The sequence below is a fragment of the Budorcas taxicolor genome, chromosome 5, assembly GCF_023091745.1.
Source record: "Budorcas taxicolor isolate Tak-1 chromosome 5, Takin1.1, whole genome shotgun sequence".
In the NCBI taxonomy this organism is placed as follows: domain Eukaryota; kingdom Metazoa; phylum Chordata; class Mammalia; order Artiodactyla; family Bovidae; genus Budorcas; species Budorcas taxicolor.
The window spans coordinates 155,524,823-155,585,770 of NC_068914.1; the positions used below are offsets into that span (position 1 = coordinate 155,524,823).

The 60,948-nt window shown below is 41.2% G+C and overlaps 1 protein-coding gene and 1 non-coding gene across 5 annotated transcripts; one reads left to right on the forward strand and one right to left on the reverse strand.

The window, feature by feature from the left end:
* Positions 1-17,707: 17,707 nt before the first annotated feature.
* On the reverse strand, positions 17,708-58,446 carry SLC25A17 (solute carrier family 25 member 17). 4 transcript variants are annotated; one of them, XM_052640227.1, is made up of 9 exons: positions 58,255-58,446; positions 40,491-40,551; positions 38,607-38,673; positions 36,785-36,936; positions 25,773-25,889; positions 24,653-24,798; positions 24,473-24,568; positions 22,328-22,410; positions 17,708-18,739 (listed from the first exon to the last, which is right to left on the reverse strand). In XM_052640227.1, the coding sequence occupies exons 1-9, from the start codon at positions 58,444-58,446 to the stop codon at positions 18,592-18,594; spliced, it is 1,062 nt and encodes a 353-aa protein (XP_052496187.1). In that variant the 3' UTR covers positions 17,708-18,591. The 4 variants fall into 4 exon arrangements, with proteins under 4 accessions (XP_052496187.1, XP_052496189.1, XP_052496188.1 ...); XM_052640229.1 differs by lacking the exons at positions 40,491-40,551; positions 58,255-58,446 and adding an exon at positions 39,464-39,564; XM_052640228.1 differs by lacking the exons at positions 40,491-40,551; positions 58,255-58,446 and adding an exon at positions 39,335-39,407.
* On the forward strand, positions 43,213-43,316 carry LOC128049086 (U6 spliceosomal RNA). Its single transcript, XR_008199458.1, has one exon. It is a non-coding gene; the product is annotated as a U6 spliceosomal RNA (small nuclear RNA).
* Positions 58,447-60,948: the final 2,502 nt, after the last annotated feature.

Consider the following 60,948-nt stretch of genomic DNA (forward strand, 5'->3'; position numbering starts at 1 on the left):
TGAGCTACTTTGCTGAACAGCAGAAATGAACACAACCTTGTGAATCAACTTTGTTGTTCAGTCACTAAGTCGTGTCCAGCTCTTTGCCACCCCATGGAGTGCAGCACGTCGGGCTCCCCTGTGCTTCACCAGCTCCCAGAGCTCACTCGAATTCATGTCCATTGAGTTGGTAGTGTTATCTGACCATCTTCTCCTCTGCCACCCGCTTCTTCTTTTGCCTTCAATCTTTCCCAGCATCAGGGTCTTTTCCAACTATATGTCAATAACATTTTTTTTAAAAACTAAAAAGAACTGTAATTATGTCATCTAATCCTAGTTTTATGTCTATACACACAGGAAAATAAATGAGAAATACACTAAATATTGGGCATTCCAGGTGGTTCGGTGGTAAAGAATTTGCCACCCAGCAGGAGACGCAGATTTGATGCCTAGGTTAGAAAGATCCCCTAGAGAAAGACATGGCAACCCACTCCAGTATTCTTGCCTGGAGAATCCCATGGACAGAGGAGCGTGGCGGGCTACAGTCCATAGGTTCTCGAACAGTCAGACATGAATGAGCGACTGAACAACGACAACAACGCTGAATATTAACAATGATTGTTCTGGAGTGGTAGAACTTTAGGTGACTTTTTTTCTTCATCCACTTATCTAATTGGCCCAAGTTTTCTTCAGTGAGGAAATCTGTATAAATAAGGTAGGGAATTTTAAATTATGTCACAATTGGGAGCAATTTAAATTGGTAAAACTTGCCTAGGTGTAAGGAGTATGGACTAGAAAACATTTCAAAGTTCACATTGCCGTAACAGGACTGGTTCTAGAACTAGGCACTAGAGGGGTGGGTTAGCTTGGGAAGAAAGCATAAGCAGGGGATATGATGGTTGCACACAACTCTGATTGTCATTCAGTGGGTGGTGTTGCCTGGTGTCACGTCACAATCCCACATGAGCTGGGGAACCCCAGTCTTCTTTTCTGCTCCGAATCAAACCTGCCAGGAGAGAGTGGTTCACACAAGTCACTGACAGCACATCTGTGACTCTCACGGCTGAATCCAGGCTTTCCTTTTCACCTTTCTGCCCACTCGGCTGGAGCCTGAGGGAAGGAAGAGGAGGAACAGAAGACACGGTGTGTGCCCTACAGCTGGCCCACACCTGGGCTCCACGCCTCCTGATGGCGCAGACGCCCTACAGTAAACCTCTGGCGACTGATGCTATCTCCTTTCCAAATAAGCTCATTGTTCATGGAAGAGACAGGCTTAAACTCCAGAACATTATCATCTGTATAACTCCGTATCTCCTTTAACCCAAACCAGGAGCTTCCATGTTGGAATAAGCAGTGGAACATAGGATACAATCTCTGTTTTCGTGGAGTTCACCATCTAGCTGCACCAATGAGATATTTACATAGGAAGAAATTACGATATAGGAAGATCATAGATACTACCCTTTTCTTTGGACAGCGCCGTGCAGCTTGTAGGGTCTTAGTTCCTGACCAGGGACTGAACCCAGGCCCTCAGCAGTGAGAGCCTCAAGTCCTAACCACTTGACCATTAGAGACCTGCCTACAGATATTACTTAAAAAAAAGATTATTTATTTATTTCACTGCACTGGGTCTTGGTATGGTATGTATGGTATGGCTCTAACAGAAGCAGAAGATATTAAGAAGAGGTGGCAAGAATACACAGAAGAACTATACAAAAAGATCTTCATGACCCAGATAACCATGATGGTGTGATCACTCACCTAGAGCCAGACATCCTGGAATACGAAGTCAAGTGGGACTTAGGAAGCATCACTATGAACAGAGCTAGTGGAGGTGATGGAATTCCAGTTGAGCTGTTTCAAATCCTAACAGATGATGCTTTTAAAGTGCTGCACTCAATATGCCAGCAAATTTGGAAAACTCAGCAGTGGCCACAGGACTGGAAAAGGTCAGTTTTCATTCCAATCCCAAAGAAAGGCAATGTCAGAGAATGTTCATACTACTGCACAATTGCACTCATCTCACACACTAGCAAAGTAATGCTCAAAATTCTCCAAGCCAGGCTTCAATAGTACTTCCAGATATTCAAGCTGGATTTAGAAGAGGCAGAGGAACCAGAGACGATGAAATTACCAACATCTGTTGGATCATAAAGAAAGCAAGAGAGTTCCAGAAAAATATCTACTTCTGCTTTATTGTCTACGCCAAAGCCTTTGGCTATGTGGATCACAACAAACTGTGGAAAATTCTTCAAGAGATGGGAATACCAGACCACCTTATCTGCCTCCTGTGAAATCTGTATGCAGGTCAAGAAGCAACAGTTAGAACCAGACATAGAACAACAGACTGGTTCCAAATTGGGAAAGGAGTACGTCAAGGCTGTATATTGTCACACAGCTTATTTAACTTATCTACATAGTACATCATTCAAAATGCTAGGCTGGATGAAGCACAAGCTGGAATCAAGATTGCCAGGAGAAATATCAATAACCTCAGATATGCAGATGACACTACTCTTATGGCAGAAAGTGAAGAAGAACTAAAGAACCTCTTGATGAAAGTGAAAGAGGAGAGTGAAAAGTTGGCTTAAAACTTAACATTCAAAAAAAGGAAGATCACAACATCTGGTCCCATCACTTCATGCAAGTAGATGGGAAAACAATGGAAACAGTGACAGACTTTATTTTGGGGGGGCTCCAAAATCACTGCAGATGGTGACTGCAGCCATGGAATTAAAAGACGCTTACTTCTTGGAAGAAAAGCTATGATAAACCTAGATAGCATATTAAAAAGCAGAGATATTACTTTGCCAACAAAAGTCTATCTAGTCAAAGCTATGGTTTTTCCAGTAGTCATCTATGAATGTGAGAGTTGGACTATAAAGAAAGCTGAGCGCCAAAGAATTGATGCTTTTGAATAAAGGTGTTGGAGAAGACTCTGGAGAGTCCCTTGGACTGCAAGAAAATCAAACCAGTCCATCCTAAAGGAAATCAGTCTTAAATATTCATTGGAAGGACTGATGCTGAAGCTGAAACTCCAATACTTTGGCTACCTGATGTGGAGAACTGACTTCTTGGAAAAGACCCTGATGCTGGGAAAGATTGAAGGCAGGAGAAGGGGATGACAGAGGATGAGATGGTTGGATGGCATCACTAACTCAATGGACATGAGTCTGAGCAAGCTCTGGGAGTTGGTGATGGACAGGAAAGCGTGGCATGTTGCAGTCTATGGGGTCACAGAGTCGGACACGACTGAGAGACGGAACTGAACTGAACTGGGTCTTAGTTGTGGTATGTGGGATCTAGTTCCCTGACCAGGGACTGAACCCAGGGCCCCTGCACTGGGAACACAGAGTCTTAGCCCCTGGACCACCAGGGAAGTCCCTATAGATACTAATTTTTATATAAGACCAAACAATTTTGTATTGTTGGTGATCTTCCAAAATAAATTGCAAGGCCAGGATTGCCTCATATTTCTTCATACAGCCCATAGTGTTTCTGCAATTCCTGCTTTTTTTGGCCATACCGCAGGGCATGTGGGATCTTAGTTCTCTGACCAGGGATTGAACTAGGGACTCTTGTCAATGAAAGCACAGAACTCTAAACATTGGACAACCGGAGCATTCCCTCTACAGTGCCTTTACTACAATAATGCTCTATATTTGGTAGATGTTTGGGACTAGACATTATAGGTCATCCTGAAATCTTTAGGCCTGTTGCCTACTTAGCCAGGTGCCTCTATCCTAAGGAAGGTGAAGTGCTTCCTCTCTGTATTATCATGACCGATAATACAGTCATGATGACCTCACTTTTATTTGGCTGCTAGAAGACCAAGGAGAAAAACAGATTTTCACCATTCTTTGAAAAACAAGAACTCAGAATCAGGAGAGACATGACTGAAGGTGAAAGGGCAGTGCATCCCCAGAGGCTCTTCTAATCTAAATTATCAGGATTTCTTTCCCTTAGAAAAAAACATATTTTTAAAAATATGCCTTGAAATTCCACAATTAAAAAAAAGGCTGGATGAACATGACTGAGGAAATAAGGAATCAAAAATGTTGGATGACTATGTAGAAAACAAACTGGTTTAAATTCATAGAAGGGTATTGTTAGGTTGTATATCAAACTGTTGGTGGCAATTACTTCTGGGTGGCAAGCAGGTCAAAGGTGTCCATTTGTATTGTCTGAAGCCTGGATGATCAGAATGTATTCATGTATAACTTTTGCCAGTTAAGAAGGAAAAGGAGAGAAGGGTAGGAGGGCACTGTCATCTGTACAGAAGGTTGGGAAATGTGTTATGTAACTATGAACATAGTCGCGATTCAATAAAACGGGTTTTTGTCGCTAGTGAAGAAAGAGAAAGTGGTACTAATAAGCACCTAAGCAGTCTGCTTCAGGGAAGAAAAAAACACATGCAAAGAAAATGAGTCATAAACAGCATGGTGTAGCTGGAAGGCTAGATGACACAAGTGATATTTAGTTGTACTTTGAGTTCCTGGACCAGGGATCGACACTGTGCCCCCTGCAGTGGAAGCGTGGAGTCTTAAACACACTGGACTGCCAGGCAGGTCCCAAGAAATAGCATTTAGAAAGGCAGGGAGAGACTAGATGCTAAAGGGCTTTGGGTTTCTCACCCAGTATACTAAGTCCCTTATACCTGTTGACCAGCCACTTTAGACCTAAGCCTTTGTGCATGCTAAGTCGCTTCAGTTGTGTCCAACTCTGCACAACCCTATGGACCGGAGCCTGCCCGGCTCCTCTGTCCAAGAAAGTCTCCAGGGAAGAATACTGGAGTGGGTTGCTATGCCCTCCTCCAGGGGGTCCTCCAGGGAGTCCTTCCAACTCAAGGACCGAACTTGGGTCTCTTATTTTCCTGCATTGGCAGGTAGGTTCAGTACCATTAGCACCACCTTTGAACCTATAGGCCTCTGGTAGGGTTTAGGATTTGCCTTTTTTTTTTTTTAAGCTCTGCAGGTAAATCTGATTTACTGGTTGATTTACTATTATTTTACAAAAATTTCTAAATACTTTGGCTTTCCGGCAGACTGGTCTTAGAAGTTGCCTAATAAGAGAATCCTAATTAGAGAATACTTTCAGAGGCAGTCATATTAAGGTCAGGAAAAGTGCCAATTAAGAACTAGGGACAGGAAAACCTGTATTTGTAAAAAGCAGACACAGAGATGCAAAATATATAGCAATTTGGAGTGATTTTCTTAAAAGGAAAAATTATTTGATAATCTCCCAAAGGTGTTACCACATTATTAACCAGCATGATAACACATCACAATGAAGTCCAAGTTTTACAGTAATAGTCGATTATATATATTCTATTATCACTAAGGTAGCCAAAGATGTATTAGTGTTTTGTAAGATTTCTATACAAGAAAAATAATAATAGAAAAGTGATGCTTAATTTACTTCAGATTTTAGTTTGTTGTTGTTGCTTATTCGCTAAGTCATGTCTGACTCTTTGCAACCCCCTTGGACTGCAACACACCAGGATCTCCAGTCCTTCACCGTCTCCCAGAGTTTGCTCAGATTCAGGTCCATTGAGTCGGTGATGCCATTCAACCATCTCATCCTCTGCCGCCTCCTTCTCCTTCTGCCTTCAGTCTTTCCCAGTATCAGGGTCTTTTCCAGTGAGTTGGCTCTGTATATCAGATGGCCAAAGTATTGGAGCTTTAGCACCAGTCCATCCAACAAATATTCAGGGTTGACTTTCTTTAGGATTGACTGGTTTTAGTTGGTCATGCCTAAATTCAGTTATGAACCAAGTTCTCATTTGGCAGAATTTGCTACCTACTGACATAGGTGGGGAAAGGGCATGAAGTTCGTGAGTAGGAGTGGAATCATGGCAATCTGTAGACACTACCTGCTGGACCTAGAATCTGCCACAGAGACAAATACAAAGACCCAAAGCTGAGGGAAAAGTCTCAATTATGATAACAATACATGCATACACATTTAATATATAAAGTCCCTTAGCTGGTGACATGATACTGTATTCTAGCCCTTTTCTATCTCTGCATGGCTTCAGGTTCTCCTGCTCTGATACTCTCCTACTTTGCTCATATCAGCATTCGCACACATTGTCTGAATAATCTCTCTCACAAAGATGCTGGTAACTAAAGTATCATTAGAGGACTTCCTTGGTGGTCCAGTGGTTAAGAATCTGCCTGCCAGATGAATGGATAAGAAAGTAGTGGTACATATGCATAATGGAATATTACTCAGCTATTAAAAAGAGCACATTTGAATCAGTTCTAATGAGATGGATGAAACTGGAGCCTCTTATACAGAGTGAAGGAAGTCAGAAAGAAAAATGCCAATACAGTATATTAATGCATATATATGGAATTTAGAAAGATGGCAATGATGGCCCTGTACGCGAGGCAGAAAAAGAGACTCAGATATAAAGAACAGACTTTTGGACTCTGTGGGGGAAGGCGAGGGTGGGATGATTTGAGAAAGTAGCATTGAAACATGTATATCACCATATGAGAAACAGATGACCCGTCCAAGTTTGATGCACGAAACAGGGCACTTAAAGCCGGTGCACTGGGACAACCCAGAGGGTTGAGACAGGGAGGGAGGTGGCTGGGGAGTTTGGGATGGGGGGTCACATGTACACCCGTGGCTGATTCATGTCAGTGTATGGCAAAAAAAAACCCCACTGCAATACTGTAATTAGCCTCCAATTTAAATAAATATATAAATTAAAAAAGAAAGCATCTCCCTGCCAGCGTAGAGAACATGGGTTCAGTCTGTGGTCCAGGAAGATCCCACATGCCTCAGGGCAACCAATCCCATGTGCCACAATTACTGAAGCCCATAAGCCTTAGAGCCCGCGGTCTGCAACACGAGAAGCCATTGCAAGGAGCCCAGGCAGCACAGCTAGAGAGTGGTCCCTCCTCTTGCACGCCTAGCCCGCGGGAAGTGGTCCCTACTCGTGCCCGCGGAGCCCGCGGGAAGTGGTCCCTACTCTTGCACACGTAGCCTGCGGGAAGTGGTCCCTCCTCGTGCACGCGTAGCCCGCGGGAAGTGGTCCCTCCTCGTGCACGCGTAGCCCGCGGGAAGCAACGAAGACCCAGCAGTCCAAAAACATTCATTAGAGTATGTTAGATGGATATGCTTCTATGTTATGCTGATTCCGGCACTTATCTGTATCTAAAATCCCCTACTGGCTTGTACTCTCATGCCTCCCTCCATCCCAACCCAAGTCCCACAAGGACAAGGGCCTTGTCTATTCTCCTCACAGTGTATCCCCGTTGCTTAGCAGAGAGCTGGCAGGTGGCACGCGCTCAGACATTCTTTGTTGACTTCTTGATTGACAGCGTACCTTTGGCACAAGACAACAATACTTATTAAGCACCATTATTATTAAGTCTTCGCTTAGGTACTAGAGACACAAAGATGAAAACTGCTCCAGGACTTGGAGCAACAGATGAACAATAACATGCGGTAAGGGTGACGCCAGCATTCTTGTTTTAATTCCACAGTATTCTCTCTGAGCTTATGCATTTACTCTGCAGCTCCCTTCTGTCTGGACACATCTCGCACTTCATTCAGTTCAGACTAAGGAGTACATGTATCATGTTTAGTGTGGGGAAACTACCAAGACACTAACCTTTGGGGCAGCCATATGTTAATTCTGTCAAAATACACATTATCCCAGGGATTGCGACTTTAGGCACTCTGATGAACCTAAATTCTACACTATACCCCACCTCTCCCTCAATACATATACTCAGTGGACAAATCACACTTGGGACACAGTGATGGTGGTGAGGATTTTGAGCCCTTAATCTATCCATGGAGGTAGGTAAGTCAACAGAGAAATATAACTTAATGCAGAAGTTACTTGATAGAGCTCTAGCCCGGGTTCTCTGTTCCACAAATACCAAAGTAAAAAAAGCACACAGAGACCTTTGTGTTAGAGACAAAGCTTGACATTCAAATGATGAGCCTGTTCTTTTTTAACACAGGTATTACTGCATAAATCATACCTTACGGAAAGATGCTGGGATTCATAAGACTTGAAAGCCTTAGTGAAAGTGTTAGCTGTTCAGCTGTGTCTGACTCGGTGACCCCATGAACTGTAGCCCACCAGGCTCCTCTGTCCATGGGATTCTCCAGGCAAGAATACTGGAGTGGGTTACCATTTCCTTCTCCAAGATGCCAGATTGTTCTATAAACCGCAAAGCAATATATAAAGATTAATTATTGTTCATATCTGTATGCCCCAGTCTTTTCAAACATACTGAAAAGTATTTGTGAAATAAATATCTCAAATGTTCCTAGGGGATAGAGCTCTAGTTGGCTACATCTCAGACGCCTCAATACTTTGAAAATATATTTCAAATTATATGGTAAGATGTACCTGTTAATATTAAAAAAAAATCACAATACTTTAGTAAAGATTTAAACTAATTTTTAAATTCATGGATTATCAGAATGCCTTTAATCTCTTTTCCCTCTGGCTCTGCCTTTTAATCATTTCCCTGCCTATCAGCAATTCTATCAGATGGTGAACAGAAACAAGCAAATTACTCAGCTGTGGATCAGTCCATTTTGCAAGTTTTTATTAGTGTCAATAGAGACCAATAAAGTGGTGGACGCTCCTGGACAAAAACTGTCCGTTGGTTCTCTGCCTTCAATTCCTATTGAGACTGAGAGCAGCCGGCTTTAATATCTGGCCAAGAGAAGATTATAAATTGTGGATGATGAATTAAAAGTTTAGGCATAGGCCTGGGGAAAGGGAAAAGTAAAAAAATATAATTTCAGCAAATACTACTTACTCCATTCTTCACTTTTATAGATTAAAAAGGTTCTTCAAGGTAGTGCTCCACCAAGTTCAAGCCACAGGCCCTATGCTGATTGCTCATCACGCCTAAGAATGCTGTCATTTTTAGTTTAATTGGGAACAAATTTCTCTCGGCATTTCTGGCAGCAGTGATTTATTTTTGTTTTATTTATTTACTTTTAATTGAAAGATAATTACAATATTGCATTGGTTTCTGGCATCAGTTCAGTTCAGTCACTCAGTCGTGTCCGACTCTTTGCGACCCCATGAATCGCAGCACGCCAGGCCTCCCTGTCCATCACCAACTCCCGGAGTTCACTCAGACTCACGTCCATCGAGTCCGTGATGCCATCCAGCCATCTCATCCTCGGTCACATCAATGTGGATCAGCCACAGTGACTGCAGGGATTTATGATGATGATAAAGGAGGCTGACTGCAATGCCCTCTGGTGGCATAAAGGTTTTCTATAGCTGCAGTTGTATAAAGAAAAACAAAACACAGCCATCTTCTATCAAACAGCTTACCAATAAAGTTAAAAGTCAATAAAAGATAAATAGTAAAATTCTTCTTGGAGAAGGCAATGGCAGCCCACTCCAGTACTCTTGCCTGGGAAATCCCATGGATGGAGGAGCCTGGTAGGCTACAGTCCATGGGGTTGCTAAGAGTCAGACAACACTGAGCAACTTCACTTACGCTTTTCACTTTCCTGCACTGGAGAAAGAAATGGGAGCCCACTCCAGTGTTCTTGCCTGGAGAATCCCAGGGACGGGGGAGCCTGGTGGGCTGCCATCTATGGGGTCACACAGAGTCGGACACGACTGAAGTGACTTAGCAGCAAAATTCTTCTTGGACTTTCGTAATGATCATCATCTTAAAGCATTTCTACAGTGGCACTTGCCCAGAGTAACTCCATGTTCACGGGTAATCCAGGGAATGATTCAGAGTAAGTCCCTGCCCTCTAGAATTTGCCCCCTAACAAAGACTTGGGAGCTGGGATGCAGACTCGGAACCAAAGCTCGAAGGGAAAACACTGTGGAGAGTATGCCAGCTTTGGCACCTCTGTAGCAGCTTAAATAAGACAGTTTATGTAAAGCACCTAGTATGGCAACTGGAGCATGGTAGGTGCTCAATAAATTATTACTCATCAGCATGTGCTGTTCAATGATCCCAGTCATCTGCCAGAAGAAATCTAATTTTCAGCAAATTGAAACTCCTGTAACAATTACTTCTGATACCCCTAACTCTGAATTTCATAGGATTGTTACAAGAATTAAATGAAAAAGCATATAAAGCTTCAGTTCAGTTCAGTCGCTCAGTCATATCCGACACTTTGCGACCCCATGAATCACAGCACACCAGGCCTCCCTGTCCATCACCAACTCCCGGAGTTCACTCAGACTCACGTCCATCGAGTCAGTGATGCCATACAGCCATCTCATCCTCTGTCGTCCCCTTCTCTTCCTGCCCCCAATCCCTCCCAGCATCAAAGTCTTTTCCAATGAGCCAACTCTTCGCATGAGGTGGCCAAAGTACTGGAATTTCAGCTTTAGCATCATTTCTTCCAAAGAAATCCCAGGGCTGATCTTCTTCAGAATGGACTGGTTGGATCTCCTTGCAGTCCAAGAGACTCTCAAGAGTTGTCTCCAACACCACAGTTCAAAAGCATCAATTCTTCAGCGCTCAGCTTTCTTCACAGTCAAACTAACACATCATACATGACCACAGGAAAAACCATAGCCTTGACTAGACGGACCTTAGTTGGCAAAGTAATGTCTCTGCTTTTGAATATACTATCTAGGTTGGTCATAACTTTTCTTCCAAGAAGTAAGCGTCTTTTAATTTCATGGCTGCAGTCACCATCTGCAGTGACTTTGGAGCCCAAAAAAATAAAGTCTGACACTAGCCCCTGGCATACAACTTTTCTTTCCCGTCACACCCAGAATGGAATTTCTCCTGCTGTTTGTCAAAGTAGAGGTGAAGAAAAGTTTTCTTTTTAAGGAAGAGAGAATTTTATTTTAAAAAAATATTTATTTATTTGGCTGTGCTGGGTCTTGGTTGCAGCATGTGGACTTTTAGCTGTGGCATGTGAGAGCTTTAGCTGTGGCATGCAAACTTAGTTGTGGTATATGGGATCTAGTTCCCTGATCAGGGTTCGAACCCGGGACCCCTGTGCTGGGAGCATGGAATCCTAGCCACCACTAGGGAAGTCCCAGAAAATGCTTGACAATGAACATAAAAAGAATAAACAGGATGAAGTTTTAATTTAATAATATAATTTGCAAGAGGCATACCTTTTTAACCCAGGAACTGGATTCCCAGAAATTTTTTCTTAAAGAAGTAATCAGAAAATATAAAGGGAATCATATATAAACGATTTTATCACATTATTCATAAGAGCAAAAAATTGGAAACAACCCAGAAGTCCATTAATAGGAGTCTAACTAGATAATGGTACATTCATACAATGCAATTTTACATAACCAATTATGACATATTTATTGACAGCAAGTTTTTTTTTATTTTTTTTTGTTCATTTTTTTTATTTTTTTATTTTTATTTTATTTTATTTATTTTTTTTTTAACTATCATTTTTTTTTTTTTGTATTGGTTTTGCCATACATTGACATGAATCCACCACAGGTGTACATGCGTTCCCAAACACGAACCACCCCCTCCCACCTCCCTCCCCATAACATCTCTCTGGGTCATCACCGTGCATCAGCCCCAAGCATGCTGTATCCTGCGTTGACAACAAGTTATATTTGAGATCAAAGAGTTACAAAGTTAGGCATAGTTTGATCTCATTTTAAAAATCCTACCTAAATATATCTGGGAATTTATGTATTTAAACAAGTCTGAAAATAGATATAGTGAAATATTAGCAGTGATTTCTGGAATATAGTAAGAGTATAGGAAGATATATATAAACACAGGCATACAGGAATATATCTTTACTCACTTCATTCTTCTTTTCTGTATTTTCTGAAAAATTTTAATGACTGTGTGTTATTTTTTATAACCAAAAAAATCTCCAAAACTAAAAGAAAAACTTTAAACCTCCAAGCAGTACAAGCCAGTGAAAGCTTACTGGATAGACTACCAGGGGGCCGGAATTCGTGTTTTTGACTCCCAATCCTTTGCTTTGCGAACTGAGCCAGACCTGTCTCACTTCTCCACCTGCACAGTACAAAAGTAATTAATCCTTTCAATAGAGAGAATAAAGTGAGAATGAATGCATTAGAAAAAAAATCTGTAAATGTCATACCTATAAACTGCTGCTGCTGCTGCTAAGTCGCTTCAGTTGTGCCCGACTCTGTGCAACCCCATAGACAGCAGCCCACCAGGCTCCTCCATCCCTGGGATCCTCCAGGCAAGAACACTGGAGTGGGGTGCCATTTCCTTCTCCAATGCATGAAAGTAAAAAGTGAAAGTTAAAGTGAAGTTGTGTCCAACTCTTAGTGACCCCATGGACTGCAGCCCACCAGGCTCCTCCATCCATGGGATTTTCCAGGCAAGAGTACTGGAGTGGGGTGCCATTGCCTTCTCCGACCTATAAACTAGCTGTAAGTTAAAAGAGGAATAGAAAGGACTTTCTCAATTTTTTAAAAAAGATTTATTTATGGCTGTGCTGGGTCTTCGCTGCTGTGCGCGCGTCTTCTCCTGTTGCAGCTAGTGGGAGCTACTTCCTAGCTGTGATGCGTGGGCTTCGCATCGCAGTGGTCTCTCTTGTTGTGGAGCACGGGCCCTAGGCATGTGGATTCATTACTTGTGGCTCCCGGGCTCTAGAGCACAGGCTCAATAGTTGTGGCACACAGGCTTAGTGGCCCCACGGCATGTGGGTCTTCCCGAACCAGGGTTTGAACCCGGGACCCCTGCACTGGCAAGCAGATTCTCTACCGCTGAGCCACCGGGGAAGTCCATACAAAACAGTATAGGTGCACGAGTCTTTGGAGGTGGGTGGGTAGGAGAACACAAAATTCCAGAAAGGCTTCCAGGAAGAGCTGATTCCTAATCTCCACAAGAATAGGAGAGACTTGGATTTATGGAGCCACCCTTGGATTCAGAGGCCACAGGCTTCCCTTGAGCCTTGTAGCATCATACAGAGGTTCAGACAGTTCATTACAGAAAGAGTTACACATCTTCAATCATATGTTCCTCTAGGTTTGAAAAGGGAATGCACACACTCGCTCAGAAGGCTTACTTTTAGGGACATCTGAAGAATGTGCTGTGGCAATGTAGAAAGTTCTGGAGTCAGCCTAAATTTTAAATCCTGACCCTCAATCATTGAATGACCACAGATAAATTACCCTTGAAGCCTTAACTATCTTATCTGTTAATGGGAATCAATCTCATGTATTTAGAGTTATTACAAAGGTATCAAGATATATGTAAGTTCATTGTGCCTGGCATTTACCAGGCACTCTGGACGTGAGTCTGAGTGAACTCCAGGAGTTGATGATGGACAGGGAGGCCTGGCGTACTGCGATTCATGGGGTCGCAAAGAGTTGGACACGACTGAGTGACTGAACTGAACTACACACAGAAATTCCATCACCCATTCTCACAGTTAGTTCCAAACCAAGTTTTCCTTCCCTTTCCCCAGACTGGGTCTCATTTGCTGGGTTCCACAGTTTACTGCCGTCTATGAGCATTTTTGGAGCATGTTTCCTTGAGTGCTATGCTAGGCACTGGTGCCTTGTCCCCGCCTCCCCCTGACCCTCATATCCGTCTCCTAATTTCCTCTCCACTCTGTCTTTATAGTTATTTTCTATCTTCTCTTTTCTCATGCAGTCCATGGTAAGTTATTTTCTTGTCTCTTGTGTCTCAAGGAACATAATTTTCAGGGGCTACCAGTATGCCCCATAAAGAAAGCACTAACCCAAGGTCCAATCATTTCTATAGTAAAAATCCTGTGGGGTCACATCAATTACATTTACTGCATATAAAAATATTCTACAAGTGAGCCTTTGTATATCTTTGGTATTCTGGTGACAGTCAACACTGCTAGGTAAGTAATTCACCAGCCTCGAAGCAGGGCTCTCCAGAGACGTGTGGTGTTTGGTGTCATGAAGTCACAATTCTTTAGCTTTTCTAGAGAGCCAAGATGAGACAGTAGCTCAGCCAGTGACTCGGTGCTACTGAACCAGTTCATATCTTACTGATGAACTGATAAACGTTTGGGCGCCTTCACCTGAATGTTGGATTATTGTTCAGTCGCTAAAGTGTTAGTCGCTCAGTTGTGTCCAACTCTCTGCAACCTCCTGGACGGTAGCCCACCAGGCTCCTCTGTCCATGGGATTCTCCAGGCACGAATACTGAAGTGGGTTGCCATTCCCTTCTCCAGGGGATCTTTGCAACCCAGGGATTAAACCCGGGTCCCCTGCATTGAAGGCAGATTCTTTACCGTCTAGTCAGTCAGTTTAGTTGCTCAGTTGGCCGACACTTTGCAGCCCCACGGACTGCAGCATGTTAGGCTTCCCTGTCCTTCACTATCTCCCGGAGTTTACTCAAACTCATGTCCATTGAGTTGGTGATACCATCCAACCATCTCATCCTCTGTCACCCCCTTCTTTTCCTGCCCTCAATCTTTCCCAGTATTAGGGAAAGATGAGTTGGCTCTTTTCAATGAGTTGACTCTTCACATCAGATGGCCTAAGTGCTGGAGCTTCGGCATCAGTCCTTCCAATGAATATTCAGGGTTGATTTCCTTTAGAGTTGACTGGTTGATCTCCTTGCTGTCCAAGGGACTCTTGTAGTGGTTAAAACATAAAATTACTGGGTTTGGCTTCACTTTTGATGAGGTACACAAAAGCCTTCCAGAAAAGAAATGTTCACGATTAAAACAAATGGGAAGACGAAACACTGCCTCAAAGTAAAATGTAGTTGGCTTTCTTGGTTTAAACAGCATTTATCTGGTTCATGTTTTGGTGGTAGATGTTTACTAGACTTCCTGTGGTGATCATCTTGCAATATATACGTATGTGAAATTACTCCGTTGTACATCTGAAACTAATAAAATGTTGTATGTCAATTACATCTGAGTGGAAAACCTTGGCACTTATTAAGCACATTTACCTGTCATATACTCTGCCAGATGCATACATACATATATATTGGCTTCCCTGGTGGCCCAGTTGGTAAAGAATCTGCCTGCAGTGAGGGAAACCTAGGTTGGGAAGGAGGGCAAGCCCTGAAGGAGGGCATGGCAGCCTATTGCAGTATTCTTGCCTGGAGAATCCCCACGGACAGAAGAGCCTGGAGGGCTACAGCCCACGGGGTCACAAAGAGTTGGACATGACTGGGCCACTAAGCACACACACACACACACACACACATATACATCTTCACCCAGCCAACAGAAGTGATTACTTGCAAGGCTGGTTCTAAAAATTAAAAATTACACACACACACACATATAAAATAGCCTTGCCTGGTAATCATTTCTATTGGGCAGATAAACACATAAAAACTAAGAAACAAGAGAAAATGACTTGTCTGTGGCTAAAATGCTTTTGTTAAAAAAATTAATCTTCATTGGAGTATAGTTGATTCACAGTTCCATGCCGGTCTCTGCTATATAGCAAAGTAAATCAGCTACATACATACACATGTCCCCACTTTTTTAGTTTCTAGTCCTACATAGGTAGTTACAGAGTGTTGAGTAGTAGGTCCCAATTAGCCATCTATTTTATATATAGTGTATGCACGTATCATCTCCCATCTCCCAATCCATCCTTACCCTTGTCCCCCGTGACAAGTCCATCCTCTACATCTGTGACTCCACGCCACAATGCTTTTAAGTGATAGAATGAAAGTCTGAACCTAGCTCTGACTCAAAACCCAGAGTGCTTTCCACTGAACTACAGCTGCATCTATTCAGTCATATCCTCCATCGATAATAATACTGTAGTAATAGTCGCCACTAGTATTTATCTAGCTCTTCCCATATGGCAAGTCTTGTGCTAGGAAATTTATATGTATGATCTCATTCAATCCTCACAATCACCCTATGAGGTGGGTTTATCACCATCTCCATTTCATAGTTGAGAAAACTGAGTTTTATACCAGTTTGGCAATTGCCTTATTCCCACAGCTGGTAGAGAGCAAGACCAGAATTGAACTTAGGTCTGTCTAACTCCAGAACCCATTCTCGTAATCATTACACTAGACTGCAGGAAGCCCAACTCTCGTCCTGGCTCCAACCAGGCAAGTCATTTGATAGCTGTCTCAATTTCCTTATTAATTAAATGGGAATATGGTTACTTGCCCCCTATTTCACAGAGGTGTTGGGAGTATAAAATGAGAAAGTGTATAAGCTTTAAGAAGGGAAATTGCCATATAAATCTGGGCTTGTTACAAGTTTCACTTGGATCTTCCTTCTCCCACGATCATAAAGGGATTTAGCTGACATTATGAGCTCTCAAATACCCTCTGAGATGGATCGATTGTATTATTGCCTCCACTTATAAAAAAGCTGAAATACAAGATGACATAACTTGTTAGTGGCAGAGCTGAGAATAAAACCCAAGATTCTAACTTCAACTGCTTATGTTCTGATGGTAAATCCTATTTCTGCATTTCAAATTTAACAGTAAAATAGACAAGAATGGACATTTAACCACTTTAAAGCACAGATTAAATGCTTACAGATGAAATTTTCTAACATAATCTCTAAGGTTCTTAATCCTCATTTTCTAGAGAAACTGCATAAAGAATCAGAAAGAAAGTCTTCCATTCCCCTTGTATAGAATTCAGCTCCTTAGTTTTCTCAAGCAACTTATTAACAATCAAAGGTTATAAAACTGGGTGAGTTATTAACTCGTAGTGAGCTCAGCTTTCACAGGGAACATAAACCTCAAAGTGAAACTGTTCCCTCATAAAATCAGATGAAAAAGAAGTATCAGATACATTCTCACATCATAAACATCCAATATAACTATATATCCTGACTTGGGAATTAACATATTAACAATTCATAATACCCTGAGCTCAAAATTCAAGTTCCAAAGTGAACATCAAAATTAAAATAATAACAAAATACATATGGTATCTTATGGTCATTCTTCCCCCAAGCTCCCTGCTCACGCCTTGACACACTCACACACACACACTTTAAAATATAAAATATATACATATAATAAAAAGCAGTTAGTGGGGCCAATTCTCTAGCTTTTAGAGAAGTGTCTCAGATTATCATTCCTCTTAGTTTTTGTTTTCTAGAACAACACAATGATCTGTTGATTATTACTAGTCTAATAATCATGTATTTTGAAATTACCACAGGGACGAGAGAGAAAATAAATTTCTACTCTCAAAATGGAACTTAAGTTCTAGTATAGAATAGACATAGACATTTCATTATTACTCTAATTGACTGAATTAGACTTATAAAGGAAAAACCTGTCATTTTGATATAGGGGCTAAAATAAAGTCTAAAAAAGCTGCTGTTCTACTCATGTCAAGAGAATCTGCTTCTTGAGGGCCTTGAGACGTCAAAATTCATTGTTGACCACATAATGAAAGTCCTACCGACCTGAACATGTGCTGTGGGGTGAACGTAAATGATGACAGAACTTCTGGTCTTTTCACAGGATGCTCTAATATAATACATTAGTCTACCTGTCCTTCAATATCGATCTTTGGTTTCCATAATTGAAACCAACTGCATCTTCAGTGGAGTCAGGAGCTCTAAGTTCTCTTGAATTTTGATGAGTACAGATCACGTGAGTATCTTGTTAAAACACAGAAGATGATTCAGAAGGTCTGGGGTGTCCACCAAGCTCCCAGGGTGATGCTGATGCTACTGTTTGGGACCCACACTTTGAGTAGCAGGACTCTAAGCAACATTTTCAAACAGAAATAACCTTAACCAGAAGTTTATTCTTAAAATATACAGCCTCTACCATGAGTTTATAAAAGAAGACAGTATTCCAGAGCCCAAACAAGGTATCTGCTCCCTTTCCCTTTTCTGTGATTTTGACCAGCTGGTTGCAAACCCAATGTAACACTGTAAAGGGCAAATTTTAAGAATCGCTTTTGTGCTTAAAATCTACTGGGGCCCATATGGGTGAACACAAAACCTCAAGTTCTGTAATGAAAAGGTTGATTCAAAATAAATATTTTTTAATTATGTCAGATACGAAAGAATAAGTGATGCTTATAAAGAGTTTATAAGAGAATCATTTGGAATTAATAATTTTCATTTCCCCCACAAAATAAATAGTTCACACACTAAAGAAGATATCTTTCCTTAATTAGGAGAAAAAAAGCTCAAGAATAATAGTCATGCCTGTGGCATAGTCATACCATTTTTAGTGAGGAAAATACCAAGATGAAGAGGTGCAAAAGTATATAGGAGGAGAATACCAAGAGAATTACACGGTAGCAAATTGGTTGTAGAAGCTGGAGGGCGGGGGGCAGCGGGGGGCGGGGGCGGGGTTGGTTCAGGGAAAGCGAATAGCTGGTAAATTTAAAAAAGACTTTAACTGGAGAAGATTATACATGACAGCAATAGTCCATTCCTTTCAGGAAAATTAATAAATCCCCATCAAGTTTCATTTTTAGGTTTTCGATCGTGTGTGCTTTTCAAATGGCCATTGGTCCAACCTCCTCCACAAGACTCAACCAACCATCAAAAAAGTTAAGTTGGTAATGAGTCAGGCTGGCTATAACCATGCATGTGTATGTACCCTCAGATGCATCTCAAGCCAGTGAGGGCAGATTTCTCTGTGGGAGGGGCAAGTACAGTGGAATCACTTGCCCCCGTCTGGAGCACTTCTGAGTGCCGGGGGCGGGGGTGAGAGGTGTCTCAGTGCTTGCGCGTGCTCTTCAGCCCCATGACCATGAAGGTGGCGGCCGTCAGTTTCTCGTAAACGAGGAACATGAGCGCAGCAGTCAGGACCGTCTGCAGCAGCTTGGCTTCAAGGCCTTTGTAGAGTCCTGCAATTCCAAAACGCCTGAAAGGAGAGGAAAAAACAAAAGGTTTTCAAAGAAACATACTGTTTGCAAAGGCTTATTCTTAGGATCAAAAGAAGCAATCAAAGTTTTAGATATTAACGGACTTCTGTTACTTAAGTACTTTATCTTTGAAGGTGCTTGGGAATTGATAAAAGTTGATTATTTCTTCAAAGCCATGATTAATCAGCGGAATGCTGACAGTATCTCACAGACAGGGTACAGATCCTAAAATCCTAAAACCATTTTAATGCCAACATCTAAGATTAACAAAGAACTTTTAGATCTTGACTTTAAGGCTCTCCCAACAAAGTTATTTCAACCTAACAGTCCCTAAATGGTAGGAGAGCTGCCAATTGGTTTAGATCATTGTAGCCTGAACAGAACTAGAGAAGTGACAGGAATGAAAATCTCTCCGAGTCTTTCTGTACATTTGACCTTTTAACTGAGTGGTTCTCAAATTTAGTGTATGTCACAATCACTGGGAAGGCTCGGTGAACCACAGATTGCTGGGTTCTATCCACGGAGTTTCCGAAGCATTAAGCCTGGGATGGGACTCAAGAATCTGAATTGCTAATAAGCTCCCAGGTGATGAGGATGACAAGGCCCGCCTGGACACCAGCCCTTTAGAATGACTGCTCTAACTACAGAAAAGAATGCTTCAGCTAGAAACAGAAGCTCAAAGTAAACGATGTCTCCAGAGCTAATTACTGAGACTGAATTAATCTCATCTGCTGGTTCATCAGCAACGCCAGGGCTCTATATAGCACGCATGCGGACTGAGATATTAAAAGTCAGTCAAGTGCTCCATTCAGGAGCTATTCTACATTTTACATACTTGCTATGTGTGAAAATCTATTATTTGGAGTGAATCATGTGATAAATGGAAATGAAAAGCCTTGACTCATGAAATTCTAGTTCATTGCCTAACTTATGTTCCCCCAAGAAACCCAAGAAATGCCACCTTGGTGTTTCTCAAGGTGAGATCTGCTAGGAGATAACAGAAAAAAAAAATTTATTTAGTCCCTGTCCTCAGTTCCCAGCACAGAGTTCTAGGAGCTCTTGCTTATAATTTCCTAAGAGAAAAGAACACTAGGAACATGTCTCTATTCTAACAATTGGTCTTTGATTCTAGTTCCTGACACAGAGCTCCTAAATCCCTTAAGTCCTGGGTGGCAGTAGTGTCTTCTGTTCTAATGAGGTGATTCCTGCTGGACTCTTGGGTGGGGCTGGTCACCAGAAAGACCAAGCAAAGATCAGAAGCCAGGAATTTCCAGCACCACCTACTATTCTCCAGAGAGGAGAGGGGGCTGGAAATGGAGCGAAAAATATATGTTTTTTATACAGAATTTTGGAAATACATATACTTTTTGTTAATAGTGACTATCTCCTGGAAAAGAGTCAGAAAACAGTGTAGACATGCATGTATTTATAGCTTTATTAAAGTTTAAATGGCTTCAGTTTGACGAGTTTTGACTGACGGGTACATCCGTGAACCATCACCACGTTCAAGGTCATGAACGTATCCATCATCCATCATCCCCAGGAGGATGGTGTCCTCACGTCCCTTTGCCGTCACTGTAGATCATTTTCTAAGTTTAAGTGATGAGTGTGTGTGCACACAGTGGTGTCCAACTCTGTTGTGACCCCATGGACTGTAGCTCACCCGGCTCCTCTGTCCATGGAAGTTCCCAGGCAAGAATACTGGAGCGGGTTGCTATTTCCTTCTCCAAGGGATCTTCCTAACCCAGGGATTGAACCCACATCTCTCCCGTCTCCTGCACTGGCAGGTGGATTCATAAAAGTGGAATCATACAATATGAATTCCTTTCTGTCTGATCTCTTTTATTGAGCATAACTATTCTGAGATCTACCTACATTTTTGCATGTATCAATATTTCTTTTTCCTTTCTGAATAGTATTCCACCGTACAGGTATATCACAGCTTGTACCTACTCATTCAATGATGGACATTTGGGATGTTTCCAGTTTTTGACTCTAACAAATGAAGCTGTTACTAACATTTATGCACAGGTCTTTGTGTAGACATGTTTCATTTGTCTTGGGTAAGTATCGTGAAAGGGAATGGCTGGGTCTATAGGAGGCATATGCTTAACTTTATAAGAAAATGCCACACTGCATTCCAAAGTGCTTGTGCCATTCTGAATTCCCACCAGCAGAGGAAAGTTCTAGTTGCTTCATTCTTGTCAACACTTGGTATGATCAGCATTTTTGTTTTTTTAACTTTACACCAATTCTTTATCTTTAATTTTTTATCCCAAGTATATTCTATCTTTATAATAAACTTAGTTTAAAATATCTTACATCTAGGAACAGTAATAAAGTTATAATAGCTTCTGCCTCAAAGGTGCTGACCTATTTGATTTCCCCTTTAAATGAAATGGGGAGATGACGACAGTACCTGCCTCAAAGGGCTGTTGTGAGGATTAAGTGAGATTACCCAAGTAGAGCATCTGGCTTAGTGTCTGCCACATAATAGCTCAAAAACGCTAACTCCTCTCACCACCATCATCACTGTTGCCGTAATTGTGATGACAGCTATTGTTCCTCTGCCTACCCTCCTTCCCTTTCCCATGATGACTGCGGCTCTCTGACACCCATGTATTTCTATCTACAAGGGGTTTTGGGATACGTCATCCATGGAGCACTACTCAGCAGAGCAGTCTCTATATTAGATTACAGGAGTACTCTCCTTTGTTTCAGGTGTGAAAGTCACTCAGTCATGCACGACTCTGTGTGACCCTATGGACTAGACAGTCCATGGAATTCTCCAGGCCAGAACAGTGGAGTGGGTAGCCTTTCCCTTCTTCAGGGGATCTTCCCAACCCAGGGGTTGAACCCAGGTCTCCTGCATTGCAGGCGAATTTCTTTACCAGCTGAGCCACAAGGAAAGCCCAAGAATACTAGAGTAGGTAGTCTATCCCTTCTCCAGCAGATCTTCCTGACCCAGGAATTGAACCGGGGTCTCCTGCATTGCAGGCAGATTCTTTACCAACTGGGCTATCAGGGAAATCCCACGGTTCAGGTGTACAGCATTATAATTTGACATCTCTACACTGCACAGTGATCACCACCACAGGTCCCATAATCAGTCATTACCATACAGCTGACTCCTTTCACCCGTTTTGCTCACCCTCAAACCCTCTTCCTCTTTGGTAGCTGCCAATCTGTTCTCAGCACCGATGAGTCTGTCTGAAGATTCCACATATGAGTGAAAGCACACAATATCTGTCTTTCTCGGCCTGACTTATTTCACTTAACAAAACACTCAGGGTTCATCCATGTTGTTGGAAATGGCAGGATTTCACTGGAGGATTCCCTTTCTGAAGAAATCCTGAATATTTGTAGCTAATGAAGAATCAAGGACATGAACTTTTCCACAATTTCCCGAAATGCTCTCATGTGTCACTAAGCTCCTAAATGAGAAATGTCTGAGCGCAGCAGGCAAGGGAGAAGCGTTCAGGCTGCCACTGCCAAGGCAAAAATACAAGATAAGCAAATCCAACCACTTCTTGGCACAGACGGCTGTTAAGAGAGAGGACAGAATGTGAAACATCTACAAAGCTCACCTTACTCGCTGGTGAAGGAGATAGAGAACGTTCCGAAGACTCCCCAGTGTTCTGTTTTCTGGGTTGAGTCTGTGACGTCCAAACTAAGGAAGAAGGAACAAGATAAATAATTACCATCTGTTACCGCTTTCTTTTTTAAAAAATTTTATTTATTTACTTGTTTCTTTTTTTGCTGTGCTGCGTCTCTGCTGCTGGGTGTGGGCTGCCCTCTAGTTGCAGTGGCCGGGCTTCTCACTGAGGGGGCTCCTCCTGTTGCCCGGCACAGGCTCAGCAGTGGTGGCGCACAGGCTTAACCGCTCCACGGCACGCAGGATCTCCTCAGGGGAATCAACCCGAGTCTCCTGCACTTGGCAGGTGGACGCTTTACCACTGTGCTACCAGGGAAGCCCTGTTATCACTTTCTTTTAATCTTAATTTCCACTTATGTTGGAGTAACATCTTACAGCACATGGTAATAAAAATACCCTTTTAATATGTGAAAGTGAAAGTGTTAGTTGCTCAGTCACGTCTGACTCTTTTGCAACCCCGTGGACTGTAGCCCGCCAGGCTCCTCTGTCCATGGAATTCTCCAGGCAAGAATACTGGAGCAGGTTGCCATTTCCTTCTCCAGGGGAATCTTCCTGACCCAGGGATTGAACCTCAATCTCCTGTACTGCAGGCAGATTCTTTACCATCTGAACCACTAAGGAAGCCCCTGGTGGCTTTTTTAGTATTTAGATTATGTTAATCCTCTTTTTTCAATGAAACAAATGAAATATTTCAATGAAATAAGTGAAAATAAGAATTTTTTTTCAATGAAGCAAGCATGAGAATTTTCATTTTTACAGAGAATCATGGGGAAAATTCTACCTCAAAAGAAAAAGCCATGCCCAGGACGAAGATTTAGATACTGATGGAAAGGCTTGCAGTCTTTTAAGAAGTTATGATAAACATTAATCAGTTAGAATCTCTGTAGTCCAAGCTCTTCATGTTATGTTTCTATTATAAAAATGTCAAAATACATTTATTTGACTGCAACTGAAATTCTTTATATTACGCACCAATTGAAAAATAGTCCACTGGTAAAAATACCTTTAACAGAAGGGAATAATCTTTTCAAACTAAAATACTTTCATTAACGCCTCCATTTTACTCATTGGTTTAAGTCCTTTGAATTTGGTCTCCCAAACACAACATGAATCCCTCCCTTTCCACTACCACCTTAGGCCAGGCCACCATCGCATCTCACATGTGACCGAAATAGCCTCCTAACCTGAAACTCTCTTTTCTCTTAGCCTGAACAGTCACGGTAGTCTTCTCAAATTATAAATCAGATCACATTATAGCCGTCCTGCTTCTTTTCTGATCTCCTTTTGAGCCACCTCCAGCCACAGTCATCAAGCTCCTAGTACACCATGTTCCCTCTACCTGGAAAGCTCTTTCTTCTGCTCTTTGCATGGCTGGGTTCTTGCCTTCCTTTAAGTCTTGGTTTACACAGGGCTCCTCAGAGGACCCACCCCAATCATGCCATCTGAGACGATCCCCACTGTGGCCCTCTCCACTAAATCACAGAATGTGGCTTACTTCCTCGATAGCTCCTTCCTCAATCTGCAGTGACCTATTTATGCTGATCTACTTGTTCGCCCTCTCCTCGGTTAACTCCTAAGGGCAGGGACCATGGCTTTTATTCACCACGTGCACCCCAGCTGCTCGCAGAATGGGTACTTAAAAAAATATTTCAAAGAATAAATAATTGAATGAATGAAAAACTAGAAATTTGAAAATACTTCAGAAAAGCTAAATCATTCATTCCTTCTGAATGAATCTCTGATTCTATAAAGGGAAATCTACCCTGTGCACCAGGCCAATCAACTTGAATGTGAAGGAAGCAAACTCACTATGTTCCTGAGGTCTTTAAAGAACTTCCTCCATACCTGGATTTTCTGAGACAGCAGGTGACCGACCAAATGCAAAGTGTAAACTTTGTTCCAAGCCAAAGAGAAAACCAATTGACAGCCTGACTAGTTAGCAAAATATCAAACAACGGGAAAGTGGCTGAGAAATGCTCTGGAGCACTTCATGGCTTTATTAACACTGCTTCAAGCAGAGAAACCACATTATTTTAGAATGCTGTCTGTCTAAATGCAGGAGAGGCCCAGCACTCACCCTCAGGATTGATTGTACTGTCTGCATAGGATAGGTGACCGTGGTGGCGATTGCTTTGGCGATTGCACCAATGAGGAACACATCCAGGGAAGAAAGCTGTGAGGCAAAGAACGAACTGCGTCAGTCTGCACAGTGACAAGGTGTCAGGGGTTGTTTGCAGCTTTCAAGATCAGGGCTTACCTTCGTTCGTTTCTTTAAAAGTTGCCGCTTTAAGCCTTCGTAGAACATGAACTGGATGGCAGGATTAAAGACCAGCAGCAGGGAGGGAAAGGTGCCATTCCATAAAGCCAGGATCCCTTCGTCCCGGATGATCTGGTAAAAAGCATCTAAGCGAGAAATCAAGGGGACCTTTGAGGACAATCCCCTAACTAGAAAGACAACGTGCCCAGAACACAGGCCAGACTGATTCTATCAAGACTTCCTTCTGGCAATGACAAGTTAATCCGTTAACTGCTTCTGGAGAATCATCAGATACTGACAGTCACTGAGTTATTGAGAGACTAACTTCAATTGTTGGCAACCCCTCCTGACAAATCTGGGGTTAGCAGATCAAGTTTTCCTCGGTACTGATCATCTCCACCACCGAGCTCTCTGTGTTACACAGAAAGAATGGGGAACGACAGCCTGTGGGTTTCACAATGAAGGCCAGTACAGAAAAAGATAAGACAGTGCTCTGGAGTTCATTTTATAGGACTGCCTTTTAAGAAAATCACTGTCCTCATTATAAAGAGGGAAAGATGGGAAAGAAGAACCTGGCAGTGTGATACTATTAAAAAGCAGAAGCTCAAAGATATCAGACACTAATTTTGTATCTTTATCCAAAGAAAACACTGGGGGAGAAAAAGTAGCAGATTATTCTTCAGAAATATGCATCCCCTGCCACCTTCACTCTATGGGCTATACTCCACGGGTATATGTCTCTACCCATTGTCTTGAGGCTTGGCCATTGGGAGTTCATTGGCCAAGACGATGGTAATAGACAAGATGGAAACGGGGGCTTGAAATGTGCTTGTATGATCGGGTGTGTCTTCCTGTGCGTTTGCTGTCGCCAAGAGAAGAATATCCTGAGGCTGGTCCCAGGAAATGGAAGAGAGACGCATGGAGCTGAGACTCCTAGGCTGGAGTCAGCTTAGATGAATCAAATCCTTGCCAATCCACAGACACAGGAGCTAAACAAATGCTTAGTGTTGGACACTGAGATTTGAGGCTGTCCATTAATGTAGCTTTATCATGGTGATAAATTCCAGATACAAAGAGAAAAGAGAGCCTTTAAAAAGAAACACATCCAAAAGACACTCACCAATGATACCACTGTAGTTGGTTGGTACGATGTCTTCATTCCTAAATTTTGCCCCTTGCAGCTTCAGTCTGGTGTTTACCACCCAGAGTGGAGTTGTGAGCAGCACATTCACCACCCCTGTAAAGAGAAAGGGGGCGAGACAAAGGGAAAGCAAAATGTAACCTTTATGTTAAAGCTAAACACATCCATGTTCCAGTTATTTTTCTGCTGACCTACTAGGAGACCTGAGGTAAGGTGTCCCTTTGTGCCAAGGTACAACACAAGCCACCACTGTTAGAAGCAATTCGGAAGCCTTGCTGAGAGCGGGCTGGCCGGCAGCAGCGCCTCCCCAAGTGAGGAGAGTGTGGAGTTTCCTCCTTTGTACACTAGGAGGCAATCTGTCAATTTACGCAGCATCCAAAGTAGCAATTTTGATATAGTTTTAAACACAGTTTTTAAAAACAGCTTTCATGTGAGGGAACTGATTTCTTGATCACATGCTAAGTAAGTCCATGACAATATCACATAGAACACACACCTTACAACTCTCATGTAAGTAGCTCACATGGTTTTAAGTGAGTATGGATCCAGTACCATAAAAGACAGGTGGGAGAAAGTGTGACATTTGAAAGGACTTCGACAGGGACTAGAGGCTCACAGAAGAGTTCCTCATCACTTGGGGAATTAGGACAGGCAGGCAGCAAGCAGTCGTTATGAACCATCACAAAAATACCTGCAACAGCTTCACAAGCATCGTGATTCTTACAAGCTTAAGGATGGGGATCTTGGCCACCCAAGGTGGCCTCAGAGTGGAACAATACAATGAGCCAGGTGCTTCTGTTTTGAAAACACACGATCCCAATTTTAGCACCATCTTGAGATATTAAGATATTCCTCATCAGTCCTGAAATGATTAGAGAAAAATACCAGACAGACTTGTAATAAAAGTGCCTGACACACACTATATACTTTATAAATGTGTGTTAAATAAATGTTTAACAAGTAAACTAATGAACAAACTCAGCAAACAACCATATACCAAGCTATTGGGCTACACTCAGAAGAAGTGAGAGGCACACTCATGAAGAAGAGAAATCGTTTAGTAACAGGATTGGGAATTCCCTTGGGTCCAGTGGTTAGGACTCGGACTGAAAGAGGCATGGGTTCAGTCCCTAGTCTGGGAACTAAGATCGCGCAAGCCGCATGGTGCAATCAAAAACAAAACCACCACCACAGCAACAAAGCAAGATTAAGGATGTTTTGATTTAAGCAATTTCAAACATACTATACAGATAACACCAAAGTTAATAAACGGTGAAAATGCCAGGAAATCCGAATCCTGAATTTTCATTAGTGGAATGCAAGACATTTTGGCACCTCTCTCTTAGGAACATTATGAGAAGGTATTTCTCAAAAGGCATTATCATTTGATGAGTTGTATCTGTTAGAGTTTTTCATGGAACACCAGGAGCCATCTTTAGTTAGGACTAAACATCTTCACACATTGTCAAGATACTGGTCATAATCTGAAAAAGCCTCAACTAAAGATTCTTGCAAGTCTCATTTTAAAAGAGCACCAGTGCCCAAGAGGCCAAGATAAAAGAGTACCAATACACACTCATTTGCCCAGACTTTATAATGTATTCCTATTCAATATAATGTACACACCGCTTAACAAAAAAACCAACAGTCAGAAAAATCAGACTGGAAAGTACTACTGAGCAGTCTGCTGCTTTTGATTTAGATGAAGACAGGCAAGCTCAGAACCCGAGATCACAAGCTTCTGTGGGTACTGTAGTGCAAACACCTTTCTAAATAAACGAAATAGGTCGCCCATTAGAGAAATGCTTTGGAAATCAAAATTCCCTTCATGTGCTATTCGAGAGGTAGGCACACACAGAACAGGTCAGAGGAAATGCAGCCAAGATGAAGATTTAGCCATTATTCAGGATTCTGCTTACATTATCCCATTACCCACATGAGCGGAAAGACTGAGAGGATTCTAAGCACAATGTCAAGTACAAAAATGCATCATATCATTTAAAGAAGAGAATATAAAGTCCTTGTAAGAACATCCTGTACTTCAAAGCTTTTTATCTGAGAAGATCTTTGTTCATACTCTAAGCCAAATAGATGGAGAGGTTACTTTTTAACCACTTTCATTTTATGAATTCTGAGAAAACACCTGAGGATCCAAGATAAAAACTTGCACCCTATAAAAGCAAGCAAAGGACATTTTTCTGTGGAGGAAAAACCAGGTGCAAAAGAATATGATGAGTGATTTCAACTCTTATTAAGGCACGAAGGGTATAGCTGCAGAATAAAGAAAGCTGTCTGCTTATTTATGTGTAGAAAATTTCACCAGTGCCAAGTTATGGGCGTTATTTCAGCTCTAAGATGAGAATACCAATACTTTACCTACTTAAGAATAGGAGACTGTTCTCTTTCCAATTCGAGTGATTCTATTTTCTTTTTTCATAGAAAAATAATTTACAGGAAAACACAATCAAAATTAAGAGATGAAGAACAGCAACTGAACATACTAAAATCATTCACTGATTCAGGGAATAATTGGAACACAGCTATTTACTTCTGAAATCTTGAAAATGAAGTTTTATTAGAAGTGAGTCTCCTGAGTTAAGGACAGAAAACAAAAACAGAGAACCTTAATTGGGTGCTCTTCTGGGGAACGTCTGCAATGACCGCTGAGGCAAGAGAATGGCAGATCAAGGCCACTAGTCTAAGAGTTTGGCTCCCTACAAAGGAATGCGGCTTGATACACTGCAGGAACAAGCCTGCCTTACCAGATTTAAGGCCTAAAGGCAGGAAATTAATTTCAACTGTCACAACAATAATATCATTGGCACTCAAAAAGAGTTATTGACAAAAATTCCAATTTCATAAAAATGGCAAGTATCTTCATTTATGTTATCTGTAAGGTTCTGTTCTCAAATTCTTCCCCAGGGTTTTAAGCTACATGGGTTTTTCCTGTGAAAATACAATAAATAGTAACAAATCTAAGTTTCTAGCAGAATTGGAATAACAATAGTACTTGTGCCTAGTTCTCCTGGAAGATAATGTAACTCATTCCTACAGTGATTGTAATACAATGACTGGGTTCACAGAAGGAAGAGAAAATAGCTGTTCTAATGGTAGAAATGCGCAGGCACTGGGGAATTCCTTGGGGGTCCAGTGGTTAGGACTCGGTACTTCCACATGGGGGCAGGGGTTCATCCTGGTCAGGGAACTAAGATACCACAAGCCCCACAGTGCAGCCAAACAAACAAAAATTCGTAGGCATTAAGATATAAACACATGTTATGAGGAGAAGTTTAAAACTCATAACAGTCATTTCCAAGGAATTCCCTACCTTCAGAAAAAGAGAGGACCTATAATCAAAGCATCTCAGAATCATTAAGGACTATAGGAATCACTTACTCCAGGGCCTCTCACCTGCGCCACTCACACGCCGGGGGCGGGGCGGGGGTGCAGACGTGCAGGGTGTTGAGCGGTGTCTCTGGCCCTCTAGCCACTAGATGCCAGTAGCATCCTCCAGTTGTGACAACCAAAAGTATCTCTAGACACAGTCACATGTTCCCTGTGGACCTAATTCAAGCACCAAGTGGACTGGTGATTATTCACTTTCTTTTTGAAAACCTCAAAAGACAGGAATTCACTAACACCCCAAAAAGTCTATTCTTTCCAAGAGCAGTTAGAAATTTTATTCTTATTGGTATTAAATCTACCTTCTTAAAGCAAGTGGAAACATATAAAACTAGCCAGTAGATGTTTTTTTACCTGAGATATGAATTGAAGAGTAAAAAGTAAGCCTGTCACTAAGTTGTGTCTGACTCTTTGCAACCTCACAGACTGTGGCCCGCCAGGCTCCTCAGTCCATGGGATTCTCCAGGCAAGAATACTGGAGTAGGTTGTCATTTCCTTCTCTGGAGGATCTTCCTGACCCAGGGATAGAACTCGAGTCTCTTGCATTGGCACTGATCCCCACCAGGGAAGCCCAATTAGCAATTCTTAAGTGACTTTATGTGTATCTTAGGAGAAGCAAATGTTTATGACCTGCAAGTAAGTCACTTATGGTTTACTCATCAAATATGTATTGTGTGTTTAGTATTGGGTTGGCAAAAAAATTCGTTTGGGTTTTTCCATACAATGTTACATGCTAAGTAGGTGCTGATGATACAACAGGTACATAAAAAATGAAAATCTCTGTCCTTGTGAAGTGTATGTTCTAATAGTGTAAGACAGGATAAACAAGGAAAAGATGTAGTATGTCAGAGGATAAAGTTAAGGAGAAAATTTAAGCAGAGAAGGGAGATAAGAGTTTTGGTGGTAGAAAGGGACTCCATTTTAGACAGTGTAGCCATTCAGAGAAAAACTTTACAGGAGGTGAGGGAGCTAACCACGCAGGAACCAGGAAGAGGAAAAAGCTTCAAGTTCATGGGCCCCGAGGGAGAAGTATTCTGGGACAGTTCGGGGAGAAGAGGCCGGTGTGGCTGTAGTGGTGTGAGGGGCAAGGATAGGTGGGCAGGACAAACTGGGCTTTGGGGACTCTGGCTTTTATTCTGAGTGAGAAGAGAAGCAACTGGAGGCCTCTAAACAGAGGAATAATACAATCCATCTGCCTTTTAGTGTGATCACACTGGCTGCTGTGTTGAACATGTATTGAAGGGGACAAAGAAGGAAGCAGGCCATCAGTTAAGAGACTCTGAGGATAATTCTGGCAAGATTCAATGGTGGTTTGGGCTCAGGTAGTACAAGCAGGGGAAAGGGGCTAACTGCTAGATACCATATGAAGAAACAGGAAATAGGATCCGTTCATGGACTGGGGGTGGGGTCAAAGAGAAAGAGGATGAATTCAAGACTCTCGGTAGGGCAACTAGAAGATGAGTGTTGCCACTTAGGAAAATAGGGAAGACTGCAGTCCTTTGAATTGACTTAACATTTAAAATTTAATTCACTCAACATTTAATCAGCACTTTCTGTGTATCAGCCACTGCATTAAGGTACTAGATATACAGAGTCTTTTTTTAAGTAATTTCGGCCTTCAATGAGGGTCTAGTAAAAGATAAAAGACAAATTTGCAGACTACTGTTATCCAGTAGAGTAAGCACTTAGAGGTATACACTGAGTTGAAGCACAGAGGGTGGGCACCTAACGCACAATAAAACCTGGGGGTGGTGGGTATGAGAAACAGGGAAGGCTTCCTGAAGAGGAGGTGGCGTGAGCGGATGAATAGGAGTTAACGAGACAAAAAAGAGCAGTAAGACGGCTTCAGGCTGACAACAGCCGCTGGCGAGGAAGGAATCACAGCCTGGGAGGACAGGCACAGGAAGGCCAAGCTAGGGAGGGAAGCGGTACCGCAGCAGATCTGGTATGGGAGACCCCGATCCTGCACGTGTACCAGGCGGGGAGTGTCTTCTCTGCTGAGGGCGCTGTGACGTCCTCCTATCAGCAGGCGGCAGGGACGGAACCTCAGAACAGCAGTTCTCAGCCGCTTCTCTGACAAGACGTGTAATAGATGATGTTCGCAATCCGCGCAGACCCAGGGGTTCTAACTGTACGTCAATTCCATCCTTTTCTCACACTCTCAAGAAAACAGTTCAGAATGTATTAATAAATGAATGAGAATGATATTAACACCGTGGGCTCTCTTTTAACCAGTTCCACATACTGGACTCACCAGATAAACCTGTTTCTCTCCCTTTACGGACATTCTGACAGAGGCCAGGGCGCACTGACTCCTGCGGCCTGGAGGCTGCGCTCTAGTGCGCCCATGCTCTTTCACTTCCGTCCCACCGGGGTCGAGGCTTACCAAGAGTGAATTACGCCTTTTCTCAAACCTGTTTATGTTGGTCATATCTGTTACAGTGGACAGAGCATTTACAGGCACAGGTTATTGTGGCTCATCTGGTAAAGAATCCGCCTGCAAAGCAGGAGACCTGGGTTCCATCCCTGGGTTGGGAAGATCCCCTGGAGAAGGAAAAGGCTACCCTCTCCAGTATTCTGGCCTGGAGAATTCCGTGAACTGTATAGTCCATGGGTTCACAAAGAGTCAGACACGACTGAGCGACTTTCACTTTCATATCAGAAAAAAAGCACAAAACTCCCATCAGTGAGTGGATATGCCTTGGCCATACAGAAAATTAGAGAAGTATATATTCATATATCTTAGGTTAAAATAAAATATTTAAGGCACATGGGCCATTTATGACATTCCATACTTCTACTGACTTTTTAAAAGCTAACCACCCTACCATACCGGGATAGCTGTTTTAGGTGTGGGAGAATCTACTGTAACTGTAAACTGTGTAAGAGTCAGAAAGGAAATCAGCAGAGTACAGTGAGAGCATGTAGGGCTTCCCTGGTTGGCTCAGACAGCGAAGAATCCACCTGCAGTGTGAGAGACCTAGGTTCAATCCCTGGATTGGGATCCCCTGGGGAAGGGAACAGCTACCCACTCCAGTATTCTGGCCTGGAGAATTCCATGGACTGTATAGTCCACGGGGTTCCAAAGAGTCAGACACAACTGAGCGACTTTCACTTCACAGTGAGAGAATGTAACAAGGGGGTGGTGTGTACCTAGTGTATAATGGGAAGCCAGACACAGCAAACAAACAGCTCTGGACAACCAAAAGGGAGAAGATTTCATCATATATTTCATACAATAGTAGTTTCATGGGAAATTACCTAAGTTAGTCCCTGACAGTGAGACATAACCTTTTCAATGTAAATATATATGGAAACTAATATAATAATGTAGTCAAGGTATAACAAACATTTGGTCTCAAGAATAAAGGATCATACCAGACTGCCATTTGTTGCAGTTATATAAAAAAGAAGATTCCCTCTCTATAGGCTGGATCAATTCTGATTTTTTTTTTCAGTGAACAAATTTCAAACCTGAGTTCTTCAAATTATAAGTGTCTGAAAGCTATTCTTCTAGAAAGGCTACTTGAGCAGAACTGTGCAAAGTGTGTTAGTGAGAAAGACTTGAGAAGCAAGGAGATCATAGCAGAGCAATGGTCCAGGTGAGGGATAGTAATACTTGATTTGGGGAAACAGTTATAGACATGGAGAAGAGGGCATGCATTCAAGAGATCTTTAAGAGACAGACTGGTGGTTCATGAGGCCTGAGCAGACATGGAGGGAAAGAGAGCACTCTCTATGAAGACCTCCAGATTTCTGTCCCGAGCTACCTACTTGTTCATTCATTTCCTCAGAGAAAGTGTGTTACACTCTATTTGAAAGCTGGTCTGGCTGAGGTTGGGAGTCTGTGTATGCATGCTCAGTCGCTTTCAGTAGTGTCCAGTTCTTTGCAACCCTATAGACTGTAGCCCTTCAGGCTCCCCTGTCCATGGGATTCTCAAGGCAAGAATACTGGAGAGGGTTGCCATGCCCTCCTCCAGGAGATCTTCCTCACCCAGGGATCAAACTCAAGCCTCCAGCATTGGCAGGTGCATTCTTTAGCCACTGAGCCACCTGGGAAGCCCTAGGGTTGGGGGTGAAGGTGGTCAAAAGGTAGAAATTTCCAGTTATAAAATAAATAAGTCATGGGGATATAATGTACAAGGTGACTATACTTAATAAAATTGTATATTTAAAAGTTACTGAGAACAAAACTTAAAAGTTCTTACCACAAGAAAAGAAATAAATTTGTAAATATGTGTGATGATGGATGTTAACCAGATTTGTTGCAGTGTTAATTTCACAATATACACAAATACTGAATCATTATGTTGTATACCTGAAATTAATATAATATTATATGTCAATTATATCTCAATTTAAAAAAATAAAGTTGGTTCAAGGGAAAGTTTATTATAAAAAAATCAACTAAGGACTAAAATAAGACTATTAGCATAAGAAAGGCTGAGAGACCAAATAAAAAATAGTAGTGGTCTCATACAGGTGAAGAGGAAAAACTGGGGGCCATGAATACTCTTGGCCTAGTTACTATTTTTCAGTCAAATCATTTTCATTTCAATTGGACATTTACATTATTCAGTTGTGCAGCTTCCAAATCTGTACTTTTTCAAAGAATATATAAAAAAGTGAGTCCACAAAATACGAACACTAAACGGACATTTAAATAAAGTAATTTAGATACAAACTAAATGGATAAGCACACACACAAAAGGAAATAGATCTACTTTTTTCCCGTCTCTTTAATAAAAGTCTGATTAACTCAACAACTTATTTATTCAGCAAATATTTATTGAGCTCCTACTACAAGTTAGCAATTGTTCTTACTGAAAATTTAGCAAGGGAGGGGGAATATATATATATAACTACTAAAGTGAAAGTGAAAGTAGCTCAGTCGTATCTGACCCTTCACGACTCCATGGACTATACAGTCCATGGAATTCTCCAGGCCGGCACACTGGAGTGAGTAGCCTTTCCCTTCTCCAGGGGATCTTCCCAACCCAGGGATTGAACCCAGGTCTCCAGCGTTGCGGGTGGATTCTTTACCAGCTGAGCCACAAGGGAAGCCCATGTAATAACTGAACACAGATACATAACTGCAATATATATATTGTTACATATGTAATATACACTTATACATATGAAGTATACCTAAGATACTGCTCTGTATCTTATGGTGCTCATATTCCACCAAGAAGAAACAGACAGTAACTAAAGATTCACAGTATCAGATTAATGGCTTCCCAGCTCTTCCGAAACCTCAGGTGACAAGGATCCAAAGACTTCTAAAAGCAGGCTCCTTAACTCTCCAACCTACTGCTCGTGTTCCTATACTCACTTTACTCACTCACTAAATTACAGAGCTCACTGTTCTAAACAATTCTCTCAATTCCCTCCATCGGGAAACCACCACCACTTATCTCCAAGTGCTACTAATTCTGCCAAGGCTCAGTTCAAGAGCCACTGCTTTCTATATGCAGGTATCTCCCAGCCAAAAGAGACCCTCTTTCTCCTATGAACCCCAAAAGTATTAGTGACTATGATGATACTGACTACACTGAGCTGTGCACTAAGATCTTTGTCACACCTGACTAAACGTTTTCACACTCAGGGTGGGCTTCATGGGTGTACAACCCTGTCTCATGCTTGGTGTAAGGCTTCATTGTCAACCATCTTGGAGTGCCTAATCAATTGTGAAGGAGTCCTGCATTTTCAGTTTACACTGGACCCTGCAAATTATGTAGCCAGTCCTGTTCATGTTAAACATCTCAGTCCAAAAAACAAAACAAACAAAACCCCCCAGAAAATAAGCAGGAAAGGTACTGTAATTTTCATTTTTTAAAAAAAGAGATCTTAATGTCCATAAATTCCGGGTACAGGCTCCTAAACAGGGATAATTGACCCTCTTCTCTGATTTAGAAGATAAAAACAAGCCAAATTAGCTCAGAAATAAAATTTTCTGTATATGGTCAACTGATCTTTACAAAGGTGCCAAGACTACTCAGTTGGGTAATGGACAGTCTAGTCACATCAACAAATGGTGTTAAGAAAACATTCACACACAAAAGAATGAAGTTGAATCCTTATCTGATACCACACACAGAAAGTAACTCTAAGCGGATTAAAGACTTAAAACTATGTAACTCCTAGATGAAGATTAGGAGAAAAGCTTTCATGGCATTAAACTTAGCAATGATTTCTTGAACATGACACCTAAACCACAGGCAAAAAAGAAAAAAAAAGCAAATGGCATAAGATCAAACTCAAAAACTTTTGAGGGAGGCAGGGGTTCATGTTTGGGAACTCATGTACACCCGTGGTGGATTCATGTCAATGTATGGCAAAACCAACACAGTATTGTAAAGTAAAATAAAGTAAAAATAAAAATTTAAATTAAAAAAAATAAAAATAAAGCATAAGTAGAAAAAAAAAGTTATTGAAGTATATAGTGAAACTATAAAAAAAATTTTTTTTAATAAAAAAAAAAAACTTTTGAGCATCAAATGACATAACCAACAGAGTGAAAGGCAACCCACAGAATGGGAGAAAATATGTGCAAATCATATATCCGATAAGGGGCTAGTATCCAGAATATACAAAGAATACTTGTAGCTCAACAGCAAAAAATCAAATAACTCAAAAAATGAGCAAAAGATTTGAATAGACATTTCTCCAAAGATGCTCAGCTTCAGATGAAAAGATGCTCAACATCACTATCATCAGAAAACTGCAAATCAAAACCACAGTGAACTATTATTTGCTCTCATTAGGGTTAAAAAAAAAAAACAGAAAATAACAAGTGTTGATGAGGATGTGGAGAAACTGGAACCAACTGCTGGCGGGATTATGAAACAGTGCAACCACTGTGGAAACAGTACAGTAGTTCCTCTCAAAATTAAAAAAGAATTACCATATAATCCAGGAATCTCACTTCTTGGAACATATCCGAAGAACTGAAAGCAGGGACTCAGAGAGATTCATACAACCCACGCTCAGAGCAGCAACTGTTCACAGTTTTCAGGAGGTGGGAACAACCCCAATGTCCATCAGTGGGTGAATGGATAAACAGAATGCGGTATATACATACAACAGAATACCATTCACCCTTACCAAACAAGAAATCCTGTCACATCCTACAGCATCAATGAACCTTGAGGATACATTATTCCAAGTGAAATAGTCAAAAAAAGAGACAAATACTGTACGATTCCACTTACACGAGGCATAGAAAGTAGTCAAATTCATACAAACAGAAAGCAGAATAGGGGTTACCAGGGGCTGGGGGGGAGGGTGGAAAGGGGAATTGCTGTTTAATGGGTATAGAGCTTCTTATTTCTAAGATGAAAATGTTATAGAGATCTGTTTCACAATAATGTGAATAAACCTACTACTGAAATGTACACTTAAAAAATGTTAAGATGGTAAATCTTATGTTATGCATTTTTACTATACACACACACAGAGTCAAGTTAGAAAACTAATTACATTCTTCGTAGTATTACTGTGTGTTAAAATAATCTCATAGAGGGTATATGAATACAATATAAACAATAAAATATAAAAACACCTTATATTCAGAAAACTTAAGTTACCTGCAACAAATCCAACTACCAGATCTTTTCCAGTAGTAGAATGTTGACCTTTGACCCAGACTGCTTTGAGGCTATTAAAAGTGTAGAAATATACAAAATTGGAGCAGCAGAGACTGGAGATAACTGGAAACCACCCTCGATATGGTGCCAGGCTAGGAGAAGAACACAATAAGCAAAGTAAAGATGTGGGACAGAAGCCTCTAGAAAAGAAAGTCCTAGAAAAGGCTGATTGTCATTCACATATTCTCAAAGTTCATTCCTATATCAAAATGTACCCCAAACTGTACACATATCCCTTCTGAGGATGCCCAAGAAATCTTCTCTAGCATTAATGATACCAGGAAACAACATACTTTCAATGACTGATTTACTGATTCCCTCCCTTGATTTCCTTTAGAAATTACTATATAAAATTAGAGACAATTTCCTCATGACTGTTAGTTAATATAGCATCATTCACTTTATTACAGGGCAAGAACATTTAAAATTAAGTAAATACAGAACAGAAGTGATGAGGGCATCCAAAAAAAGTGATCGAGACATGAGGGCACGGGAACCAGACTGCAGGGGCTCACACTGGCCACAGCTGGGACAATGTGACCACCAAAATAACTAAGGAATCAACTGGAAATCACTGCGTTTCTGAGTCTCTATAAATCAAGTATTTCCTCATAGACTGCTTACAGTTGCAAGAAAGGAAAAATAAAATTATTCAGTGGTTAACTCAAATCTAAGAAATTGTAATTAACCAGTAAAGGGCAAGTGGACAATATGTGACTCTAGATGGGACATCCCAAGAAGAACACAATTTCACCTACATATTATTCTGCCCGAGAATGCAAGCTGCTGCTGCTGCTGCGTCGCTTCAGTCGTGTCCGACTCTGTGCGACCCCACAGATGGCAGCCCATGAGGCTCTGCCGTCCGTAGGATTCTCCAAGGCAAGAACACTGGAGTTGGTTGCCATTTCCTTCTCCAATGCATGACAATGAAAAGTGAAAGTGAAGTCGCTCAGTCGTGTCCGACTCTTAGCGACCCCATGGACTGCAGCCCATCAGGCTCCTCCGTCCATGGGATTTTCCAGGCGAGAGTACTGGAGTGGGCTGCCATTGCCTTCTCCGCAAGAATGCATAGATTCAGGCTAATCAGGAAGAAACATGAGGCAAACTTAAAATGAGAAACATTTTATTTAAGGAAAAATAAGGGGAGAAGGTCCACACTCTGAAAATGTCAGTCACAGGGGTAAGGGGTTTGATGTATGGTATATAACTTACTTACAAATAATTCTGAAAAAAACTTGTGTGCGTTGTGTGTCTGTGTAGTAAAGGAAGAAGGATGGGGCGGGTGGAGAGGGAAGGAGAAAGCATGAGCAGAAATGGAAAAAACAAATAGGAAAGAAAGTGTCAACAACAGGCCAATCTGGGTAAAGTACATACTGGTATTTTTTGTATTAACACTATTTTAGCTTTGCAGCTTTCTGTAAGTTTGAAATTATTTCCAAATTAAAAGCTTTTTAAAAGGTACAGAGGTCTGAGTGTATCTGATAGGAATGAATCAAACAGCTATCACCTCCTTCAACTTACTGTACATAAAACAAAGCACAGGTTTCATGTGAAGTCTCTGTGATCAAGAATTATAATGGCCAACCACAGAACTTTAAGGCAGTGGAAATAACTGTGCAGTTAAAAGTCAGGCAATTACAAATTCACAACACAACAAGGCTATGAGAAATGAATACAGAGTGAGCAGAGACACGACAGACGCCCGGGAATCTCCCAGTGAGCTGCTCCATCTGACAAAGATGAACGAGACGGTGGTACTCACAGGCCTTCTTCTTTAATGATCTCCAGGAGCACCATGTGTGTTGTTTTGGACTTTCTTTTCTCGTCAACTACAAGATCAAAGAGTTTCAAGATAAGTCCTTTGAGAATTGTTATCTTCAGCACCAACAAGTTTCACTGAAAGGCCACTGCCTCGCCTGAGCAATCTTTCAATCTCTGGGCTCCCTGGTTTGCCTCAGAATTCAGTGATTCTCCTGTGTTCCCATGGGCTAAATTCTCAACTGCTGATTCCCTGGGTTTTAACTGTTATTCATGAACCATAAAACATTTTAATTCAATACCTGATTTCCAAAGTGAAAGATGTAACAGGAGAAATTTATTTTTTTTGTATTTCATAGGGCTCTTCTGTTGTTTTTTTTTTCAAAGTTATATATTCTCATTTTTTTCTTAATATCTTATAAAGTAGAGAGAAAATATATTATCATTTCCCTTTTAGAGAAGAGGTTACAGACACAACACTGTCAAGGACATATGTGGTTGGCAGCAGAGCCAGGATTAAAACTCAAGCTTCTAAAATATTAGACTTGGGCTCTGTTTCCTAATCTTAAAAAAAAAAAAAAAAAGGTCTCAAAAGGAGAGCTCTACTTTTCTTTGCATTCTCAATGAAAACAAAACCTACTTTAATCAATTTCAAATTTCTTACTCATATCTGACAGTATTCTGAAAATCTAAAAATGGGAAAATGAACCAATTACTTAAGAAAATTGGTACCTGCATGGCTCATGAGATGACAAATTAGGAAACGCTGTACAAGGCCTCTGACAATAACCATCAAAATTGCAAATCTTCACACTCTGATCCGACAACCCCACTTCTGGGGATTGATCCCACCGAACTTACAGAAACAGAATGACATGTGAACAAGCCGATTCGACAAAAGAGGAGACGTAATCCAAGAATCTCTACTAGTGCAGGGGCACACAGGTTATGCTGCAGCCACGCCATGGGCCACTCTACAGCCAGAAGAAAGGGTCGACAAGCCCCCAGCAAGCTGACTTGGAAGGCATCCAAACAATGCACGATATGGAACAGTATGAAAAGTAAGCTTTTTGAGTAAGAAAGAGAAAATTGAGAATATATATCATTTGCTTGTTAGTCTATAAAGATTCTCAGGGCTATTTGAGAGACTAATAAAAGATATTATCTATAGCGGAGAGAAAAGGAGGCAGACTAGAGTGAGATTTTTTTCACTGTACTATCCATCTTTTTATGTATTTTAGATTTCGAGTCATGAAAAAGTACTACCTGCCCCAAATCTCTAAAATTAATTAAACAGTAGTCATGAAGGGTCTTAACACAGCAATTAGTTTATTCAAAGCTAATCTTACTCTTCTCTCTTAATGTAAGTTTGGGCATAGGTTTATAATTTCAAGTTGAAAAATACTGAGGAAAAAACAAGTAGAATTTATAAATATAAAGTGAAATGGGGGGGGGGGGGGGATGCGCCTAGAACTCCATGCCTAGATGAGCAATGATAATGGTATGTGGGACCATGTTTCCTATTCTCTGCTCTCTTTACAGAAAATCTACTCCTAATAAAAAAAACAAAAAACAAAACAACACTCTACATTCTGCCTTTCAAAAGTCATACTGTTTATCAGAACGAACTATAATGATTCAAAATGACTAATGCAAACCCACTCAGGTCTCTCAGACTAAAAAATGGCTGAGGCTATGACTCATTCACAAACACCTCTCTGTTAATTAGGAAATAGCAGTGATGACCAGTCCTTAAAGTCAGTGAAAAGGGACAACAGCAGATACTAATGAAACAGAATATCCTTATGTTACTTTAGAATTTAGTAGAGAAATAAGTCTGCCTCCTGACATCAAATGAACAGGAATATGATGACAATCAGATACTCACCTTGCAGACGAAGTCGAGCTGTATCCAAGGGAAAAAACACTGTCATTGCTGTCATGCTTCCCTGAAAAGTTTGAAAAGCCTTTAGCCATTATGGTATCACAAAAATAATGAGCCACAACTTTTAAATGAACTTAAGTTCGTTGGTATCAACAGGTCAAATCAAATTTTCAGAGAACAAATATACAGATTATTTTAATCCACTGGGATCATTATTGTTCAAACTTCTGTCAGTTACATTTAGTTACATACTTGAACAGACAGAAGAAATCTCTTCCTGATATTGAAAGAAAAAAGGTAGTGGGTCCCTGGAAATGACAAACTTAGGGATTTACAACCTTGGACACATATCAAAGATAGCAGGTAAATGGATTTTTAACCTTTTATTGGTCAGTTACCGCTCCTATGCTATCCTCTGATAACCCAAGAAACCAAAAAATCTAGTAATCAGATACGTATTTCTATACTCTGTGCTTAATAATATATTCACCACAAAGTAAAAGAGAGTTAAGGATCATATTGTTCTTTGAAATAGCTCTGTCTGCTTGTGTTTTAAATAAAAGAGGGGAAATATCTTTGCTAAAAATTCTATAAATAATTTATCCAAGAGAATCCAATGACAAAAATTATCAGTGGGGGAAAATAAGAAGCCAACAACTAGTCTTTTCATTCATGAAGCCCTAAGACAGACAAAAATCAGAAGCATACAGTTAGGGATAAAATCATATGGATGAAATCCCCAGGTGAGTTTATGGATATCAACCCAGATGCAGACCCCTCTGGTGTATATTCTCAGGCATAAGATCAAGTTTTAGGCTACTGATCTAATAACGGTAACACAGAATATTTTTATCCTGACAACAATGCGAAACTAAGTCAACTTTAAAGATAAGAACAAAAATGTGCTAAGTCTCTTACCTATTTATAGATGAGCCTGTCTGACAAGGGAGAACACTGTATTGTCCTATTAGTTACTCTTAGAAACTCAGATTCAATGTTATTTCCCCCAGCCATCAGGTCCTCTGTGTTCCCACAGCACTTGTTTATGTCTCAGAGCACTCAGGCTGCATGAAATCTTATTCTTCCACCGGATTGTGAGAACATCTATTTATCTCTGAATATCATCGATTCTTAAACATTTATTAAATTCAATCTACTTTCAGCTATCTCTGATGCTGGGAGGGATTGGGGGCAGGAGGAGAAGGGGACGACAGAGGATGAGATGGCTGGATGGCGTCACCGACTTGATGGACATGAGTTTGGGTGAACTCCGGGAGTTGGTGATGGACAGGAAGGCCTGGCATGCTGCGATTCATGGGTCGCAAAGAGTCAGACATGACTCAGCGACTGAACTGAACTCAGCTATTTATGCTATTCTGATGGCTCCCACATCAAATGATCTTTCCTAATAAGAACTAGATAATATTTAATGTTTTAAGTAACTCTGTATCTGTAAAGGTGTACAGTCTACAAATCTATTCTCCTGGCATCCTTGCTCACCTTACAAGCAATTTCCAAGAAACGGGGGCTGGAAAGCTGGTTACTGAACACTTATCAAGGTTAGTTTACTTCCTATCATGCTGCAATAGCTCATCTATGCAGGGTATTGCATAGACAGGGCAGCTCCAGACAGAAAAGTCCTGCCTGGAAACTACTTCCTCAAACAATTGGATCACCTCCATCCCTCTTCCCTGTCAGCTTTAAATAGACACCTGAGGTTTGCTAACTTAGAAGACCCTGCCCTGTGTGTGTGCTAAGTCGCTTTAGTCACGTCCAACTCTTTGCGACCCTATGGACTGTAGCCCACCAGGCACCTCTGTCCATGGGATTCTCCAGCCAAGAATACTGAAGTGGACTGCCATGGCCTCGTCCAATCTTGAAATCTTAAAGTACATCTTGTACCAAGATAAAGAGAACAGTCAAAAGTCTGTTCTATACAGGATATAGGATGCTTGGGGCTGGTGCACTGGGAGGACCCAGAGAGATGATATGGGGAGAGAGGTGGGAGGAGGATTCAGGATTGGGAACTCAAGTACACCCGTGGCGGATTCATGTCAATGTATGGCAAAACCAATACAGTATTGTAAAGTAAAATATAGGAAAATAAATAAATGGGAAAAAAAAAAACTATTAAACACTGATTTTCCTCCCTTCTCAAAAAAAAAAAAAAAAGAGAGAGAGAACAGTCAGTCCAAAGAGCTCAAAGGTCTATTACCTCCTCAAGCACTAGCATAAAAAACTCAGATCTATAAAATTAAAAAACATTTAAAAAATATATTAGTACTGGAAAGACTGGATCCAGATGGTAAACTGAAAAGCCATCTCTGCCCCCTCTGCATTCCAATCACTAATACTGAGAGAGAAGATTTATAATATTAATATAAAAGTGCTTTGTAGAAAAACAAAAAGGAATCTAATTGGTGGATTAGAAATTAAAAGGATGACAGAGTGAGGCTGTTTTGAAAGAAGAAACCACAAACCAAAATGCACAGAAGGTAGACAGAGTAGGCAGAATAGCAGCCCCCTGAAAGATTCCAACCCCCAGTTACCTGTGAATACATTACATTACATGGCAGGTCACTTTGCCAATCAGCTGACCTTAAAATCGAGAGATGATTCTGGATTATCTGAGCGGGCCCAACAAAGGTCTTTAAAAGTGGAAGAGTAGGTGGGAGTGAGGCAAGAGGACTCAGCCTATTATTGCTGGCTTTAAGATGCACAAAGCGTGCTTGCTTTGGCAGCACATATACTAAAATTGGAATGATACAGAGATTAGCATGGCCCCTGCGCATGGATGACACACAAATTTGTGAAGCATTCCATTATTTTTTTTAAAAGACAGACAAAGGGGCCACTAGCCAAGAAATGTGGGCAGCGTCTAGAAGCCAAAAAGAGCAAAGAAATGGATTTTCTCCTCAGGCCTCCAGAAAGGAACACATTGACATTTTAATTCTAGCTCGTGGGCTGTGTATCTGACTTCTGACCTGCTTGATTGTTCTACACCATTCGATCTGGTAGCCTGTGATTAATAACAAAAGTACAGCTGTATCCAGCTACAAATAAACTTCGTATCTATGAGAAAGTATATTGCAAATGATAAAGGTAAATTGAGAACATAGCTACTCGGTACTTTGGGGACTTGCTGTATTTGTCTCCTCACCAAGTAAACACACAGACGACTGTTTTCATAATTCTATACATGAAAGTCTCATGTTAAGCTACAGTCTTATAATTTTTTCAGAAATTTGAATTAAATTCCGCTTTTCATAAATACTCAGTGTTGTTTTTTCCTCTAGGACTGTCTTCTCACTTTTGTAAAATTGGACAGCACAAGATACTGAGAAGATAACTACACAAGGTACAATACTGTTGTGCTGGAGAGGCATATAAATCAATCCATTACTGAGTCCCACAGAATTCTAACCATCTGAGTGGGAGTTCTACTGTTGACAACAATTACAATTTAAAAGGCTCTCTTTCCGAGAAACAACCTTCTTCTAACTCACCAAAAACAAACATTCTGAGTCACAACACTCTACCATCCCCTTCTGGCATTTAACCATTTCGTGCTGGGAAAACAAATTAATTTCTCCACCACGTTGGCACCTGGAGGTGGAAAAGCCCTTACAGGCCCCCTAGCCCTGCAGACCCTTTCCCTGCACACCACGGAGCCTGGCCAGGGTTGATAAGTTGCTGTTTAGTTGCTAAGTCATGTCCGACTCTTTTGCGACTCTATGGACTGTAGACGGCCAGGCTCCTCTGTCCATGGGATTCTCCAGGGAAAAATACTGGAGCAGGTTGCCATTCCCTTCTCCAGGGGATCTTCCTGACACAGGGATTGAACCCAAGTCTCCCGCACTGTGGGCAGATTCTTTACCACTGAGCCACAACGGGGATCACAGCATCACTAAGAAGTCTGCTGAAAGCCAGTGGGGCGGAGGCAGCCAGAACCCAGGTCTCTTGAACTCCAGGCTCTACTGTTCACTGTTCTACCTCAGTTCTCAATCTTTTTTCCAATCAAGACATAAGCAACTTTGCATTTTTCTCTTCTACTTGTAAAAGTGTACATGTATACACAATACTAACCCCCACACACAATTGGGAAATTCTTAACAGGAATTTCATAGGGAGAGGGATTAACACCTCCTTTGGGATGTTATTATTTTTAAACAATAAGCATGTGTTGGCTTTAGTTTTGAAATGAGGAGAAGGAAATTAAAAAAAAAAAAAGACATCAGAATACAAGAGAGTAAGACAGTGTAGAGATTCTCAAAGCAACGGGCTGGGGGATCCTTGAGAGTCCCCTAACCCTGTCCAGGGGTCTGCAGGATCAAAGCTGTTTTCATAAACTACTACTGCATAATTCCTTTTTTTTTTTTTGCCTTTTTAAAATTCTCATTTTCTCACAGTGTGTAGTGAAGCTTTCCAGAGGCTCTGTGATGTATAATATTGTAACAGACTGAATGCAGAAGCAGATAAAAGGATCCAGTTATCTTCTACTAAGTATTAGAGAGATTTGCAAAAATACAAAACAATGCCACTCCTCTTACTAATGGGGGAAAAATACAGTTTAAAAAATGCTATGTATGTTAACATGTAACAGGGTTAATATTTTTAGCAGATAAGTATCTTTATGATTTCCCAGCTTTAATTTCTAGAATAATAAATATTGAAAGTTATTACCAAATAAGTAAAACCTCTTCAGAGTCTGCAATAATTCTTAAGAGTATAAAGAAATTATGAGACCAGATAGTCTTGAGAACTTGTTATAAACATGCCATTAAATATGAAAAATAGTACATTATTAACAAACTTAATTTTTAACATATCACTTCTAATATCCTTTTCAGCTGATGATATAGCCGTGTAATGTAAGAAATTGAAAACATCACAAACTTTTGGGTTGGACACTATCCTTTCCACGAAACTCTACAAAAGGCAAGTAATTCTAGGAAAAATAAATATAGCCTATAATTAATACCTTAGGGGAATCATTTATTAGAGGCTTGGGTTTGGTTGGTTTTTGTTTTTTTTTTTTAAGTAACAGAGATACTAGATGAGAAAAACATCTAATAGAATGCTGAAAGGAAAACCAAGTGCAAGTCTGGAAGTGACCTGAACATCCTGGAAATTCAAAGGCTATTATCGTCAGAATACAGACAGCACAACTAAGAAGGGAACAAAAGTCTGGGGGTAAGTAGAGGTCAAGTCAAAGGCTTCTGCTGAGTATATTAAGGACTATTCTAGTGACCAACTGGACAGATGTGGGGAGAGAAAGTGGAATTTCAAGGGCAACCCCCGGGTTTCTGGCTTAAAAAAAAACAACAGTGAGCATGTAGTCATGAACTAAGATGGTAAATACTGCAGGAGGAGCAACTTCGGGAAAAGCATATTGAGTTTGGCTTTTGCATTAAGAGTGAAGTCACTCAGTCATATCTGACTCTTTGAGACCCCATGGACTGTAGCCTGCCAGGGTTCTCCATCCATGGAATTTTCCTGGCAAGAATACTGCAGTGGGTTGCCATTTCCTTCTCCAAGGGATCTTCCCGACCCAGGAATCGATGCCAAGTTTCATGCACTACAGGTAGACTCTTATCATCTGAGCCACCAAGGAAGCCCAATCTTTCAGACCCAGGAATTGAACCAGGGTCTCCTGCATTGCAGGCACCTTTACCAGCTGAGCTACCATGGAATCCTGACTTTTAAGTGCCTCAAAGACTTCTACATGAAGATATCCAGCAGGCAGCCAGATCCATCTGGAGCTCCTGAGACTCTGGGACAGAAATGTAGATTTGGAACTTACTGGAATAGAGCATCTTTCTTCACCTTTAAGACAATAATGATTGTACCATGGCTTAACAGATCTTTGTTAGGGGTGGGTGAAATCATTATTTTACCAATATGTGATCATATACTGTTTTATTTTCGTAACCAAATTTCCATTCTCAACAAATAACTGAAAACATACCACATGGCAGAACATTTTGTGTTTCTATTTTCTATTTTACTGATTCTTCTCTTTATTATCTCCCTTTTCCTTTGAGAACTCATATCCTTATCTAATATCTTGAGATGGATGCTTAGCTCATTGGTTTCAGGTCTTTCTTCTCTTCCAACCTTGATTTCAAAAGTTACTCCTTTCCCTCTAGGTATTTTAGCTGTGTCTGACAGCTTTTCTTTACAACTCAGTGGTTTTTTCAGATATTCACAAAGTTGTACAACTTCACCACTAGCTAACTCCAGAACATTTTTATCACCTTAAAAGAAAACCCATTCCCATTAGCAGTCACTCTTCATTTTCTCTTCCTCTCACACGCTGGCTACCACTAATCTATTTTCTGTCTCTCCTTTGCCTATTCTATACATTTCATGTAAATAGAACCAAATAACACATGATTTTTTAATTGGCTTCTTTCGAGGTTCCTCCATATTACAGAATCAGAACTTCATTCTCCATTGTGGTTGCAAAATATTCTATTATATGGATAAATCACCTTCTGCTGATGAAATCCTTTCATCAGTTGGTAATTTGGGTTATTTCCACTTTTTGGCTTTATGAATAATGCCGCTACGAACATTTGTATACAAAGTTTTACATGGATGTGTCTTCAATTGTCTAGTAGTGGAACTGCTGGGTCATATGGTAATTATGTTTGACATTTTGAGGAACTAGTAGTTTTCCACAGTGACAACACAATTTTATATTCCCAACAACAAAGCATGAGGTTTCAAGTTTCTCCATACCCTTGCAACACTTGTCATTACCTGTGCTTTTAACTGTAGCTATCCTAGTGGGTGTGAAATAGTATCTCACTGTGGTTTTGATTTGCATCTCTTTGATAACTTGCATTTCACGTTATTTATTGGCTACTTGTATATCTTCACAGGAGAAATGTCTATTCAAATCCTTTGTGCACTTTTTTGAAGTTATTAATTTTTACTTTTCAACTATGGTGGGTCTTTGTTGCTGCATATAGCCTTTCTCTAGTGATGAGTCTGGGCTTCTCATTGGGGTCGCTTCTCTTGTTGCAGAGCAAGGACTCTAGGCACACGGGCTTAGCTGCTCCTCAGTTTGTGGGATCTTCCCAGACCAGGGATCAAACCCGTGTCCCCTGCATTGCAAGGCATAGTCTTAACCACTGGACCACCAGGGAAGTCCCATTTGTGCATTTTTTAATTAGGCTATTTGCCTTTCTATTAATGAGCTGCTAACATTCTTTACATATTCTGGAGGCTAGACACTTTATCAGATATTGCAAATCAGACTTGCAAATATGTTCTCCATTCTGTTGTTTTTTCTTTCTTAATAGTATTTGAAGCACAGTCTTAATTCAGATCAAATCCAGTGTATATATTTATTACTTGTGCTTTTGGTGTTATATCTAAGAAACCACTGCCTAATCCAAGGTCATGAAGATTTATGTCAATGTCTTCATCTAACAGTTTTGTAGTTTGAGTTGATACATTTAGGTCTGAGGATCATTTTGTTAATTTTTGTGTGGTGTGAAGCAGGGGTCCAGCTTCATTGTGTTGCATGTGGATGTCCCACCGTCCCTGCACAACTTATTGGAGAGACTGTTCTTTCCCCATTGACATTCCTTGGTGTCCTTGCCAAAAGTCAACTAAAAACAAATTTGGAGGTTTATTTTTTTGGATTCTCAGTGCTGCTCTGTTGATCTGTCTGTCTATCCTTATGCCAATATCAGTCTCTTGATTACTGTAGCTCTGTACTAAGTTTGAAATCAGGATTCTAAGAGTCCTCTAAATTTTTCTTCCCCAAGATTATTTTGGCTACTCTGGATCCCTTGAGTTTTCATATAAACTTTAGGGTCATCTTGTCAATTTCTGCAAAAAAGCAAATTGGAATTTTGATACGGAGTATGCCAAATCTGGTAGATCCTCTTAGGAAGTACTGCCACCTTAACAATAATGTTTTCCAACCCACTTATTCAGAGGATGTCTTCCCACTTACTTAGGGATTTTTTTCAATGACTTGTTTTTAGCGTAGCTACAAGTTTTAGTATGCACCATCTGTGCTATTGGTTGTTTTTTTTAAAATGTGAAGTCTGCACTAAGTAATTCTAGTCAGTCTTTTTTTTTTTTTTTGTGGTTGCACCTCACAGCTTGTGGGATCTGTTCCTCAACCAGGGATTGAACCTATTCCCTCCGCAGTGAAAGCACAGAGTCTTAACCACTGGACCACCAGAAATTCCCTATCACTTAGTTTTAAATGCTTTTTTATTTCCATTTGATTTCTTCTTTAACCTACAGATCATTCAATAATGTGCTTAATCCCAAACATATATATTCACATTTTGAATCTATTACCCCTTAGCATCTATCACCTCTCTTCTATGTTCCTTGGATATTTAACAAGTGAACTAGAAATTTATTCTTAACTTAATCCCCCTGCTCCAAAAAATTTATAAAATTTTGTACAATAACAAATACCAAGCAAAAGTAAATCAGAACAAACATAAAATAACTACCACTTTATCCCGAATATGAAAATGAGGACAATGACAAAATCAGGGAGGAAAAAACCCAGAATCTGAAGTTAGGCTCTTTGTACACAAGTATCTGATTAAAAGACACACCAGAGGCATTATAAGGGGGCATCCACACAGCCTCAAGAGTTTCAATCAGAAAGATCAGAGCACAAATACAAACACTGCTTTAGCAAAGTATCAATACATCTGATTTAAAATAATAAGGCCTTGAATCACTTTGAGTGGTGGCTAGGAAAACAGAGAAGGAATGTCTGCCAGGAGAACTATAAAAGAATCAATAGTATCTGCTCATTTATTGGATGTGGATCGCAAGAGAGATGGGAGAGGCAGAGAAATGAAGATACCATTGACAGAAATAGGTAAATGAAAAGAGGAAAATAATTGACAGGAAATAGAAAAATAGAAAATGAAAATGATATAGTTTTAAGAAATTACTAGTTCAATCTTGGGCACAGTGAATTTCAGATGATGAAAAATTAAGTACGCGCTCACTTGAGTTCAAGCAGTATTATATATCCTGTGTACAAAATTCTACTACAGTAAATCCACTACATACGAATGAGTTCTGTTCCAAGAGTGAGTTCTTAAGTCCAATTTGTTCATAAGTTCAACAAAGTTAGCCTAGGCACCCAACTAACACAATCGGCTCTATAGTACTGTACTATAATAGGTTTATAATACTGGTCACACAAATATACATAAAAACAAACAATAAAGAAAACGTTTTTAATCTTGTAGTACAGGACCTTGAAAGGCACAGTAGTGCAGCTGGACTGCTGGCATCCAGGGTCTGGCACCGAGAGAACAGGCAGGAAGGGTTACTGACTAGGGGAGGGCGGGGGGGAGATGCAGAGCTGAAGGATCCTCAGCAACAGGAGACGGAGGGCAAGCTGCAACTTCACTCACACCTGACAGTGATGGGACACATATCTGCATGTCTGAAAGCTCACAAGTTGAAGATTCATACGAAGGGGAGTTACCATATATCCCAGTCACTGACGGGGGAGCCTGGTGGGCTGCCGTCTATGGAGTCGCACAGAGTCGGATACAACTGAAGCAACTTGGCGGCAGCAGCAGCGCTGTACTGTATCTAGTTGTTAACTGAGTTTATCTTCCTTATTAAGACTATGGACAGGAACTTTTAAGTAATTAATTAATGACTAAACAGAAAACAAAATCTTCAGGCAGTTGGCAATACCATACTGCAGACAGGAGATAAATCACAGCCAGAGATAAAAATGGCAAACAAAGTCATACAGATCACTTTTTGCCTAAGTTCTTGGGCATTTCTGGTTCTCTCTATTGTGAACGATCCCATCATCAGCACCTGGCTTCCTTAATAGTGTATCAATATCTACGTTTCAGGTTATATGCCCAAAACAGATAGTTTATTCATTTTCTGGGCTATGTCTCTCCCGTAAAAGGTCAATAAATATCCAGTCTAGCTTTTAATTTGGCTGACAACAAACACACATGGAGTTGAAATGAGGTACTTAACACCACATAGTCAGAAGGAAAGAGTGGCGTAAGCTTGGTCAAGGCTTCGTTTCCTAAGCACGTACAATCTTCTGGAAATACCAAGACAGGGACACACACAAACACAGAAGCAGAGTGTCATGCCCCTTCAGCACGAACAGTGATGCCTGGGTTGGCCGACCAACCAAATTCAACCATTTCCAAAGTGCTAATTCTCTCCCGAAGGATGAAAAACAATCCCCCGCCCCGCCAAATGCAATGCTAGTTCCAAAGCAAATTTCCAGAGGACTCCAGAAATGGTGGTTGAGTCAGAGGAGCATCCTGAAACCAGTGTACAGCATTTTCTAATACGGTACACGGCATTACTGGACAGACGGATTATTTTAAAAAGAAAAACAACTAAAATACACCGTCAGTGGTAGATCTCGATCTAATGAAATTCCAAAGATGAAAGCCACTTTGGCTTTCATATTAAAAAATGTTCTTCACCTAACCAGAGTTAATATAAGTCTTTCCCATGATACAACAATCAAGCTAACCCTCATACCCGTACACAAATATACAAGGTAAACAGAAGGCTTAAACATACCTGAGTGTCAGAAGGAGCATGGGCTTTGGAATAAAATAAACTGAGGTTCAAGTGCCAGCTAGAGTACACACATAAATTACTTCAAATCTCCTTGCCTCGATTTCCTCATTTATAATCTAAGGACCAATAAAAACTGTGGGGGCTGCTGTAAGAGGTTAAGCATTAACTTATGGAAAGACCCAATATCATACTAGGCACACAGCTGGCACTCAAGAAATGCTGCTCTCTGTATGTACTTTTTATAGCATTTTTTAGCAGTAGGGCTCAATATTAATCAGGGCCCTAAAATTAGCAATGGTTACTTACATTCCTTCCAAAAGAGCAATTGTTATTCAGTAAATTCATTTTAAAAATACTGCTCTTTTAGAAGGACCTTTAAGAACGTAGGAGGGTCAACAGTGTGAAAGACTACAAAGCTGAGTTAAATAAAAACGAAAAACACTCAGGAGACTAAGCCATTTGGAAGTCAGTGTTGGCCTGTGGGAGAGCGGGTCCAGTGATCAGAGTAGGATGAGGAGGGAAGGCAGTGAGAACAGACTAGTCATTAAATAAACTTAGCATCAAAGGAAGGAGAATAAGCAGCACCTAAGAGGGCAGTTTCTAAACCAGCTCAGTGTGGTTACATTACAGGACAGAGCTGAAGGGAAAAACACTGGGAAAAGGTTAAAGTTACAGGAAAGAAGGAAAAATGAATGGAGCAAAGTCCCAAAAGATAACTGTGGGTAATGTAAGAGGGGAGGATCAAGATCAAAGGTAGCAGAGTCCAGCCACATCCGTCTTTCCTGAGATCAGCACAATGGAGGAAATACGGAGGACAACTGTAGCTGATTCTGTAATTAGAAAAAATGGAAACGTTAGAAAGCTCATCCCAAGTAGCTGCTATTTTATCTAGAGCAAAAGGTGAGATCATCTGTCACAAGTGAATGGACAGAGCTGACCACATAAGATGAGAGAAAATTTCAATTCCAGTGAATTTCTAAAATCGGACAAATGCTGCATTTTCAAGAATACATCTGATAAAGAAACGAATGATTATGGGTTTACCACACTATCACAGGTATTGAGGTAGGTACTCCACAAGGGTTACCACACTGACTTCTCGGGAGGACCCAGTAAGCAAAGTTTCCATTTTATAGCTCAGAAAACTCAAGTTCAAAAAGAAACCATGAATGACCCAAGATGACACGGATAGGTGTGTCTTACTCCAAATCGTAACCAAATAATCCCACAGGCCAACACTGACTTCCAAATGGCTTAGTCTCCTGACTGTTTTTCATTTTTATTTAACTCAGCTTTGTAGTCTTTCACACTGTTGACCCTCCTACCTTCTTACAGGTCCTTCTGAAAGAGCGGTATTTTTTTTTTTTTAAGAGCAGTATTTTTTAAATGAATGCAGTGGTGTGAGGTCACATTAACATTTATACTAAATATTTACCACAGTGAAAAGTCAGAAACAATGCAAAATATTCATAAATTATGGAATACTCACCCACTCCAGTACTCTTGCCTGGAAAATCCCATGGACGGAGGAGCCTGTTGGGCTGCCGTCTATGGGATCGCACAGAGTCGGACACAACTGAGCGACTTCACTTTCACTTTTCACTTTCATGCACTGGAGAAGGAAATGGCAACCCACTCTAGTGTTCTTGCCTGGAGAATCCCAGAGATCGGGGAGCCTGGTGGGCTGCTGTCTATGGGGTCGCACAGAATCGGACACAACTGAAGCGACTTAGCAGCAGCAGCAGCGTGGAATACTCATATGACAAGAGTATTTTATTAAAAGCCAATGATTTCTGAAGTCTTCTTAATAACATGATATAGTAGATATCTCATGTTTTGGACCACACAGCAACATTCTCTTTTCTTGTGGGTGGGCTGATTTTCTTTACCTCTTTCCATTGTGCACAATCTTGGTACTATGTCAGCCTTGGGGGCTTATCACCTTCACAGAGGCAACCCACCACCTCTTCCTAGGTACCACCAAGGTCTTATCTTGGTGGTAGATGAGATACCTTGGGCGACTGAACTGTACAACCTTCCCCAATCCTACAATTTAGTTCAGTTCAGTCACTCAGTCGTGTCTGACTCTTTGCGACCCCACGAACTGCAGCACGCCAGGCTTCCCTGTCTATCACCAACTCACGGAGCTTGCTCAAACTCATGTCCATTGAGTCGGTGATACCATCCAGCCATCCCATCCTCTGTCACCCCCTTCTCCTCCTGCCTTCAATCTTTCCCAGCATCAGGGTTGTCTCTAATGAGTCATTTCTTTGCATCAGGTGGCCAAAGTATTGGCACTTCAGCTTCAGTATTAGTCCTTTCAATGAATATTTAGGACTGATTTCCTTTAGGATGGACTGGTTGGATCTCCTTGCAGTCCAAGGGACTCTCAAGAGTCTTCTCCAACACCACAGTTCAAAAGCATTGATTCTTCGGCCCTCAGCCTTCTTTAAGGTTCAACTTTCACAGCCATACGCGCCTACTGGGAAAACCATAGCTTTGACTATACACCACCACTACACACCTAAGAAGAGCTTCCTGAGGACAGGGACTTTTCCACTGACCTTTATATCCAGAGGCTTTGGACAGAAAATCAACAAGTTCTGCTTGGTTTCTATTTCTAAAAGGCAGGTAGTGAGCCTACAAGGTAAAAAGTCCACTTAATGTTAAGTATGTAAGAGTCAGATGTGCCTGTGTGCCTGTTGCTTCAGTCATGTCCGACTCTCTGCAACCGTATGGACTGTAGCCCATCAGGCTCCTCTGTCCACTGGATTCTCCAGGCAATAATACTAGAGTGGGTTGCCATGCCCTCCTCCAGGAGATCTTCCCAACCCAGGGATTGAAGCTGCTTCTCTTACGCTTCCTGCATTGGCAGGCAGGTTCTTTACCACTAGTGCTACCTCGTAAGCCCAAGAGTCAGATAGTTGTGCTTAATTTTCTCTTTTGATATCAACTGGTGAAAAGTGCTCTGAATAAGCTTTCTTACACAGTTCTAAGGATGGCTATGTCTGAGCTTTGAGTCACAGAACAATAACAGGTAAAAGGCAAGGAGAAAGGAAAACTTTCATATTTCTATAAGACTTGAATTCTTTAACCATCAGCATTTATTCAATGAAATGCAATTCTTTTAAAACAAATTATGCAATTAATTTTTTTAATATAAACAAAAGGGAAAAAGAAATCTCTTGAAAGCTACCAATTAATTATTATCATTACAATCCCAATGTCTGTTTCAACATCTAAACCCCCTTAGACAACTGCAACCAATCTCACTTTTCAAATTCTAGACTAATAAAATCTCTTTTTAATTACAAATGTGCATTTCTTCAAATAAAGTCTACCTGTGGAAGCTAATATGAGAACCAAAAATATGCAATTATAAATTCAGTTATACTCAAAATTTTGAGAATTATTTAATTGTATCAGGCAACAGTCATCAACTAGCCTTAAAGCATTCTCCTGAAACAGCACAATTCTGGTTCTCAAATACTTGAGATTATCTGCAATTATATCAAAGCGTTCCATAAAGCACTCCAAATCACTAATCTGTTTAACTTTCGAAGTGTTATGTGTATGCACATAACACCACACTTGAGGTGAGAAAGTGTAGAACCTGGAAAAAAGTGACTAAGCAAACATGAAACATGTCCTCTCAAAAAGGCTGTAAATCAACATCTCAGACAATGACTTAACAATCTTTTGGGGAGAAAAAACAAGTAATTACATCAGTTTATATCAAAGACAAAAAGCTGGTGAGGGAAACTGCCAGCATTTGTGATACAGGCTGCCTTGCTCAAGTCAGGCACTCAGGCACTCAAGTGCTCCTAACCCCTAACTCCTAACTTTGTATGGCCAAGGCATTTAACTAAACATGAGTCAATTAAACCACAGTACTACACATTAAAAGTAATGCTATTTTTCTCATCAAACATAGTGACATTTTGTGGTGAAACGGTTTCCCTTTGGTAGCAATTAGAAGAAAGCAGGTCCATGTTGTGAAGTTATCCTTAAAGCAGAAATTTGCAAAGAGTTAGGAGAACCACTCTCAGCCTGATATTCAATAAAGCAACGAAACACAATGTAATTTCTCATTCTAACAGGTTCCAGGAAGCAAGAGGAAAAGAAATTATTCTTACAAAAGTATATCTAGTAGATAATCTAACATAGCCTATGGGAGAAGGAAAAACCACTGAAAATTCCAGGTGCTTAATTTCAAGCAGAACTGTTAACACGAGAAAAATGGGAAATGAGACAGAAAAAAATAGAAATGCTTTTGCAGGTTAAAATGAGATATATCATCTCTACCCCCAATTACTGCCTACAGCAGAACTCAGAAAACTAGGCACAAGAGTCAAGTCTATTCAATGACTGGTTTTGTAAACTAAGATTTCATTAGAATAGCCCTCCATCCATTTACTTATTGTCAATGACTGGTTTCAAACTATCTTGGCAGGGTTGAGTAGCTTTGCCAGAGACCATACGCCTAAATTATTTACCGGTTGCCTCCTTAAAGAAAAAGTTTGCTAACCCTTTTATTTCTCTCATAAAACTTAACACTACCTAAAATTTGTTTTTTGATTTAGTCAGTTATTGTCTTAACTTCCCCACTAGAAAGCAAACTTTGTAAAGAAAAAGACTTTTGTTCTCCACTATATTTCTTGCACCTAAATCAGTGCATGGCACATACAAAGCACTCAATAAAGATGTTGAATGAATGGCTATTTATTAAGAAAAAGAAAGGAGAAGAAACATTTCCCATCTTCCCATTCTCATTCTCTCTTTAATGCACTGCAACTATTCACCCTACAAATCCACCAAAACAAGTCTTCTCAGTTAACCACTGGATTTATCATGTTGATAAACACATTGATAAATCCAACGGTTAATCCTCAGTCCTCATCTTACTTGACTCATCGACAGCATCTGACCCAGTTGGTCTATACCCTCCTGCGTGCAACTCTCAGAACACCATATTCTCTTATTAATAGTTCACCTCCTGCCCAATGGAGACCTTCCTTAGTCTCTGCTAGTCCTCTCGCTTCCCCAGCCTCTTCATGTTGGCATGCTTCCAGGCTAAGCCTTTTGAGACTTTTCTCCTCCATTCACAAAACTCATTTCTTTGATGAGCTCATCTAGTCTCATGACTACTCTTCGGCATTTCAAACTTAACTATCAAAAACCAAACCCAGGGATTTCCCTGGTGGTCCAGCAGTTAAGACTCTGAGTTTCCAATGCAGGGCATACAGGCTCAATTCCTGGTCTGGGAACTAAGGTCCCACATGCTGAGTGGCACGGCCAAGAAGTAAAAATAAATAAAAATAAAACCCAAAACCATTCTCATCTTTCCCCCAAAAGCTGCTCCTTTATAGTCTTCACCATCTCAGTAAATGGAAATATAATCCTTCCAGTTGCTCAAGGCCAAAACACTTGGGAGTCAACCAGCTCTTATTCTATTACATCCCACATCCAATCTACCATCAAAACCCTGGTAGCTCTATCTCAGAAATATATTCCAGGTGAATGAGCTTTTCTCACCATCTCCACTGCTACCATCCTGGCGGGCTGATGGTTTCCATGCTTTTACCCTTGTTCCCTTACAGTCTACTGTCAACGGAGCAGCCACGGTGATCATGTTTAAAATGTAAGTCAGCAAGTTGCTGCATGCTCAAAATAACTTGCTCTAACAGCTAGCCAGCTCCCTTCACACTCAGCGTTAAAATTCTCACACAATTTGGTCTCCTGAAACCTGTTTGCCCGCCTTTGTTTCTCCACTCCAAAGGTCTCCAGGCCTATCCTAGGGTATATCAAGCAAGCTTCCATTTCAGTGCCTTTACCCTGGCTGAAAGGCTCTTCTGGTCTGAGTGAACTAGGACTCCTAAATCAGGCACTTCCATCAACTACTGTGCCATCTAATTCACATAACAACTCTGTGAGGTAGGTGTCAATGCCTCCATTTAAAGATTAGGAAAGTAAAGTTTTTAGGCCACTTATCTAACAAGGATAGAGTTGGGGCTCAGCCTCCATTAGTCTGCACAGAACATGAGCTCTGATGCTTTTGAACTGTGGTGTTGGAGACGACGCTTGAGAGTCCCCTGGACTGCAAGGCCATCCAACCAGTCCATTCTAAAGGAGATCAGTCCTGGGTGTTCATTGGAAGGACTGATGCTGAAGCTGAAACTCCAATACTTTGGCCACCTCATGTGAAGAGTTGACTCATTGGAAAAGACTCTGGTGCTGGGAGGGATTGAGGGCAGGAGAAGGGGACGACAGAGGATGAGATGGCTAAATGGCATCACCGACTTGATGGACATGAGTCTGAGTAAACTCTGGGAGTTGGTGATGGACAGGAGGCCTGGCGTGCTGCGATTCATGGGGTCGCAAAGAGTCGGACACGACTGAGCGACTGAACTGAACCGAAGAGGAGAGGATTCAGCCAGTTATATGCCTCTGAAGTCCCAGTGATTTCAGGTGCATACTGACAGCTAGAGAAGGATTTAGAAAAGCAGAGAGCCAGTATGAGAAGCAGGATGAGAACCAGAGAGGAAGGTACTGAACCAAAAGAGTGGTGTCAAATGGAAGTGAGACATCCAGAAGCTCAAGAACCAGGCACATTCCTCATAGTAAACCACACCTGTGGTAGAGAGCAACTTTGCTCTTGACTTAAAAAAAAATGGTATCTTCTCCTGCCAACAATATTGGCCAGAGGTTTGTATCCCTGCTAGGTTCTGCCTCTCACCTGCAGTTTAGTGTGTGAAAAGAGACTGTGTAGTTAAGAATGTGATTAAGCAACACAGCTGCACACCTAGGTTTTCCTCTGGCCCAGTCAAAGTTTGTGCGCCCGGTGGGGTGAGACAGGGGGACGACTGCCCTTTAAATTTCAGATGGCAAAGAGAACAACAGTATCTTCGTCCTTGTGGGTGTGTGGGACACACACTTCCCCCCTCCCCCATCCCCACCCCCCCTACACACACATCCCAGGTACTCTTTAAGAGGACAGAGCGGTAGCCAGGAGCGGAGAGGGTGTCGGCCTTTACACCAAATTCTTCCAGCAACATTTAGCTTATGCCCCATTCCTCTTCGCCCCAGTCACGACACGATCGCCTTGCCATCCCCATCCCCCAGCCAAAGCCTGGTCTGGCCCCAGAGAAGCCCCACACCCCACGGTGGCCCAGGCACGAAGACTCCGCCTCACCACGGCTCCCGCCACGGCGTGGACCAGGCTTTCGTAGGACAACACGGAAGACATATGTGCGGTTCCTGCAAACCCGGCTGCAGTTTCCCAGCAGAAGCTGAAGCCAAATTGACTGGCGAAACTAGCGCCAGAGTACCCGGCAGGGGCGTCACAAGCTCCACCCCTCAGGCCCGCCTCCTCCAGAACAACCATTTCCGGGTCGCAGGGCGCCCGAGTCTCCTGGCCCGGAGGCCGCCTGCGAGAGAAGAGGGAGGGAACGCTCCTTGGCTCTGATTGGTCCCCGGCGCTGGCGCGGGGCGGGGCAGACCGGTGCTGCGGCGACCACGTGGAGGGTTGGGTCTGGCGGAAACTCGGCACCCGGGAGGTCAACTCTGTTTCCTCGCGTTGCCGCTGCCCGGTGGTGCTTTACACCTACTCCAACACTGGGGACTTCAGAAAATCTTTTTTTCCCTCCACATCTCTTCATAAGACTAGCTGGAGACAAGCAAGATGGGGGACTCATCTTCCTGTTTCTCTAAGACTTTACTCATATTTTCTCTAGCTAGTATTTTTAGTCACGTTTTGGTCAAGAGGACATACATGTTGATTGGGCAATGTTCTCCCCTCTGAAAAACCCTGGTGGGACGAGAACTTGAGCGTCAGGAAATCAAAATGATCAGATGGAGGTGGGAACAAACTAGTTAGCAACTAGTAAAATTTTTTACCCTATTGGTTTCCTCCTTTGTGAAATGACAGTGTTAATACTTCTAGGATTACAAAAGTTAATTTATGTAAATTTAAACATACTTTAGAAAATACTGAAGAAACACAATTTCATATTACTAAGTGAAAACAAACTACACAAAATTAGAAAAACCACATTCTACCCCTCACCCACAACATACTGTGACACCAGGTTTCAGGACTTCAACTTCTGTTACTTAGGTACCATCGTCATGGATCTCTGCCAGTTTCAGAACCATCAAGTTTACTTTCATAATACCTTTGCTGATTGATAGTCTTTGACTGGAATTCAAAAGTAGGAAGTAAAGAGCTACCTGGAGTAACAAGCAAATTTGGCCTTGGAGTACAAAATGAAGCAGGTAAAGACTAACAGTTTTGCCAAGAGAATGCACAAGTGATAGCAAACACCCTCTTCCAACAACACAAGAGAAGACTCTACACATGGACATCACCAGATTGTCAATACCGAAATCAGATTGATTATATTCTTTGCAGCCAAAGATGGAACAGCTCTATGCAGTCAGCAAAAACAAGACCAGGAGCTGACTGTGGCTCAGATCATGAACTCCTTATTGCCAAATTCAGATTGAAATTGAAGAAAGCAGAGAAAACCACTAGACCATTCAGGTATGACCTAAATAAAATCCCTTACGATTATACAGTGGAAGTGACAAATAGATTCATGGGATTAGATTTGATAGAGAGAGTACCTGGAAAACTATGGCTGGAGGTTCGTGACATTGTATAGGAGGCAGTGATCAAGAACATCCCCAAGAAAAAGAAATGCAAAAAGGCAAAATGGTTGTCTCACGAAGGCTTACAAATAGCTAAGAAAAGAAAAGGCAGAGGAGAAAAGCAAAGATATTCCCATTTGAATGCAGAGTTCCAAAGAATAGCAAGGAGACATAAGAAAGCCTTCCTCAGTGATCAATGCAAAGAACTAGAGGAAAACAATAAAATGGGAAAGACTAGACATCTCTACAAGAATATTAGAGATACCAAGGGAACATTTCATGCAAAGATGGGCACAATAAAGGACAGAAATGGTACAGACCTAACAGAAGCGGAAGATATTTAGAAGAAGTGGCAAGAATACACGGAACTATACAAAAAAGATCTTCATGACCCAGATAACCATGATGGTGTGATCACTCAGAGGCAAACATCCTGGAATGCAAAGTCAAGTGGGCCTTAGGAAGCATCACTACGAACAAAGCCAGTGGAGGTGATGGAATTCCAATTGAGCTATTTCAAATCCTGAAAGATGATGCTGTGAAAGTGCTGCACTCAGCAAATTTGGAAAACTCAGCAGTGGCCACAGGACTGGAAAAAGTCAGTTTTCATTCCAATGCCAAAGAATGTTCAAACTACCACACAACTGCACTCATCTCATACACTAGCAAAGTAATGCTCAACATTCTCCAAGCCAGGCTTTAACATTACATGAACCGTGAGCTTCCAGATGTTCAAGCTGAATTTAGAAAAGGCAGAGGAACCAGAGACCAAATTGCCAATATCTGCTGGATCATTGAAAAACCAAGAGTTCCAGAAGAATATCTACTTCTGCTTTATTGACTATGCCAAAGCCTTTGACTGTGTGGATCACAGCAAACTGTGGAAAATCCTTAAACAGATGGAAATACCAGACGACCTTCTCTGCCTCCTGAGAAATCTGTATGCAGGTCAAGAAGCAACAGTTAGAACTGGACATGAACAACAGACTGGTTCCAAATTGGGAAAGGAGTATGTCCAGGCTATACATTGTCACCCTGCTTATTTAACTTATATGCAGAGTACATCATGAGAAACACTGGACTGGATGAAGCACAGGCTGGAATCAAGATTGCTGGGAGAAATATCAATAACCTCAAATATGCAGATGACACCACCCTTATGGCAGAAAGTGAAGAACTAAAGAGCCTCTTGATGAAAGTGAAAGAGGAGAGTGAAAAAGTTGGCTTAAAGCTCAAC

Coding starts and splice junctions, on each gene's coding strand:
- SLC25A17 (XM_052640227.1), bottom strand. CDS start 58,446: ATGGTTGTTCTGGAGGAGGCGGGCCTGAGGGGTGGAGCTTGTGACGCC. Junction 24,799..25,772: donor CAACTACAGTGGTATCATTG/GTGAGTGTCTTT, acceptor TTTCTCGCTTAG/ATGCTTTTTACCAGATCATC. Junction 18,740..22,327: donor CTCCTTCACCAGCGAGTAAG/GTGAGCTTTGTA, acceptor CTCTCCTTTCAG/GCGTTTTGGAATTGCAGGAC.